This window comes from Poecile atricapillus, chromosome 3, assembly GCF_030490865.1.
Source record: "Poecile atricapillus isolate bPoeAtr1 chromosome 3, bPoeAtr1.hap1, whole genome shotgun sequence".
In the NCBI taxonomy this organism is placed as follows: domain Eukaryota; kingdom Metazoa; phylum Chordata; class Aves; order Passeriformes; family Paridae; genus Poecile; species Poecile atricapillus.
Window position 1 is genome coordinate 79,105,295 of NC_081251.1, and position 52,368 is coordinate 79,157,662.

Consider the following 52,368-nt stretch of genomic DNA (forward strand, 5'->3'; position numbering starts at 1 on the left):
TATAAGAGGCAGATATGGAAGGTACTCTGATCTCGCAGTGTTTTACAAATGTCACCTAGTATCAATAGTTAATATTTTCAGGACTGGTCTTGAAGTCAGGTCCAATAAAACTGTAGGTCTTCACAGAAGAGAGAATGTGAGTGGCCTTTGCTGTCTGTCCATGTGGAAGTACCTACTTCATCTTGTTTGTGACAGCTCTTGAAGCAATAATGCCCATTTACTTGTCTCTGTACATTAAAGGAAAATGATGAAGATTTCTGTCTTCAGCGTTGTTTCTTCTGGCTCTTGCAGAGGCAGCCAGCAGGTTTATACAGCTGAGCTTTCCCCATTCATTTTATACAGATTCTTTTTGTCAATATAAACACAGATCAAGGCTAAAATGTTTTACAAATGAAGCTAGAGGAAAAGAGGGCAGCTGGTCCCCAGAGGGAGGGCTCAAGCGTGCAGGTCAGACAAACGGAGAAATTTCCTTTTTGTTGCTAAGGAGACCAGTTTTGCTTCAATGAGGCTGTGGGATGGGCCAGTTGATATATATGAAATATTTCTGCTACTAAGGAAAAAAGAAACACAAGCTGTGAAGTCTTTATTGGGATAGAGGACAGAAAGCAACTTACAGGGTCTTTTTAACTGCTGTACTTGTTCCTACTGACATAATTGGTAAATTTACTATTGGTCCCCTTTCTTTTGCAATCAATTTCATTTCAGATGAGAAGGAAAGCATTGCTGTAAATGTCAAGGAGATGAGACCTTACTATCAGCAGAAGGCAGGCACAAACTTTCCCAGGGACCAGCTCTCTAGATAGGTACAATTCTTCCTTTACAAGTTCAGTAGGTAATCATTTGAAATTTAGTTCCATCTGTATACTCTCTATCAGTATGCTTTTACAATGACACAAAGTAGTGTAAATGAACATGAGCTTCTTTCACCCAGATAGTGCTCCCTGTGCTACTGAAGTTTCAACAGTGCTTTTAAGTAGAAGAAGCATTTGGATTGGTTTAGAGCTTAAAATTTCTATTTTTACATTTCCCCTTCCAGCATTCCCAGTCTTGATTTTATTGTTTCATGTTGACATTTGTATCAATAGATTTGACATTCACATCAGTTGTGTGACTGAGGTTGCCTCTATTGTCCAATCTATTTTTTCCCTGTGATGATCTTTCTATGAGATAAATTAATCTAGATCAACATTTCCTAAAAAAGGAAAATAGAGGAGTTTCCACTGCAGCATTATTGAGAATCAAAAGGTCATTCAAAATCTGATATATTTTTAAAGGTTTAATTATTCTTACTGTTCTGATTAGAAGTGGACTGTTTCACCAAAATAGTTATATGCAGGAAAGGCTGTTGGGTGTCCACCCAACCCATATGTAAATGCTGAGATATCCAACACAGCTTCTAGAATAAGTTTTACTTGAATAAGCATGTTCATCTGCACTAAGGAAATTCTGTCACACCTTGTAACACTAAAACTAGTGTAGATAAGGCTACCCTAGCAATCTATGACTCATCTAGAAATAATAAACCATCAGCCCTTCCCCATTTCCTGAACCTAATTTTACAAAAGAGTTGTACAACACCAAGAAAGGGCATGCAGGTTTTATCAATGAGTTTCATTCTCCTACCAGGTGAAGTGAGACTCCCTTCCCCAGTAACAATAGTGGTGTGCTATTTCCTTCATTTGCCCTTGGTCCTTTAAATCCAGATACAATTTTTCATCTTTAACCTTAAAAATATGCTCACCATCAGTGATGTAAAGTGGCTTACAGTGTACACTTGAATAGCACAGATCTTTCACATTGAAAGAAAATGTAAGCATGTGAAGTAGGCAGATGGCAAAAGAAGATCAAAGAGCCTTAATAATTTCTTTCCAGTTCATTTGAGCTCTTTTATTTCACTATAATAGACATGTTGATTCTTTGTCTACAGGGAAGTAAAAATGGAATATGGCAAGATCATGTAGAGCCAATGTGTTTCATTTCAATAATTTTCTATTTATAATTCTTTTAATGGAGATTAATATAATTTATCTAAATAATCAATTAAATTATACAAACATATGAATTTAAATTTACATTTTACATGTATTTACATCTATTTACATTTATTTATTGATTATATTAGAGAAATATAAGCATTGTTACCTTAGGATTACACAGGAAGCATAAACTTTTTGGTGCCTTGATGGTCTTTTGCTTCGTACTTTTATGCTTAGAGGGAGGAAAACCTAAAGATGTGCTAAGAAGGGTATCAAACTGTGAAAAATTTGTCACTACCAGCTACTATTCCTACTGATGAGAAGGAGCAGGTTCCAAAGCAGGCAGGTGAGTGAGGGCTTGTGACAGATGGAGAAAAGTAAGGCTTATTCAGTGTAGGGCTGGCTGTTTTCCTAGGGTTCAGAACTGAAGAAAGAACACCTGGAAAAATTCTTGAAATTACTTAATATGTCAGAATTTGCATGTCTTTTGTAAAATAAAAGGTAATTTTGTTGTTGTTGTTGTTGTTGTTGTTTTATTTTGGGGGGAGATATAATAATTTTCTGCAATACATTGTATTTTTATGGAGCATTGTTTCATAAAATCATCACCTCCTCGATGCTGAGCTAGTAGGAAAGAATGAATTTCATTGTAATGTCACTTAGATCTATCACCAATCAACTCTGGTTTCTTCTCACGTAATTACTCATCTCATCCTCAGCTATTTATATCTTAGAAATACTTGGTTTATTTTTCCCACTCAGAAGGAATGCAACTAGAACAAATTGAAAACAAAAGGAAAAACCCAAACTTGCTTCAAAATGAGTGAGCATGGAGTTAATCTTCTGAAAACACTTTTAGCTCTTGATAAATTATTAAGACTTAAAAAAGAAAATGCCTAAATCAGAGATTTAACTGCAGACTTTTTGTACTGAACCTTGTTTTTCCTTTTTAAAGGTTTATAGAGAAAACACTGCTTTGTTCATAGTGCATTAATTCTTACTGCCTGTAGAAATAATTTTGAAAGGTGTCATATTTTAAATAAGAATTTCCAGTAATTTTTCTACATTACTTCTTTGTTTGTGGGACTGAGTTTGTAGTCAGTAATATGCAACAGGGGCTTTAATTCTTTGAAAGTTGATGTGTTTTACACCCTGAGTTCTTTGTTCAGTTTCTCTGACAGTTTCTCCAGAGAACTCCTGCAATATATGAAGCTGGGGCTTCTCCATGTCCCACCAAAGTGAGTCATGAAGTTGCTTTGCACACAGTTAAAGTTCCTAACACCTTCACTATTCATATATCCTAAAATGTGTGGGGAGCATTCTTTGCTAACAAAGTGGACTTCAGCTAAGCCATGGCAGCTCTCAGCAGCTGAAGATCTCCTGCTCAGTTGTCACATATTGCTTTAATTCACCTTCTCTGTGATAATATTTTCATTATAGTTATTAAAATCCATTATAATGTAGAAGTAGGTCTGATCGCAGAAATCTGCAAATTCAGGAACTCAGGAACAGTTAGGCAGAAATAAAAACACACCAGTTATTGTAGCCCCTAACTGGTTCACTACATGACACACTTTCTATTTTGCAACAAAAATCAGCAGTAGCACCACATTTCACTGCTCTGCAGTCCATAGAGGCTTCTCACTTCATGCAGGATATAGGAAATCACTAATACTAATCAAGGTCCAAGGCTCCAGCAGGCTCTACCAGTGCAAGTTAGGAAGTCCAAACACTGGTGAAATCTCTTTTAGGAAATTGCATAGTCATCTGTGTACAGGAAGGATGAACTTAAATCGGACTGTTTGCAGAAAAGAGCTGGAAGGATCATTAGGGTATGAAAGGCCTCTTAAGAGATTGAAATAGAGCAGCCTGTTTAGTCTAGCAAAAGTAAGGTCAAGGGAGAAAATGAAAACTGATGACAAATATACTGGTGAAGAGGGGTAAACATTAGGAGAAAAAGCTATTTAGGGTAAAAGACAGCACTGGCACAAAGGGTACAAACTAACCCTTAATGATTTTAGAATGGAAAAACCAGAAATCTTCTACAAGAGTGAAATGCTGGAGCTATGACAGCAGCAGTGGGAACAAAGGGTTTAAGATGGGGTTTGAGCCCTTCCTATGAAAGGGTCTATAACATGAGACTTGACTTTATTGCAGTTTTTTCTTTTTAAGACCTAGTCTATAAACAAACATGTACTGAAGTAACTCTAGCCACTGCCTCTCCAGAAGTGAGCAGAACCTTCACACAGCAGAATTCCACAAGAACAATGAAATGAGTCCAGGCTCCCTTGTGAGCAAGAGAAAAATGGACTTGGCTTTACTGAATTTGGAATTTATTACTTGTAGGACTAAGGAGAAGCTTCGGATCTCCCTGCATTAATAACTTAATAAAAAAGTGATTTGTTTGATTTCTTACAGTAAGCATTATAGGCACATAGACAGGTTCTGATTTTCATGATCTTTTTGTTATTTCTACAGCTGAGGAGAGAGAGAGAGAGAGAGAGAGTGGGGGTAAAAGTGTAGTTGAGGTTTTCATAACTGTTGTGAAGTGTTCATTTAAAATTTTTTTTTGAGAAACATAGGCAGGTATTTACCTTTAATGAAGGATTTGTCACCATTTCCTCGGAGCAGTTTCTCCTAGGATATGTGTTCTCAGACATCTTAGGAATGTAGAAAAATAATTTCAAAGCTACATTGTTTTACAGTATTTGCATTGTATTAATAAATAACTTGGCAAAAAGACTTTGCCTTTACATAAGAGCAGGCTCATGGCTGTTCCTAGAATACTCATTCTGTTGCTCTACATCCAGAGACTATATCTTAGGCTTCTCCCATGGCCTAGTATTCTCATGCTATTGATGAAATTCCTTCCAACCATCTAGTCAGAACAGATAACAATGGTCTTTAAAGGTAGAGTCTAAGGTCTTTGTCCTGTCCTGCTGCTGATCCAGAGGTGTCTGCTTGGCTGCCACATTTCCATGTAATGTTATGAGGTCTTGCTTGGGTGTGTTGCTTTTCTTGAAATGACTGGCTCTTAATGAATCTTAGACAGACAAAAGCAAAGCATTAGAGCCACATCTCTTTATGCTCAGGTTTATATTTGCTGGTTTTAAATTCCTTGTTATATTTTGTCTGATCAGAAAGAAGAAACTGTTAATCTGGTGCAGTGATTGTAGGCAAACTGTAAAAATAACAGTTATCCTCTTTCAATGTATTCAGCTAACGGGTAATCTTACCCAAAGATCTAAACTATTTATTTATAAAACACAATTAAAAAATGATCTCTGGTGTAAACTGTAGGAAGGATTTGGGCCAGTTGGATCCAGCAGTGCATAGAAGTGCATAGAAGAGAAGGGGAAAACAATCCTATAAATGGATGAGATTAAGAAGACTTATGAGATCATCTTGAAATTTCCCCAAGATAAACACGAGGAATAAGTTACCAGAGAAAACAAGTGGTGATTATCTATGCATTCAAGAGATACCTGATTTTTTCTGAGGTACACTGAATGATATTCCAGAGTAGGATCCTGTCCTGGCTAAATTTCAGATCCATGGTCTAAACTGGGCCAAATGGGAAACTTCAAAAGTCACCTATGTATTACTGGAAATATAACTGTGAATTCTGAGATTTCTCAACTCTGTGTTCATTTCTGCAACCATTCCTTGTGCTCTGGACTGCTGAAGGGGTGGTGGCCAGAAGAAATACATCCTTAGTCCTTTACTGTGGCCTTGATACAAGGAACTGGAGGAGAGAGGAAGGGGGCAAACCCAGAATCACTCAATTAGAAACTCAAATAGCTTCCCACAGAGAGCTCTATTTCTGATTGCATTCTGACAGCTACTCAGAAATATAGATAATAAATATTGATACGTTAATTCTTCCTTCATTCCACAGGAGGTAAATGCAATTTCACTGTAAAAATGAGTTGACAAATAGTCAAAAGAAAATGCACAGAGCACCATGGACTCAGATTATCCTCAGGCCATATCAACAGTTTTCAGTTTGTCAAACACTTCTAGCCTGGAGAAATCCTAATTTACTCAAGCCTAACTGGTACTGAAAGAATCCCTCACAAGTGTAAATTGTTACAGCTTTATGGATGGATTTGACATATTTAATTGTTTCTTTTTTTCTTTTTCTTTATCAAGTCTGGACATCACTGAGTTTTATGGAATGTATGTGAAATGTTATTTAAAACAGCACTTACATTGTGGAGAGAAGGAAAAACAGCAAAACTATGTCATATTTTGTTTTCAAGTGTTCTTTGGCAGCTTAAGTTATGAATTCTTGGTTTATTCAGTTAGAATGTCTGAGGATATTTCCCAGTAAGACAGCTTTCTAAATGTGGAAAAAGCTTCCTATCTTTTTAAACTCTCCTACACAATACACACATTTGTAACTAGAAAACACTAACTGGACAAGAAATCACATTCAACTAAATGTAAGTTTAATCAGGAAATGTGATTGAAAAATTATTAGGTGAGTTTTAGAAAAAAAATGTTGAAGTTCAGTATTTCAGTTCGAGTGTCTTCCCTACTTTGACTTCTTCATGTGCAGATACTTTTCATACAAAAATGAACAAACAAAGCTGTCTGACCTGAAAAGCTGGGACCTATCAACTAAAAATTGTAATATAAATTTAATGCTGGTAGAAACTATAACAGAACAAGCAGGTATAGAATGCCAATAACTGTTTATGTTCACCTCCCTTTAATGAAGACTGGTGGAAGTTTGCCTTGACTATAGATTTACCCCAAAAAGGAAGCAGTTCATAGAATCCAAAAAATAGCCATGCAGAAGCCCAATTGCACATAACTCTGCCTGACAGTGATGAACTTTTTATGAGATAGTTTAAATTACATGTTTGAGACATTTCCTAAAATGGAAGAGATAGAATTGTCCACAGCAGACTAAAAGATGTGTTAAGAAACAATGAACAAACAGTCCAAAATTGGACTTTATAGTATTTAAATTTATTTGCACTTAACACACATCTGAATATCAAAACAGCAAGTCAAGTTCAGCATCAATTTATACCTTGCCTGACTTCCTGGACTTTTGTGTGGGTTCCAACACAGTACACAATTAGCCTGACTTTCTAAAGAAATGCAATTTTGAAATCTTAGTATGGATTCATATACGTATGGATCCTGTAAGTACTTTTGGAAACATTGGCTTGTTTCAGTCAGAGTGAAAATAAACAGCTAGACAGCAGAGAGAGACCCTTCCAGTATGCCTATGCTCTCCCGATGCAGAGGTGGGATCTCCACCAGAGAGTGGTGTATCATGAAAGGAGTCCTTTTTAAGTATGAGACAATCTACACAGGATTCTATTGTTTGGGAACAAAACCAGGATTTTCTGTTCCTAAAGACCTGAAAGCTCTTAAAAACCCTAATGCATTAGCAATGTTGGTTTATTTGTATGAGTGTGCATACATCTTAAAATTAATATAATGTTGTAGACTGGATTTTATTATATACCAGAAAAAGCTGCATTATCCAGTGGGACAGCCACTTATTCATGATCTTTCTCTGATTTGCCCACTGGCATGATGCATCTTCCAACATGCCAAGGGCTATATGGCTGAAATTTGAAATTTGTAAGGAAGCTTTCAGAAGGCACCTTGCAACTACAAGTTAACAGTGGAGAGGGGACATTTTTTTAAAATCCATATTCCGTTTTTAGAGCTACAAGAGGAGCCCTACAAATGGAAAAGTATGTAGTTTCACAGAAAGCAAGGCACAGTGGGCACACTTTCATCTGGAACACTTCACAGGATGCATGGCTGAAGCGGCAAAGCCCACAATTCCAGTAGGGGAAAGCTTTAGGACTGTGGACAAACTGGCGTGCTCTTGGGCTTCTGTCTATGGGGTATTCCTGGGCAACATCCTGTTTGAAATAAGAGCTGACATTCATTTTCCATTCCTATGCTCAGTTTTCAGTAGAGGAAACCAAACATTTGTGGCAGAGGAGAGCTGGGCATGCTTTAGCTTTGTCATGTTTCTGTTCCACTGAGGGTTTTTAACTTCCATGTACACTGTCTCTGTTGCCCAATGCCAACAGAATCTGAGCAAATTTCTAAATAAGCGGAAAAGCCTACAGGGTTTTAAGTTGGTTAAGGGCACTGAGACTTGATTAGCAGTGCCACAGCTTCCTACAGGTTATGGGACAGCTGTGTTAGAGCCAATTCTTTGTTGCATGAAGTACAAAGTAATCTCCTTTCTGTATGACTGTCTCTCATCCTGATGAAATGATTTGGTGAAAGGATGCCACCCTGTATGCAAACTACTTACAGTTTCCATCTTTTCATTCAATAACTATTGGAAGAGAAAATACCTTCTGGTTACTCCCACATCAGGGAGCAATCCACAATACTGACAAGATAAATATTGCTCATGATGCAGCAGTAATTATGTCTCTTTCCCATGCTGGCTTGCTTTAGGAATAGTGTCAGTTACTCTGTGGCTCCAGGATAGTTTAAGATTAAAAATACCATTAGGGTAGAGTGTCCAATGCCTCACTTAGAATGATTTAACCAGAGAGCCATTTCATGGTGGTCTGATTACACCTATTCACACTCAACTGATTCTGCATGAATTTCACCTCTGCTAAAGTGTTGTGGTGAATATCCTCTCTGTTGCTGGCCATGTGTTGTATTATTTCTTGAACTGTGATTGACAGCCAGGTTATTCTAACTTCTCTCCAGACATAGGATGGGATAGTCCTAGTTCCCCACCACAGTTCCAAAAATACAAACAATAATAGTCAAACAAATAAGTTAAATGCCTTGTTTGTAATTATTGAATATTAGATTTCCTGAAGCCATCACTATCTTATTTCGCCCTCTTTTCCAAGTTATGTAATCATATTGCCTTATGGTTGATTATTGTTCAAACTGAGAGCAAAGCCTAGATTTTTTTTTCCTTTAAATGAAAGTTTTTCATGGGAGTTTAGAGAAAATAATTATTTAAGATGTTTATCATTGAAATTTTAGACAGTCTGTTAAACATGGGTATTTATAATACCATGTTGTGTATAGTCTAGTAAACCACTGCAGTTCCATATAACGGTACTCCTTAGGTACCCCAGCTAATATTCTTAGGCTAAGCACTAAGCATTTACCTGTAAATATTTTCACCTAATGTGACAGAAATTCATGCAGTTAGAAGCACAGTGATATCTTTTATTCTAGTGTGCTGGTCTCGGCTGTGAAGAGATTAATTTGCCCATGATCATGGCACAGACTAAGTCTGCGCTAGAGCCAAGAGAGACTAGAAGTTCAGGTTAATGCTGTAGTCAGAGAAAACTTCCTCTTTCCCTTTGTTCTTTCCTTATTCTGGTTGTCTGCCTTGCAGTACCAGAGGAAATGCCCTTCACTGTGCCAGTGCAAGCACAGCTATCAGTGCTGGAAAGCACATATACTTTCAGTATGAGAAATAGTGTTCTTCAGTGTGACTGGAACCTCCAGAACTCTGCTACAGGGTATAGAGCTCATTATAGAACCCTAGTTAAAATTTAGCATATTTGAGGCTTACATTTAAATAATTTCATATGTCAAATGCAACAAAAGCTCTTACAACCCTGTGGATGCAGAAGGTCAGCCTTTACAGCTGGTTTATTCATTTGCTCTCTCCATCTGCATTTTTGTAGTGAGAGCAGTTTGGACAATGTAGCAAGTGACGTAAAGCTTTTCCGAATTTAGAAAATATTTGATGATTAAAGCTAAACACGTGAACCATGAACTGCAGATATGCATCTGCCAGGAGAGGAAATAGAAATATTATGATTAAGTATATTCCCACAATTTTTCCATCAGATGAAATTTAGGAAAAATTAAGGTAGAGAAACACTGAATATATCCCAAGAAATTCTTCTGTAGTGCAGCACTGTGCTTCAGCAAAAAGGAATAGGTGGAAGCCCTGAGAGACAGAGATAACATGCTACAGTATTTCTCAGAAGTTGAAAGTTATGGATGGTGCTCTGTTTCCGACAAAGACAATAAATATTAGGAAATAAAACATCCAGTTATTACATTATAAATAGATGTCAGGGATATCTGTTTGGGACTCAAAGCATTTAAAATTAATTCTTTTGATTCTGATACTGCTTTGAGACAGGTTTCTAAGGAGCCTGGCATGTTTTCAGTTATGGAAATCTTCCTTCCAGTTGTCTAAACATAGTGGCAGTGAGCATGTTTCATAACATTATCTTTAACATACATTTTTCTTTCTAAGTGTGCACTGCATTTGTAGACAGCTAATGAGTTACCTAGAGCTTATCCTATGCTATAATATAGAATGCACTTTTAGTCCATTTAGATCACAACCTGTTTGGGATTTAAAGATTAGAGGACAGCCTTGGTTGTTGTGCAGAGACCATGAGATGGTCAAATGCTGGATCTTGAGAGGAAGGAGACAGGCAAAAGCAAGATCACAGCCCTAAACTTCAGAAGAGCAGACTAACTGGTCAGGGATACGCTCAGAAGAAACCCGGGGGATACAATTTAGGAGAGAAGAGGGATACAGGAGAGATATTTTATTTTCAAGGACCCTCTCCTTTAAGCTCAAGAAAGGTGACTTCCCCCAAGAGTGAATCTTGAAGTACTTGTCATGGTTCTTATTGGGTCTAGATCCTCTGGGTATGTGCTTGGCACAATAAACATTATTCTTCCCATTCCTAGTGATGGGCCCATTCCTGAGTGTCTTGTCCCACAACTCCCCACTAATCAGTCTGACTCCAGCTGATATTCCAACAGATAGCTCCTGAGGACTGAATGACGGTGAGTAGCTTCCACTATGGCTGGTTGTGGCTCTGAGTGGGGTCTGGGCCTTACTTTCATTAGGTGTAACTGAGCTGACAGTATATATGGAGAAATCTGGCAAAAGGTCAAGGAAAGGCACAGGCCCCCTGGCCTTTCACAAGTGCATGAGTCCATCTTATAGTGTAATGTGACAACATCTGGGGAATATCTGGGGACTGTGACCTCAAAGCACTTATAGCTGAAAAGGATGCCACAAGGGATTGGTGAAAAATCTACTTGGCTAAGTGCTGACATATGGTATCTAACTTGGTGTGAATTTTACTTTTCCAATATGGGGATACAACTTTCTTCTTGAGTATTATTATTGTCCAGCACTTTGTCTGTTAAAACTGCAGCATTTTTTAGTAGGGCAGTTAAGTGCCCTGGAAAAGTAATGGCAATTTCCTAAGTGAGCGAAAGGCTCAAAAGATTTTCCTTTGACTGATGGTTCCATCCTACACAGCTAACAGCAAATGGCCCAAGGCTCTTTCATTTGTACTGAACCAAAATCTAATTGTGTGTCAGATGGCTTTTGTGACTATGACTCACTGAAGATACAATTAAACTTCATCTCCAGATCAAAAGTATTACCCACAAAATTCTGCCAGAGGTAGTCAGGGTTCTTAAGTCAGATCCTACCCTATCCACTGGCTTAGGAGCCCCATTTCATCTCAGCCCAGGGCCTTCAGTCCCTGCCCCACTGATATCTGGTCTCCACCCCTGCCAAGGCTCATGCTTCACCCTGACAGGAGGTTCTAACAGAAGAAAGATTCCTAAATATGTGATTATCTTAAGAAGCAAAGGAAGCAGCACAGGCTAGAAGTCACCCACCCACAAACCTGAAATCCTAGTTTCTCTGAGCACAAGCTAGAAATATCTTAGGCAATGAGGAAGATAAATAGCTTGAACAATGTGTAGAGTTGTACTACAAGGTACCCATGAAAAAGAATATTATCTCTGCTGTAAATATTCTGGGGAAATTATTTCTTTCTGGGAATACCCTGATATAAATCTGAATCTGTGATTTTATTGGAACAATGTTAATTTATACTAGGAGACAACCAGTCCATTTATAACTGTTACAGCGGAGAAAATAATTTACAATATTCAAAAGTAAACAGAAAGCATTAAGTACTTCCTTGATTTTCTAGCACTTGTAAAATGCTAATTAGAGAGAAGCAGTTAGTGATGGATCCAGTCTTACATTTGGAGTCAGGAAACCTCCTTAAAAACACATAAAATGAAAGTGTTATAGGAAACAGATGTATTGCCATATTTTGTATTCATAGGGAAAAAGCAAATAGATGCAAGCAGACCAGCTGGGTCACTAATTTATTTAATTTACAACAACTGTCTATTTCTCTCCTTGGAATGAAGTCCACTGTGTCTCTTGGCATCTTCTTGCATCATTCAGACTTTATTTGGTCTCACTATGCTAGATCCAGCATCTTCTCTGCTAGGCTTGCATCTGCCTTATTTACATTAGACACCCCAAAGAGCTGTTTCCAATTCTGGTCATGAATGACATCCTCAAAAAGGCAGAGACCCTAACTGTCTCTTCTCTCACTAACTTTACCAAGGAAAAAAAAAAAAAAAAAAAAATTGAACCAGTATCTTCCGTGCTTTTCTGAAACCTGGCCTTAGTTTGTTCCTGTTGAGAATTTCCTACACAAATTTAGGTAACATTCTTCAGCTCTAACTAGCTTCCTCATTAACACCAAAAAATGCAAAAAGGAAAAATAACTGAAAAGTAAAATCATCCTTAAACAAGGTTTTAACTTGATTATGACTGCCTTTGGACTTATTTTTTTAGATTTTCTTTCTTTTTCCATCATGTTCACATAATGAACAGTTATTTATACCTATTTGGCGGCAAATCCAGATGGTGCTGTCCTGTACACACTTCGTAGTGTTGTGGGTAAACAGGTGAAATTAAATAAATACCTTCAGTACATTGAGATGTCAAGAGAATTAATTCAAGTTCAGGGTTTCTGCTAGCCTTGTCAAGCTGCTTTCCATCTTTCAGTTGAGATCTAGCTTGAAGACTTGTTTTGCTTCTCAGTGTCTGGATTTGGTCCTTCCTAGGAACTGACAGATGCATGTGGGGTTGTGTACATCCCAGCATTTTACCTGCTCTCTACTTCCCACTGACACCCTCAGCCCAATACTGATCACCTCAGGCTGGCTGGGGAACAGAGACGGGAGTTCAAAGGTTCTTGAACTGGACTTTCAGGTATATATTTCTATTGTATTGTATATAGCTCAGCTTGCTATGCAGTAAGCTGAGCTATATGGACTGTCCTTAGCTGAGCTAAGGACTGTACAGATGTGAAACTTAGCAAACAAATGCTTATGCAGGAAGTAGACATATGCCTCTGCTTTCTGCTTTGGCACCTTTAGATTACATCCTTAGGCCTCTACTATAGATCTGCAGTTAGAAGTGGTGAGAAAGTGCTTTCTGAAATACTAGAAGGCTTTGTGAAGCATCTGTGGAACTTTCTGTGCAGTGTTAGTTAGCACACTTTTCAAATGGACACAGAAAATTAATGCAATATCCAAGGCAACTCGGGGATATCTCTCTCTCACTGTATATATATATATACACATATATATATATAGACAGATATAGATATATATATCTATATGTATCCAATTGATGCAATGACCACAAAGCCAACTCGCAGTGGGATATTGGTTTTCAGGAAGCTGACATGTAACTCCTCCTTGTAAAGTCTAATTTCATTTCAGAACTTTATGGAGGCATCAGGAGGGCAGAACTTTTCACTTTTTTCAAACTGAGATTGACAAATTTAGATTTTGATTTTGACAGATGAAATGCCAGATCAGATTACACAAAGCAGTATTTTACAGAAGACTATGTCAGAACAGAAGCTGGGCACCTTTCAACTTTGCATCTTCTAGGTCTTTACATGTAAGACTGAGGATATCTGAACAATTCAGGGATCCAGCTTCTTAGGGAAGTAACAAGAAATCTTTAAAGAAATAAATCTGTTTTACCAGTGCAAGAGTCCTGTTCTTGACATGAAGAAAGGCTCTCCTCCAAAACACAGTAGCTTTTTTGCCTAGATAGAAGTAGAGCAGTGACTATTATTTTAGTTCAGACCACCCACCCTCATCACAAGACTGAAGGATTTACAAATTTAGAAAAGCAATGACATAGAAAGGATAATACAGACCAAAAAATCCTGCAATAGTAGAACACTTTTCAGCAGCCTAAGCCAGGAAATAAAGTATAAAGCAGGACAAAGCAGAAATTACATGGCTGCAACAGTTGCTAATAGAATCTGGTTTTGCTTTCTAGAGAATACTTTCTTGGAAAGCCCTACAAGATAATGACTTTCCATTCAGCAAATGCTTTAATGTTCAAATCATAGTATCTGAAGCTGGTTTACACAGAAAATGCCTAATTCCCTATTTCACCCAAACTTCCCCTGCGCTAATGAGTGACAGATTTTTCCAGTGAAAGCTTTGGTTTTTAAATTCTCCTTAGTTTCTAAATCCTCAGGTCCCATAAGAAATGTGGCCAAGCAGAGCTTTGAACCTGCTTTCTAAAATAGAAAAAGCACCACAGTCAACACCATTCCTCTTGGATTATGAATAAGCTGGAAATTTGATACAGGCTTACACACAGAGAATATGAAGTTAAAGGCAATTAAACATTATCTTAAAAATAAGCACAGATCTTGGGCATTCTGCATCTCATTTCCTCACTTACAGGAATAATATGGGAGACTGTGCATTAATGAGACATGCAGCTACAATAATAGATGTGTTTAACAGGGGTAAAGATTGTGCTCCTAACGCATGCTGAAGGAACATTATTATTTGGCATTGATCCCCTAGAAATTTTAAGGATAAATATAATATGTATGAAATAATCCATGACTTACATGTTCTTATAGGAAGGTACAGATAAATAGTTATCTAATGAAGAACAATCTACAAACTGTGTTGGGATTTTACCTAAAGACTTCAGTGAAAGCACCTGGAACTCTGCCACTAACTTCACTGGGCCCAAAGCATTGCTCTCCTATCTCCCATTACTTTAAATCAGTATATATATTCCAGAGGGTTCTATCCGCTTGGAGTTTGCCCTTAAAACCTCAGGAACTAAACTGGAGAAATCAGCTGAACAAAGTTACAATTGATTTGCTGTCCTGGGGTGACTTTATGATACTGGTATCCCCAATCGTCTGGTTTATGTTATATATTAAGTTCTGTACCTTTAAGACTGGCTCTGAGAGCAAAAGAGGGGGAAAAAGAAGCCGCAGTTTGTGTTAAAGAAAATATAACTCCCACACATCTCGCTCCTGGACTGTGTTGTCTGCAGCACAGACAGACAGCGGGACAGAGCTTCTCCCTGGCTTTTAGTTAGTTTTAGCTAGCTGAGGCAGAGGAATTCCCCGGACCTTTGGTTTTTTTTCCTTTTTCTTGGATCTGTGCAAGCCTGCTCTGGACTGAACACCCAGCTAAACCCCGGGAGCCCACGCCTGTGGCCCACCGGGGCCTGGGCCTGGGCACTTTTCCAGCGCTGGAGGGACTGATAAGAAACTGAGCAAGCCGAGCTACACACCACATGAAAAGGACTTTTCTTCCTAGATTTGCCATCCCATCGAACAGCAAGAGGTTTTATTATTTAATATTATTCAATTTTCTGTTAAATAAACAGCTTTTTCCACTTCTCTCCAAAGAAATTTTTTCCTTTCCCGGACCGGTTGGTGGGGAGGGGCATTTCCCTGGGGAAATCCCCATCCAGAGTTTTCCTCCCTAATTTGCCCTAAACTAAGACATATACAGCTTTTGGCGCCCAACGTGGGGCCACGCCACCGACGCTACATGGAGCAAGTGGATCGCCCTCATCACGCAGCGCGCCTGTATTGGAAACCCAAATCGCCCTGGGATTTTGGAGATAATTACAAACTGGCCTGAAGGTGAAAACTTTGATCTCACTGATGAAGAGGAGCAGGAACAAGTGACACGGGCTGAAGAAGCTCCACCATACAACCAACTTCCAGCAGAAGAAACACGCTACGCTCTGTTCACTGATGGTTCCTGTCGCATCGTAGGGATGAACCGGAAGTGGAAAGCAGCCGTATGGAGCCCCACACGACAGGTCGCAGAGGCCACTGAAGGAGAAGGTGGATCAAGCCAACTTGCTGAACTCAAAGCTGTTCAACTGGCCCTGGACATTGCTGAAAGAGAGAAGTGGCCAAAACTCTATCTCTACACTGATTCATGGATGGTAGCCAATGCTCTGTGGGGATGGCTGGAAAGGTGGAAAAGAGCCAACTGGCAACGCAGAGGAAAGCCAATCTGGGCTGCTGATGAGTGGAAAGACATCGCCACCAGGGTAGAGAAACTGTCTGTGAGGGTCCGTCATGTAGATGCCCATGTCCCCAAGAGTAGGGCTAATGAAGAGCACCGAAACAATGAGCAGGTGGATCAGGCTGCAAAGATAGAGGTGTCAAAGATAGACTTAGATTGGCAACACAAGGGAGAGTTGTTCCTAGCTCGATGGGCCCATGATGCCTCAGGCCATCAGGGTAGAGATGCCACCTATAAGTGGGCACGAGACCGAGGGGTGGATCTAACCATGGACAGCATTTCTCAGGTTATCCATGACTGTGAGACGTGTGCCACGATCAAGCAGGCCAAGCGGTTGAAGCCCCTCTGGTACGGTGGGCGGTGGTCCAGATACAAGTATGGGGAGGCCTGGCAGATTGACTACATCACACTGCCCCAAACCCGCCAAGGAAAGCGCTACGTGCTCACGATGGTAGAAGCCACCACTGGATGGTTGGAAACCTACCCTGTGCCTCATGCCACTGCCCGGAACACCATCCTGGGACTTGAGAAGCAGGTCCTTTGGAGGCATGGCACCCCTGAGAGGATTGAGTCAGACAATGGGACTCATTTCAAGAATAACCTTATAAACACCTGGGCTAGGGAACATGGCATTGAGTGGGTGTACCATATCCCCTACCATGCACCTGCTGCAGGGAAAGTGGAGAGGTACAATGGACTGTTAAAGACTACCTTGAAAGCATTGGGTGGGGGATCTTTCAAAAATTGGGAGCAGCATCTAGCAAAGGCCACCTGGATAGTTAACACCCGAGGTTCCACCAACCGAGCAGGCCCAGCCCAATCCGAGGCCCTGTATATAGTAGACGGAGACAAAGTCCCAGCGGTACATCTCAGAGGTTTGTTAGGAAAGACAGTTTGGATCAATTCTACTTCGAGTGCAAACAAACCCATTCGTGGGGTTGTTTTTGCTCAGGGACCGGGTTGCACATGGTGGATAATGCGGAAAGATGGAACAACACAATGTGTACCTCAGGGAGATCTGATGGTTGGGTGAAGATCGTGAATTAATTCCCTTGTCTGTATAATGTATGTGTTGTAGAGTTAAAATATATATATATATTAATTTTGATAATAAGTTGACGATATGGGGATAAGGGGTGGAATGTCCTGGGGTGACTTTATGATACTGGTGTCCCCAATCGTCTGGTTTATGTTATATATTAAGTTCTGTACCTTTAAGACTGGCTCTGAGAGCAAAAGAGGGGGAAAAAGAAGCCGCAGTTTGTGTTAAAGAAAATATAACTCCCACACATCTCGCTCCTGGACTGTGTTGTCTGCAGCACAGACAGACAGCGGGACAGAGCTTCTCCCTGGCTTTTAGTTAGTTTTAGCTAGCTGAGGCAGAGGAATTCCCCGGACCTTTGGTTTTTTTTCCTTTTTCTTGGATCTGTGCAAGCCTGCTCTGGACTGAACACCCAGCTAAACCCCGGGAGCCCACGCCTGTGGCCCACCGGGGCCTGGGCCTGGGCACTTTTCCAGCGCTGGAGGGACTGATAAGAAACTGAGCAAGCCGAGCTACACACCACATGAAAAGGACTTTTCTTCCTAGATTTGCCATCCCATCGAACAGCAAGAGGTTTTATTATTTAATATTATTCAATTTTCTGTTAAATAAACAGCTTTTTCCACTTCTCTCCAAAGAAATTTTTTCCTTTCCCGGACCGGTTGGTGGGGAGGGGCATTTCCCTGGGGAAATCCCCATCCAGAGTTTTCCTCCCTAATTTGCCCTAAACTAAGACATTTGCCCCTTGGCTTCATATTTCTGCAGCTGGTCTGTTTCCTTAATGCAGGACACAAAACTGTGTTTTGGTGAGGCTGTGCAGTGAATCACAAAGACATAATGATTTAAAGGTTTTTTTATTGTATTGCACAAGGTATTTATGCAATCCATGTAAGTACTGTATTGAAGGATCCACATTTCGCAAACATTGGCTGTTGCTGCACACATCACTAGCATTTGTGAATAACCAGTGCCTTCTTCAAAAAGTAAAATAATCGGTTGCAAGTTTAAGCATGTTGTGGAAATAAATGAAGAAAAAAGCAAGGACTATTAATACATATTTCTCTTCAAACACACAAATATACAATTTTCAGAAGAGCACCAATAATGCCAAGCAACTATTTTGATGAGATACTGTATGTGTAGGCTCTGCAGTAAAAAGCCAATATGCACACAGAAAATATATTTCAAATTTTAAAATAATTTAACCATAATCTCTTGCATGTGTCACCTGTTTACAACATAACATTTCATATACAATGTCAGGCCCAAGCCTCAACTTGTGTAAATTTGTGCATACTCATTTAAAGCAGCTGAGACTCTGGACCAGGTATTCAAGCTGAAAAAGCCTTCAAACTGTTCACATCTGAATTCAGAGTGGTAGTATAAGACTGAGAAAGTAGTTACGGTGAATTTATAACAGAAATGGTACTATGGAAAATGAAGAAAAACACTATAAAACCCTCAAGCACAAGGTTCTAGAAAGAGGCCTACATGTAAAGTGATATTGTAATAATTTATAAAAGTGAATAATTAGTATCAGTCTCCTTTCTGACATTAAGAGATTCTCACATATTCAGAAGCCTGTAGAAGTGAACTAACCAAATGTCACAATCAGTATAATCCTCACATGCTGTTTCTTAAGTTTCTGATCATTAATACTGGTACTTAAAAACATTTTATATTTGCTGAAGCTGATTATTAAAATTTACCTTCCTGATATGAGAATTTAGTGTAATAAAAACCATGAAAAACAAGAGGTAAAAAAATAGTATTTTAACAATATTTTTAGAAAACTCATCATACAACTGCAAATACAGTTGACTTTTAAGCATCTGCTTTTGAACTGTGGTCTTTTGTTTGTTTTAAGTGAATCACTTATAAAGAAGCAAGGGAGTACCAGTTCTAAGATTTATTCTTGTCCATTACATTGAGGACCTCATCCAAAAGCGAGGGCCCCAAGTCAAGTTGCAATGAGAGAAGAGAGCCTGCAAGATCTGAAAGAGATTCTTCTGACTTAGTCTTTGTCTTGGTTAGTTCACATGAAAGCCGAGTGTCATCCAGTAAATCAACTGTTTGCCAATCAGTGCATCGTTCAGAAAAGCTGGATGAGTGACTGTCGCTACCATTAGTAAAGTGTGAAGAAGAACCATTTTGCTCCCATATGTCATCTTTGTATGTTTCTTCTTCCTCCATCTCTTTACCTTTCTCCTGCAGTTTTTCTTCTATTACTGGCTCACAGCTAAGCCTAGGATTTCTGGATGACCTGATGGATTCTTGCTTTGAATTAAATGTCACTGGTGACAATAAAGGCAATGTAAGGGCTTGAGAACCCCCAATGGCAGGAAGGGAAATAGCATTTTTGAGCACTGGCGATGGAGTTTCTGTAAACATGGATTCAGAAGTGCTGTTTGCCCTTAAGAATTCATTATGGATACCAGACTGGCTAACTCTGGTTTCACCTTCATTTCCAGGCAATAGCTCATAGTTGCCCTGCAAAAATGAGATATCTCCGAAAACATCATGCTGTCCCTCTTTTCCAATGTGTATGGTGTGACGAAAATCACCAAGTGGAGGACTGATCATATCAGGAGATAAGATATCCCTTAGTTTGAATTTCTTCCCTTTCTTATTGTTAGCAGCTTTCAAGTAGATGGGTGTCTTGGCTGGCATCTTGCTTGTGGTTTCTGAGAGAAGTAGTTAAAAAAAAAAAAAGTGAGGGAAGGAGAAGCCTCTTACAAAGCCAGTTCTTCTCAGGAGATCTTCAGTATTAACAATGTTACATCGTCATCTTGAAGCACTCTTGCACACAAAGTCTTATTCTTCTGATACAGAGAACTGTGGAGTATGTGAAGGCAAATGTCTCCCACATCAGCTCTTCGCAAGGTAGAGCACAAGTTTTGGAGTCAGGTACCAACCAAATGCCCTGTTACTTCTTCAGCTTGAGAAAACCTGCATGGGATAGAAAATCAGGTTATCATTAATTTATTTTTCATGGTTCATTCAATCTTGTTTTTACCAAACCCCCAAATTAGTAATGGTACTGACAGTTCAAGGCTGCAGATTAGCTTTATGATGTTGCTTCCCTTCATTAGGCAGGATAAAAGAGTTCAGATTAACAAAGGCTAGCTAACCTTCCTCTAATTCCATAGCTTTTTTGAAGTCAGACTTTTTTAGACACAGTTGCTGAGCACGATTCCTTTGATAAACATCACTATGTAAATCTTTCTTCTCCTTATTGTGGCATTCAAAATGCTGACCTTTAAGAGTACATACAGAAGCACATTTATAACGTTCAGAAACATTAATTTTTTGGTAGATCGAGGAAGACAGAGTCATTCAGAAAACCATTTTGGATATGGAGCAGACTCCCTTGATTTTGATAACTGGATAATCAGATTAGTATTCAGATACTTCCAGTTAGTGCTGGAACACTCACAGACTGTAACCAATAATGTTTCCAGTAACTGTGCCCATTTAAACAGATGGTTTTAAGAGCTAGAAAAAAGAGCTGGTCCAGGTCTTCACAATTTCTTAGGAATATCCAAATGCACATGCTTTAGAGGAGACTGATTCTTGTGACTATATCCTCTAGACTTCATGAATTCTTCATAGCAATTATAGACTAGGTCATGAATTATGCAGATCATGAGGCCACAGTGATTTAGAGATACTCTGTGCAGCCAATTTTAACAGTCTTTGCAAACCATGTCCTACTAGAATGTGGTCTTTGAAAGGCCTGATAGAGCTAACAAGGGCTAACTGGCTATTAGGTCAACAAGCTAGTGAAAAACACTCTTTTTTAATTCTTCAATGGTATATTTCTTCCTTATAGTGCCAGTTCCTAACCCTTGGACACTCTCAGAATAAATGCTTTTTTCCTCCAGGACATTTTTCTACATTCTTCTATTAAATCCATGCACCACAGATCGCCCCTTCTCATCAGAATACTCAGCTACAAATCTGTCACCCTTTGTCCACCACCACCCTCACTGTGGAAAGGAGATTATAGCTTTTGCACAGAAAGACTCTACCGTAAGAGAAAGGAAGCTGGCTGTAACAAGGGCTACTTTTGCTACCTTTTATCCATGCCCTAGCAGGGTTTTTACTTCACCAAGTCAAGCCCAGTAGGAATCAACAGGTTTAAAACTTAGCGCTGTATGGCTACACACACAGGTTGTCAAGAGGCATTTAAGCATTTTAACAAATCCTTTAACTGCAGTAATTAGTTCCTACAGTAGGGTACTTAACTGTGCATCACAAGGGGAGCTGGGAGTCTAGCCAGGTCAGCGCTTTGGTTTTTTGGTTACCACCAGGTATCTACTGCACTTTGATAAAGTTGAAGAGCCCTCCCGCACAAAATATATCAGATGTAAACAGATTAAAGTGGAAATATAAAATAAGTTCAATTACTTATGAGGGCATTTTATATTTTTAAGATCACTTTTGAAAATACAATTGATAGCATCAATCAATTAAAAGCACTTCAAAGCTTCCTTCTACACAACAAAATGATAATTCATTAGGATCTACAATGTAGTAGGAGATTCACATTACTCCATGACAGTACTGCTAGATACTAAAGGAACTCCTAAATAAGATCTCTATGTTTGTCACCTGCAATGGGAAGAGAACTGATTAGTCAAATCAACCTTGCAGTTTTAAAATCTAAAATTCACTGTGTTGTTTTCCCCCCATTTATCATTCTGCCCAAGCAACCCATTTAACTAAACACAATGTACTCAGCTCTACAGAGAAAACCATTATCAAACAAAGATGAATGGTGAAGTTGTTTTATATTTATCTAGAGGACTCAGCTCTATCTCACTTCCTAGAAATAATAGGCCAAATTCTCTCTGATTTTAATTTCTCATTCTTTCAGGTCTTTTAATTTGAATGAATGACAATGTGGTCCAAAATCATGCCTGCTGATCACTAGTTTAAAAATGAAAGACAAATGGTAGTTCATTCAAAGCTTTCATGGCTTCTACTACATAGGATCTGTATCAAAACTCATTATCACCAAACTCCACAGGAAGGTTTTTAAAAAAACCTGAAGGACACAATGAAACATCTGAACATCAGGAAATAATAAAAAGAAAGTGTAAAATAACATTTAGTGTAAATAGACCATTTTGACAAACAAAAAAAGCACTGTATTTTATCTAACTCATTGGGGAAAAAACCACAAAAACTCTGAAAGCAGCACAAACTTTTGGACATCCAGATCTCCTTTAGTTCTTGCACTACGAGAGAGGCCCAGTAAGGGGCAGTGTAAAACCGCACTACCTGTGAGGATTCTGCAAGAGACTCCACTATCAAGAATTATAAACCCTCTCTATACAGCAGTCCCTTTCATTGTGAAGGCCTTGCCTCCTATTTGGCCAGCGCAAGAGGCGTTACACTTGAAGAGAAGAAATTTCACAATTACAAGTTTAGTGCAAGCACCATTTTCTCTCCTGAAAACAAAGGCTACTCTTACTGTGGATTTCAGTACTCACAGTATTGGAAATCTGCAAATTACACGTTTTAAATAAAAGGGTTCCCTTCTCAATGGACAGGCCCTCATGTACAACATAACATAGCTTCAGGACAGCTGTATTTTGTTTCTACATACCTATCCTCTTTGCCAACTATTGTCTAAAGGAGTGCAGATTTTAAGCTACTTCGAACAAATCAATCTGGAAATATTCACTATGCCTAAAATACTAATTTTATTCATACTTGATTTACAATTAAATAAGCAAGAACCCATATCAGTATTTAAAATATAGCATATACACACACACACACATATATATAAAGTAGTTCTTTTAGTAAGAAAAAAATATATAAAATCAAACTTCGGCAAATTAAGAAGGACCTAACAAGACTAAGCCATCCTAAAAGACAAAAAATTAGTCCACAAAATTTTCACAAGAATCTTAACACACTCCCTGCACTCAGTAAGATTTAATGGAATCTCAGGTGCACATGGGCTAAGAGAAGGGACACAGTACACTACAATCTTGGTATCAGGATACACAATACATTTCACCTTGTGTTAAAATAAGACCTTATTCTGGTCCTGCTGCTAAAAAAGCCTCTTGTTTTGACTAATGTCAGCTCAGTAACTAAGTGATTGTATAGCTAAATTGGAAAGCTGAATGAGAAATTACCAGAAAACCAGAAGTCTGCAATCCTGGACTGTCAGACTACAGTGGAAGACCTTAATTTAAGAGAAAAACAACATGAAAGGGTTTTCATTTCAGTTGAAAAGATATCCCCCCTCCTAACAAGATCCAAAGCATGAGCCAAACCAGAGGAATTTCAGCCCAGTGAAAATTAAAGTTTTAGTGTGGCTGTAGCACTTGCTCATTTTCATTCCTATCACTTCACACTCTCATATAAGTATTTTGCTTGGTAACAAAGACTAATATTTTTAGAGGCGCTTCTCAATCCGCCTTCTGTCCACTCAGCAATCATCACCTTCCACGCAGTTCAAAGTTTTCCATGGATGCCTTAGCTTATTCCACGGTCCATTTTAAAAGGACAGACTATCAGCAAATACCTCAACAACTAAGCTTGCAAAGCCAGAGACAAATAAAGGTCAAGGTGCAAACTTCTATTTGTGCACACATCCCAAGAGACCTAGATCCTTTAGCAAAGGAATTATACAAAGAAAACCACATTTCCACAGAACAGAGCCAGAAGAAACTGTGTGTGCTAGGAAGCCTATGGGCTTTCTACAGGGCAATCCTTTATGCATCACTGACTAGAAGCTCATGAAACTCAGAGAAAGGCCTTTCCAAAGCATAATTTCAAATAAAATTCAATTACCTTGTGGAGCAAGTCAGTAAGAGAAAACTGAGTCTGTACATTATCTAAATATCTAAATGAAAACTCAGTAACATAGCAAAAGACAGACACAAACTACACAACAAGCAGCTGCAACTTTTCTACATGATGAAGTATCTGCAAGCATAGTAGAATTAGACTTTAGGGCTTCGTTTTAGGTTTTAGCTATCAGTAGCTTTCAGCAGTACAAACAAACCGTTAAGAACATCCTGGTCAATGCTGTTACTTTCACTATGTCTGAAACAGTGTCAAGTGTAAAACACATTTTTACTGGTTTTACAACAGGGTCCTGAAGTCATGCAGTCACAACTCCTGAATACTAGTAAAACACACCCCCAGTTAACCAAGTCCTCAGGTACAAGAAAAGCATCGGATGATGCACCACAGAGCTTACCTCTCATGTTTCTGGGGACTCAGTTGTCCTTATCAACCATCAGGCTCTTTAAACAAGGGGTCACAAGTCTGTCCACTTCTAGACCAGGCCACCAGCTCTCCTCTTATAAAGCCACCATGTTCTAAAGAGCTTAAACCACGTCAGGTGCTAACACTTCTCCCTCCAGATTGTTTATCTAAATTTACATTGCTTTTAAGAGGCACAGCCTTTGAATTCATCTGTATTAAAGTCAACTTTCCTTGATCAGGTTAGATGTCCTTGTCTTCTTTGTTTCTCCTTTCATCAAAGAATTGGCACCTTCCTGATTAAAGTTACAGATTCAATTACTTTATAAAAAAAATCTGGCTAAATGCAAGTCAGTTCAACTAATTTTCTCAACTGACTCTCCCGGATCAAATCTATTTCATTGTGTTATCACATACACTAGAAAATGAAGGGGAAAAAATATCCCAGATCAATCCCACAGCTACAGGAACACAGGTCAAGAGAGGACCCGACCCTATGGTGCAGTTGATTCATTTCTATATTGCCCTGAAAAAACAAAGATGCCATGTGCTAGCTGTGAAGGTGTTTGTCACCCTTCTCTTAAAATTTCCCATACATGCAGACTACATCCATTAATTTACTTCACAGAGGTCAGTTATCACAGAATATGCACCTAAAGTGTTCCCTGTTCCAATCTGGGTCCTGCTTAATAGAATAAATTATTTTATCTATTCTAGCTGTGGAGAAATAAAGAAAAAAATAATAAAAAATGAAGTTATATTTTTACTTCCCTTGCTATAAAACACTTATTCCACATAAATCAAAGGCAAATAGTACACCAGCTGTGAGCTGTCCACTTGAAGAAGGGTTAATTTCCACTAAATGTAAGCACAGACAGGGACAGGCTGCATGCAGTGTCTTTTTTCTTCAAGTATCTTCCATTTCTCCAGCACCCTCCTGTCGCCCTGAAAACTCAGATTCTGAGCTTGTTGACATGGTTTTCTAAGGACTTTCCCAGGAGAGTTACTGTAAACATAGATATGTGTACATTCTTTCTGTTACATGTCTTGTGATGGACATCTCTCACGGCCAGTGCAGTGAGAAAGTGTTATCCTGACCATCCAATCCCTGGCCGTGGTCAGAAGCCTATAAATCCTGGGAGGAAAAATAAACTCTCTCTTCCTTTCACCACACCTTGACCTGTGTCCGTGTGATCTACTCAGCACCAGCGGTAACACCCTCCTGGTTTCCTCCCCCTCCATAAAACCTAGGTTCACACACAAAGAGAAAACAAGTTCTTGATTTTTAATTTTTGACTCCTTTAACTCTTACCACCCTGCTTAGCACTCTTTCAAACAGACTGAGCTTGTGTAAGTCATGTTAACCAAACCAGGGAACACTTTCAACTAATTTTAAACCATTAAAGTACTTGTGTATTATATGGAAATGAATGAAATAATTAATCTATTTAAGAGGTTTTATTTTAGCTTATAAGTAAAAGAAACAAAGGAGAGAAAACCTGATTTGAAGGGGGGAAGAGCAACTGACCTCAGTGTCCAGTTATTATTTTGTTCTCTGTCAGTCTGAGATTACATATACCCTTTATCAACCAGAAACCATCCTTGTTAAGGTACTTGAACACTATCCAAGTTGTTTCTCAGTTATCCTTTTTGATCAAAGTGAATAGGGGGAATTCCTCATGTGGTGATAGTAGGGGAATAATTTTAAGCCTTCTCCCTCTCTCTCTTTTGAACCACCTCCAATCTTTCAACATAGTTTTCCAAGCAGATCAGAATTAGTAACAATATTTCAATATAATTCTCCCTAACAGCATATATAAAGAATAAAATCACTTCTTTCTTCCCATCATCACTACCTTGTTTATGAACAAGATCATACTTCTGCTCTTACCCTCACCCTCTTACAACAGGAATCTTTCTGTATTTACAGGGTAGAATTATATTACAAACCATGTAAGAATTCTTGTGCTGGTATAACAAAAACAAGTCCTCCAAGCAGAATAAACTATACTTGAAAAAGTAGAATTTGTTAGCCTTGCCTTTTATTGGTTCAGAGTGGGCATCTCCATTTTATTTTTTTACAGTCAATATACAAACATATTCATTTAATCAAAAAATTTTGGCAGCACAGCCAGTGGTGGTGGTCATATTGCACTGTTTGTCCAGCAAGATTCTACTCCTTTCCCTGGGGGGAGGAAAGCTAAAAAACTTTCCAAATTACCATTCTCCAGCAAATAAACTGATTTTATATTCTATAGGATAAAAAGCAATGCCATACTTCAGAAAGAAAGAGAAACTTTTATTTCAAAGTGCTCAAGCTGTGAATCAGTAAATCAGTTGGGCTTTCTCCATCTCCCTCAGCAATATCCATCACCTGAAAATTTGTATTACTACAATTTTGTACTTATTTGCAAGATATTTGCTCATAAAAATACTATGCAACCCATACTGTATAAGTAGATAAATAGATCTTTGTGTTTTATCAGTAGAAATACATCCCTCTTTGATGCTGACTTATTTTTGACATTTACTCTGAGATTCTAAATGTTTTTAATATATGTTTTGTTAGCACTGTAGAGGACTAACATTTAAAAGATCTGGTTGTGATACAATATGAAATTAAATGCCATACACAGTCTGTTTTTGCAACTGTGCGTATGACCACTCATTACAATATCTTAAATAATTCACTCTTTTATATCAAGCAATTTTTTTTACCTTTCAACAGGTTTGAATCACAGCTTGTTTTCAGTTTTGAAAAGTTAGCATCTTTTCTAGAATAATAAAAACCTTCCTTTTTTTCTCCACTTCTCCAGAGACAGGAATTTAATGAGCTCATTGTATTCTGTTGTTCAGCTCTATGGACTGACACAGGTCTCTCTTTACTACCTTCTCCTTAGCTTTGTTGACTGTTACATTCATCTATACAGATTTAATACCATGTAGTTCAGTGGCTTCCAAAAACTGGGTGAGCACAAGCCCATGCAGATTTAGGCAGAGGAGCATGTCAGTACAAGGTGCAGCACAGCACATTAACTAATGCAGTCAGTCACGGTGAGGTTATGCTACGTCCAACAGACTGTGCGCAGTCACACTTCTCCTACAAAGCCACACATCAGACAAGCAAATAGCTGGGAACCATAAACCCATAAGCCACAAGATGGACAGGCTTGAAAACTGGTCCATCATTTCTCTTCATCCATAGGGAAAACATGAAATGGGACAAAAAAATAACCCCTACAACCTGGGCCGATGTGTCACCTAAAAGCCTGGCAAACTGCACTTGTTGAAATTTCAACCGGCCCTTGTGATGTGAGCCAGCACTCAGATCAGTTGAAGTGAATTATGAATTGACAGTCCACACCCTTTGTGATTCTGAGCAGGTTAGCATAGAAGGCTTTCTCTTTTGACACAGAGGGTGTAGTTCCTCAGCCCAACTCTGCTCTCAAAGCTGGTTCGAGAAGTACCCACCTTGTATTTTTCATTCCTCATTGCTGGTTCCTGGTTCTGCACTGCAGTTCCTTGTACCCTTCACAGACAGACAGACCTACAAAGTCACACTTCAAACTGGTCACAGCAGCAGTTCTCACCAATGACTCAGTTTATAGGACAGGCTTAGCAACAGCTGCAGCTGTCCATGGCAGTGTTTCAAGGGAGTTCAAGCCCAATATAACTTGCTGTCAGAAAGGCTTTCTCTCCTTCCCCCCTACTGTGTGCACACACTTGACCCCTTACAGGCCAGTTTAGCACACAAGAAGGTGAAAACTAACCAGGAAAGGGGTGTAAAATCACAAGGCTTGGATTGAGACTGCTACTCTCAGCTGTAAAAAGTCCTTTCAATAGCTAAACTGTCTCTTGAGAAATTCTAAGAAAACTCTAAGAAACAAGGAGTTGTGGCAGACAGGCTGGGCAATCCTTAACCATCTCTTCTGCAAGGAAAAACGTCCATGGAATTACATCCAGACTTTAGGCACTCCTGATGCAAAAATGGCTTTGTAGCTCCACTTGTTTCTGCCTTAAGGTTCCCAAGACTGCTGTCATACTGAAATTAAGGTTTTCTAACTATATTTAATATATTCATACTACTTTTAGAAGAGACCCTTGGTTTAAAATTCCTGTAACTGCTAGCTACAGATAAAATGCAATCTAAAATACAAGGATTCTGCAAGGTTTCAATAAAAAAACCCCAACCACCAAACCCACAAAACCCTACCCTGAACTCCTGACCCCCAATTCTCAAATATTATTCATCTCTAAATCAAATACTCCTTATCATCTCCTTGAAACACACAAGTGACAGGCATGTCACAATCACCAGTTCTATTATTCATTTTTCAGAGTGTTTCACTTTAAATAAGTATTGACCATCTTTAAGTGGCTGATAAACAAGTTTTAAAACAAACTTGAAAGCCAGAGAGCCCTCTATATGCAAAGACTAACAGTGAGATAGAGATACAAAGATACAGAAAAACCTAAAGTTGCACAGGACTTATTTTTTTTTTTTATTATATAGAAGAAGGATGAATCTTCTCTGTTGCAGTTCTGCCTCCTTCAGAGAGTTGAATGGTCATCAAGATGAGATCAAAGTTGATGGGGTTGGGGTAGATGGAAGAAAGGAAATGCTTCAATAGATTAAAAAAATCTACACTGATTTACTTTTTGGTCCAACTCATGCTCTCTTTAAGGAATGGGGCTGAACTCACAGAGTAAATAGGGCTTTTAAAATTTTGTTATCCATGTTCAGTTCCAAGTATATTGTTACTACAGCTAAAGTAACTGGTTTATTACCCTTATATGAAACAAAAGGGGGAAACCAGAAATTACATCCTCATGGTGAGTTTATACTCTACTTCTAACAAAACAACTCCAGTATTTGAAGACACCTTTGAGCAGAGGTAAGAATTTGGAAGAATAACTGACAACTGGAAGATAGATCATATTCTGGCATTGCTCTGCAGCATGTCAGTGACACCTGCCACATGGCCCAGCTGACAGGGATGCACCACACTGGACAGCAGTGCAGGGGTCCCCACTTCCTCCCAAGACTTTTGGTTCTGATGGCTTGAGTTGCTTGTACTCATCTGATCAGACTTCTTTTTTTCTGGCATATGTCAAAAGTAGTATCAGGGTGCATTCACTTTGTGCCAATAGTCATATTTCACATTTCTTAAAACCTGGCAGAGTTAATGAGTTTAATTTGAAAGAAATTAATATACTCAGCATTTGTATAGAGGTGTACTGTCTGAATATTCAGAGTGCACAGCGGCAATTCAGTGCTAAAGCTACTTTACTGATTAGCAGCTGATATTTCTTTCAAACTCTAAGTCCCACATATTGAATTAAACTGTCCCACTAAAGCCACCCTCTCAACACTCAGGGTTTACATCAGCCAGCACTCAGCACCTATCTTCCCATTATTGTAGCCATATTTCAAAAGATAAGTACAGATCTAAGACAAAGCTTAAGTCAAATGGTGAATGAGATGACAGCCCTTGTATAAGACTGGACTTCGAGCTTGAGTGTGCAGGCAACATGAGAGAATAAGTAAGTGGGTCAGGAAAGCTTGTTGGATCCAGTGAACCCAAGCAGACCCAGTGTACTGCAAGTCAAGTCCTGTCTTTGCAGACTTCTGGAAAAACATTTCGCAGACATTCGTTTTCTCTCTGCTCTCTGCAGGGGCTCCTGCTTAGCGCTTTGCCTCGAGACTTCGAGAGAACATAAATCTCTCTGTTCAAAGGTCAATATTTCAAAGTGCTCCAAAATGGACGTTTTATTTTCAGAAGTAGTGTCAAGGGAAGGCCTATTGGCGGCAAAAAGAAAACTGGTGGGCAGTCACATTAGGGTAATGTAATCATGACTCATGCTCCTCACCCATTTCCTGACTAGGGCTGTGCATGATCAAAAGAAAGCCAGCCACAGCAATGCTGCTGCTCGTTAATGTTAGCTGGCCTGAAAGGATTACAAACTACCAGAAAACAAACTCATTGCAGCAGAGCATCCTATTTAAAGCCTGACATAAATCGACACTGACAAACACAGTGGCGTAACACCAACCAAAACAACTTGCCTTTGTTGCAAGAAATGAGCTACAACTTTTATGATGAGTTCTCCTACCCGAACAAAACCTCTCACACACCTTTGAAACACTGTAAATGCTTGGGAGGATGCCTAGGGAGAGGGAGGGGAATGTCTAGCTGCTAGTTAGTATCTAAAGAACCCAAGAAACAAGGGCCTATTGGAGAGGATCACACCAAACTCAGACTGCCGTAAAAGAACTACCATCTCCCCAAAAAGGCCGTAAAAGAACACACAAATGGGTCAAAGCACGAGTTGGGCTTAAGTGTCTTCCACCTTATAAGAAAAGCATGGCATCAGAGGCAAGAGGCAATCCCTGTCAGTGTTCCGTCCTGTTGATCATCCCGAGTGAAATGGGCGCTTAATGATGCAAATGGCTGTTCATTTGTATAAAGGTTTCTTCAGCAGAAAACAGATTTCAGATCCTTGTTGGGCCCTCGGTCACATTTCATTTGTTCCAAAACCTACATTAATTAAAATCCCCAAATGAATCAGATATTTCAACAGAAACTAGGCTAAACATTAGGTAACAGATGCCAACACCCAGCTGCATCTCTCTGCAGCCCTCACAGGCCAGATAGACTCATAGAAATATTCAGGTTGGAAAAGACCTTTAAGATCATCAAGTCAACAAGAAACTCCTGTCTCTCTCTCCTGCCTCAGAAGCAGAGGTAGGAGCCTACATTTGCAGGTTCCTTTCACTCCTTTACAAATGCCAAACTAAACATGCTCCTCCACACCAGTTACTGTGTTCTTTATGGTACTTCTAACAAGGAAGATCAAAGGGGAGAGAGATTCTGACATTGACCATCAAATACATAATCCGTTGTCCACAAATTTAAGACTGATGAGCAGTGGCATTCCACTCTCAGGATACAGAGGAGACCTATACCAGATATCAGACAGCCAAATTCAACCCAAATTTAACATCCATCTGTCTTTTTAGTAATGCCACAGCTCACCATTTAGTAACCTCACCCTTTTGCCCCTCACATTATACAGGGTACCGGGGGACGACAGGTGGGAGAAACAAAGTGTTGCACAAGGCAAAAGTCATGTTTAAGTCTGACTAAAACAATACCAGTTAAGTGTACTGAGCCTATCCTTTATCCAGGTTACAGTAATTACTTCAGAGCTGACAGAAGCTAGTTCTGAAACAGAGCACACACACACATATACTAAGGATTTATATTGTATTGTGACACTTGCTGCTGGACTGTTAAAGCTCTGTTTGTCTTGTTTATACAACCCTAGCAGCACAGAAATGAGGTGCAGGAATCCCTTTGGGCATGGATGCACCTCGGTATTGACCAAGAATGAGCTGTTACCACATGCTGCAAGTCCTTCATGTCCCAATTCATACAATAGGTATGGAAAGCAGTGGTGTGTAGGCAGAAAAATACAAGAACATAATTCTGGCACCTACTTTCCCATGTAAAGGGCATATTTGTTTACTTAATCCTCTAATAAGTAGGTAAGATGAAATTCTACCTTTACTGCAGGCTATTTAAAGCAAATTTCTAATGGTTCTTGCAAGCTCCAGGGAGTCAAAATTCAAGCCATGGGAGAAGCACTATGTTGTATAGTGTGGTTTACCATCCTTCAAAAATTTAAGAAAAGATTACATGTTTTAGAGTCTAGGGCATACACCTACAGTGCTAACAAAAACTTCTGCTGGAGGGGTGGGGGGAAATCCAGCAAAATAAAATACTACAACAACAACAAAAGAAACACCACAACTACAACTCAGAAAACAAAAGCAATGTAAAGATGGTCAGAAACCAAGTCCCAAAGTAAGTGGAGGGGTATTCCTGATTTTCTTACTGTAGGCAAAGGAAGAGAAACTGAGGTTAATTTCCTTGTCCTGAGTGCAAATCGAAACCATATCCAGCAAAAAAATCCCACAACATATAATACTGTAACAATGAATTAGGATTGTATTAATTTAACACATAACAGTGTGGGCCTCTCTTCTCTTGTCCATATGGTCCTTTTAATAGAGATAGCATCTGTGGAAACACAGGCAAGGAACAAACTATAACTGCCTGAATTACACAACAGCAGAGACAGTACACTCAAGAAATTTAAGAGGAAACTTGCATCCAAGTAGTGCATCAGCATCTCAGTGTTGCTGCTTCAGTATTGGACCAGAAGAAAGTATTGAATAATGTAGGGCCTGTTCCACAGACTCTCTGGATATAGCTCCCTTGGGAAGGAATAGAAATACCATAATCAAAACACTCTGAAACACAGTCCCAGCAAAAGACATGTACAGTAACTTCTGAAAGGAAGACACTACCAAAGTGGCATTCCTTCTTTCCCTCTCTACATGCCTGCTAACCTGGATTCACCAGAGGTATACTAGTTTTGGGTGCAGAAGCAGGGGGAAGCATACCTGGGCTTCTTCCTTGGAGCCCAAGCAAATCCTTACTGGAGCAAAGTATTAAATAGTTCACCAATAGCTACAAAGACCAATGTTAAAAGTAGTTCAGCAACACCCCTATTGCTATAGTCATAGGCTTCTTAAGCTAAACCACATCCTTGAGGAAAATGGGATTTTGTTGTTGTTTTGTTTGTTCCTTCGGAACACAGCACTCAACAGGGTTCATTCTACAATAATTCAAATTAAATATATATCTTCTTAAACAAAAATTCAGCTACAGATACTGCTGTTAAACTTTTGCTATTCCTTGAAAGACCATACCCCATTCACTTGAGAGGACAAAAATGGGAAGACAGAGGCAATTTAGCATGGGAAGAGAAAAAAGGCATAAATAACAATGAAAAGAAAAAAAAAATCTGCACCTAGTCAGTAAACTAAGTATCTCCAAATACAACATATTAGCAGCTTGCAGAACAGTTAACTTTTTATAGCCATCAAGTTCCCAGATTAATGGTTTTGATTGAGTGCACACCTCCCAAAGTGAGTGTTTCAGACTGACTGAAACAAGGCAGGTATTTCACTCAGGATGCCAAGACAGGCTGAAAGAGCATTATATATTAAAGCAAAATTTTAACTTTAAAAACAAAAAAATGTGAATACCTGAAAAATCTAAAGACTCTTAATCTGAGTTGCATTTGGACTATTTGGACATTCCCAGGGACTTATTATCCAACAGACAAATTGAGTCCTGTTTTAGAACTTGATTAAGGCTAATAAGTAATAAAACTCCCTTAATACCTCTTGCTAGTTACCTTTCTTATGCAGAAGATACAGAATTTTTTTGCACTTGTTTTATCAGACACCAAAATATTCTTCTTGAGCTTTCCTCTGAAATTCTGTCATTTGCTATGTACCCAGAAATAGCCATTTGCTCCTGGGTCAAACACTTCGCTGACAGCTTTGAAAATAACTAAGATAAACTTTTTGAGTCACTAGTTTACATCTTTTCTCTTTCAACAGCAATTGAAACAGTGTAATTATTGGAAGCTATACTGCCAGCCAGATTAGAATCAAAACTCTTGTTTTACTAAATAGATTACAAGATACAAAACTGTTACCTCTGCAATGGAAGGACAACTTGTAATATATACAGCTCTTCTTCCATCCCAGTACATCTACTGAAAAGCACGAATATTCTTTTTTTTTCTTTTCTCCTTGTCAGGGGATCTCAGAATAGATCAATTATGAGTTTTTACACAGCAGTTTAACACGAATGACTTCACAGGAGTTTCTCTCCGTTTGCAGGCCTTAAAAGGTAGTGCCACTCCCAAATCAGACTAATGTTACAAAGAGAAATTGTAGCTTTTTTTCTAAGGGCATTAGGAGTTGTGTGAGCTTTCTGCTCAGCAGGACTTGCAGCCTGTATTACCAGTAAGTGCTCTTTCTACCCTCAATTAATCTGCACTGGAAGACTTAGAATCAAGGGGAAAAATCAACAGATAGATAATAAAATTGAGGGACAGTTACCTTGACCAGCTGTGTCCTAATTTCAGCTGGGATAGTGTTAATTTTTATCCTGGTAGTTGGTACAGTGTTGTGTTGTGTTTTAGATTTAGGATCAGAATAATGTTGATAACAAACTGATGTCTTAGATGCTGCTAAGCAGTGTTTACATTAAGGCAAAGATTTTTCAGCCTCTCACCCCACCCCAGCAGTTAGTAGGCTGAGGAGAGGCTGAGGGGGGACATGGCCAGGACAGCTGACCCACACTGTCCAAAGGGATGTCCCATAGCACACGGACATCATGGTCAATATACAAACTAGGGGGAAAGCTGGCCAGGGGCCATCGCAGCAATTCAGGAATTGGCTGGGCATTGGTCAGCAGGCAGTGAGCAATTGCACTGTGCATCACTTGTTTTGTACATTCTATTTATTTTATTATTATCCTTTCCTTTTCTGTCCTTAAGCTATCTTTATCTCAACCTATGAATTTTACCTTTTTTCCCCCCAGTTCTCTCCAAATCCCACAGGGTGGGGAAGGAGTGAGCAAGCACTGTGTGGTGTTCAGTTACCTGTCAGGTTAAACCACCTCAAGCTGGTATCTGAACACCAGCAAGCCACTTGAGTTTTAACAGCAGCCCAAGTCATGACTCAAGATTAAAATGGAAGACTAAATAATAAAATCCACAGTTTCAGGAAAGAAGATTGTGCTCAGAAACAGAAATAAGAGGTCAGAAGAGTTACCCAGGTTGAACCTCATCCTCTTGAACTGTAGTCATGAGGGGCTAGTGCAATTCCTTGCTGCATGAGGGCACTGAAAGGTTCAGTGATTCTGTATTTAGTGATCACCATGTCGAGTTCCTGTAGCCACAATTCCAAGAGGATATCACAAAACAAAATAAACTTCCAGGAGAGCCACAAGACTGATATTACCACTTACATTTCACAGAAGCATAGAATCATTAAGGTTGGAAAAGACCTTCAAGATCATCAAGTCTATCTATCTAGCTTCAGTTTGCTAGACTGAAACTAGTCAAAGCACATACAAAGGAAAACATACCTTTTTGGAACAAGACCAATTTACTCAGGCTTATGGTAGATTCTCTGTTATTTGAATATTTGTTAAATTTTTTTTGTTTGCTTTTTTTTAAAGAAATGACTATTGTCTAATTCAACCAATTCAGGTTGTCATGCTGACACAAAACTGGGTAACAACTCAGGAAAGGCCTATAGCTTGTCATAAAACAAGTTCCCAGTGTTTTGGTCTGATTTTTATCATTCAAGATATGAACAGTATTTTCACCTAAATTCATGACATTTCTCTTAATAATTAAGTATTTGGAAAAGCATTTTTATCTTGGGAAAGCCACACTAAATTTTTAGGGCCTTTCTGTCCATAGATTGTGTTTCTTCGGCCATCAAGATGATTATGAAGGTTGAAAGAACAAATCTTCTGGAAGTTATCAAAATAGAGTTCTCATCAAAACTGTTGTGTTTGAGAAGTTCTCATCTTTCAGCATAGAAAGAGAAAAAAGAAGTAGATCTCTGTGTTGGACACTACTTCAAATACTGTGTGGAGAACCAAATAAATTCTGTCAAATTGGCATGAACAGTTTGAGATCTGCAAGCTTTAAAAGCTGTTTCTCCTTTGTCACTGTGCAAGCAGAAGGACACCCATTTCACAGCAACCTAGCCTCTTCAAAATAAACAAGAAAAACCTATCATTTTAAAGCACAACTGTCCAAAAGGGGTATCTAAGATCCATGAGCAAATGGGTGTCCATGCCCAACTATAGATATTCAGCTTTGAAGAAAAGCACGATTTAAAAAAATTATATGTGGCTTCATTCATTTTTTCTCAAAAAAAAAAAATTCACACATTTCTTGAATTTGAAAATATAACTGTAACTTCTTTTCAAGTCTCAATATCTCCTATATATTGTTACTACTGTAAGACTTGACTTTGGAACCACATTTATACTTTCAGGATATTTATCCCAAAGCTACAAAATTTGAAATTTGGAAAGCCCAGTAACTACCCCCAGCTACCTCAGCAGATGGATTGAAAGAACCCACTGAATCAGAGCACCTGAAAAATCATCTGATACCACTTCTGTCACAGATCTTAAATGTACACACACATACAGCTGCCTACTTCCACAGGCACCACTTTTATTACAGAAAGAGTACACACAATTTCTCAGATGATGCCTTTTTAACACGTCCGCCTACACTTCAGCTGTCTTGGAAGCTTCCATTTTAAGGCTTATTTTCAGAGTTGTTTATCAATATCTGACACTGCCATTCAACATTTCTATCCTCTTCTGCAGCCATCTGCATATGTTTGTTTATTGGGAGGACTAGAATGAGGTGGGAGAATTTTAACCAAGGTTTTTAAACTGTTTCCCTATTGAGATAAACCAAAGTGATCTATTTGTACTCCCCAGCTGTACCATAATGTCCTTTACTCCTATGGATACACAAACCATCAAAACCCACTATGTTGCTAACAGGGTCTGGTGCTTCTGTACTTTTAAAAGCTAGTATTGATCTTAAAATTTGTCTCTGGGAATGTGTCTTTTCCTGTCATTCTGAATTATCAGGACAGGCAATGTCAAGGGGTTAAAGTGTAAAATTTTTTACAAGATTCAGTAGCTTTACTGTCTGATACCTAGAATCTTCTGAAACCCAGTCTATTGAAAATATCAGCCCTCATGCTTACGTTGCTCCATCTCCACAAACAACTCAACTGGCAGGAATAACCATCAACCCAAATTCAGATCAGTGACAGAACCTCTGCATAAGAAGCAGGGATGTGGAACCAGGACATGGAAGACAGTGAATGTGGGGAGGGGTTCCTTGCACACATGCAAGGAACAAAGACATTTACACAGGCTAGATGCAGGAAAATTGGTTGGAATTTCACAATAAGAGAAAATTGCATGTTTAGATTGTTCATTCAGCCATTGAAGTCTGCTTCTTTCCTTGCAGATTTTTCAGTTATATGCATGTTATATATTTGTATTTTCAGAGATTACTTGGATACACTTAAAGATTTACACTTGAATGGATATACTGTTCATACCAAAAGCAATGTCAAAAAGCTTCCAACTTCTCTGTTGTTGCTTCATTAGGTAACAATTCTGTCATTTCCTCCTATACAGCTGTCAGAGCATATCATATTTTTAGTATTCAAAATGTTATACCATGCCACAAAATACCTTATTTACAATGTATAATCCTCTGCCAAGGTAGAGGCATGGTTATACTCTCAAGGCAAAATAACTACTGCAGCTAACAATGAAATTAATTCTCAGACAAAAATGTGAAAACTGTCCACAGCATAAATTACATGATTATTCAGCACTTACATTTGGAGAGGCAGGTTTTATTTTTGTCCTCACAAACTCTTTTAGAAGCTCCTACAGATTCATAACCTTCTTGGACTCTTGCTATTGTAACTCTTTTTCTTTGGGACCAGAAGTATGCATCTTTAAGAAAGCTGTACAGCCCACTGCCATCAAATCAATTACTTTGTTGTCTTTGCTGTTGACCTCAGGGGATCTTACCTGAAAGGCTCCAGAGGCTGAGATAGGTATTCATACTGCCTGAAGGTACATGAAGAGAAAGCCAGAAGAAATACTGCCTCTTTCCACTAAAATTATAGCAAGTAAGTGGGGAGGCACATGCAAAACAGAGCAGCAGCCATACAAATTACTGGTCTGCTCAGTCCACTATCTTTGTTCCTAACAACAGATTTTCTGTTTGGTCTTGAGGACTTCTGTGTACTATCAATTACTTTGCATGTTACTAATAAGAAACAAGTTAACAGATATGATAACAGTAACTAGAAAACCTTTTCATTTAAGGCTTTCATCAAACTTTCTAAATGCTACCCTGGCCTTCTAGGCAGGATGACCAAACCGAGCAGTGAATTACCACAAATTTGTATTACTGTAGCATCACAGCCTTAACCTCAAGCCAGGTATCTAGTGTATTAAGAATTACACACACATGAAATGACAACAATAAAATCTCACAGAAGACAGTTCTTTAGCTGCTGTGTCTTTTGGGGCAAGGAGTACCAACAGATTTGTAGCTGCTGTGAACATCACCTTCCTCCTACTTCACCTTTCTACTTCAACTATTTGGACTGAAGCAAAGTACAGTCCTGTATGCCATATGTACAGCCTATGCATGGACATGCTACTGCATTCTTCGCTTCTATATTCCCATCTGGTTTTCAAATAATCAAGCAGAAGAGACCCCCAGATGCATTACATCTTACCCTCTTATGAACCATGGCTCTTATTCCAGGATCATATGCTACAGGAGCCATGAGCAAGCAAAGAGCCAGCTCAAACTTGATCAAGAGCAGTAATCTATGGTATCTAGAGCACAAACACATGAGCTGCATCTGACATGAAGGACAATTCATGGCAGTACTCCTTTCTTGTCCCTCTTTCACTCACAATGTAACTCTCCCACTGTTCAAGCCTTCCTTAAATTAGGCTAACCCCTAACATTATTAGTAGGAACAAACAATGTATCCTTAAAAGGGAAACACCAAAGACTACACAACGCCAAACCATCCCCCAAATTAATAGAGATAAATCATGGAAAAGCTAAAGAGAAGTGCCTTTGCAAGGACCATAGTGCTGGGGAGAAATGGCATGGCTGACCCTTACACTGCATTACAGAAGGCAGAACCTGCATCTTCCCTTCACCCTTACTGTGACATGTGCAACTTCTGGTTTCAAGGATGCTTTCATTTTTCTTCTTTGTGGTTACAGAAAAATATACTCTCAAAGAACCAGTGAGCCACATTTGTGCTCCAAATGACATGGACCACATAGAATTTCAACGGATTAGGCTATCATTTGAAATCTGAACATGAGAAGACTGATCTAATCATCTTCTGGAAACAAACTTTAACCAAACAGAAATGATGCTTTAGTTCCCAAAAGAGAGATTATCAAATAAATAAATACAAAATAATACAAAAAATTAATATTGATGGCCATTCTCCTACAGAATTTCATTTAAAGCAATGGCAAGAGTACCTTAACAAGATCCTGTCACAATGAGGACAAAGATATTTATGGTGTGCATCATCAGCATAGCAAAGGGGAAAGAAGAAACAAACTGAAACATCCACCCTGGACATTCATCAAAATTCCACCATGCCTTGGACTAATCTGTGCTTCAGTTTCAGATCTAATTTACCCAATCTCATGAACAAACAGAATTTAGCTAAATCAAAATACGCACTGAATCATATTAACTGAGTTGAAAAAGTAAAGTTAGAGGTTTCTAAAAAAATATATTGGCCTTCATGAAAAAGGTGTATGTAAACATACACAATTCAGGCTTTACTTAGGTAGGAGCAGAGATGCACATAAGAGAGAATAAAGAATGGAACTTATTTCTGATCAAAATATCTTGACGGATAAAATTTAAAAGGTTAGATTTAGGAAGTATTAGAACAAGGAACATTTAAAAAATTGTTCTGGAATCAAAAAGGATTACTGAGTTTTAGGTAGAATTTAAAAGTTTTCTGAATGAGAAGTGTCCATATGTGCTGTCATATATTTCTTGAGAATATAAATTAAATATGAGAAAAATAAACCAAAAAGTGCAAGAATGTAAATATGGAGCAATAGTCCCCAACAACACTGGCATTATGTTCCTGTATATCACTTGGTACTAGTGAATCACTCAAGTACTAGAAAAAACACCCAGACAAAAAAATCTGGCTACTACACAGGAACTGACCTACTCACATATTTTGAGAATACCACCTTCTTCTGAAGATTTTAAGGAACTTTACTTGAAGAGAAGAAACAGAGGAAATATTTATCAGAGCAATAAGATCCATTAGCCTCCCCTTCCTTTAATAAGATTTATTATTCATACTCTTACAGGGATTAGGATTTCTCCTGGTGAAGATGATGACTGAGAGCTCTGCTGGCTAGGGAGCTGGTTTCACAACCTTTTTGCAGGAAGGCTTCAGAGATGCTGACTATGGTGGCAGCAAAACACCTTTGATCTTCCTTGCACAGTATCACTGAGAATCATGAACCCCATAATTAGAAATATCATATGTAGAGCACTAAGGTTACAAACTCAAAGAACAAAGTTAGAAAATCCCAAGATTACATTATTTGTGGAATCATTACTTGGTTCCTTCATATCTGCACTACCCAAAAGAACTATGACAGAGCAAGGGCTTCTGAGCTTTAGCCCAGAATTTCAAGCAGATCCACCCTTTTTGCTACATTTCACATAATTCACCCCATATACTGGGTAAGGCAAGAGGGCTATGAAAAATAACATGACCTTTTATCTGTATCAGCATTTTCTACAGGCTTTTACCAACTTATAGATACTTGCTTCTGCCAGAACAACAGGCCTAAGGGTTTTGGGTTTGCTTGATTTTAATGTTATACTGTACGGATTTCTTGGGGGGGGGGGGTGGGGGGAGGAAATTTCAGCCTAACAGTTTGCTTTTATTTACTATTTTTATGCTACTGCCTAATAATCTAAGAGCAAAAAACCCCACATTTGGAATGAAGACTCAACACCTGTTTCCTTTGTTTAAGGCACAACAGAAATCCTCACATACAAATAAAATTTCTAGAGCAAAATAGTGAGAAAAGGGCTTGAAACACCACCTGGTATTTCAAAGGGACAGGAAAAAAAAAATACACCAAGCCCTACATTTTAGATCTTCTAAGAAAAGATATGAAGTAGTATTTATTTTTAGAAAGTTCTTGCAGATGATTTAAAAAAAATTAATTGCCATGTAAATGCACCTAAACAAGCTTGCAGACCTGATTAAGCAAGTCATACCTAGTCTCAGCTTGTCATCAGCTCTTGTATTTCTACAGAAGGTCAGCTGCTGTTTACATGTAACCACAGAAAAGTTCACTTAGCTGGTTCAGAATGAGACCCAGCACAAAAACTCACAGTATCAGTTAATTTAATTTCTTATCTAGCATGTTCCCCGTTGACCTTTATGATAGAAATCAAAGCAGTGTATATCAGATCTGGTGAGCTTTTTTTTTTTATTATTATTCCGTGCAAGTAAAAACAGCATGAATACAACATTTACATAGTTAAGTTGTGTGTTGTTGTTTTACCACACATAGTGGGGGTTGAAACTCTTGATGAGGCTCCCTGGCATTCATGAGATACTAGACCATCAAGTTTTAAGAGTATTGCAACACTCACTAATTTCAAAGATAAGAATAACTGTAATTCAAATTACTTGTGCTGAATATACATTTCAGTAAAATGGTCTTGTCTTAAAAGCTACTAAGATCATGACGATACACTTTAGTTTAAGCATTCAAAAACGACTCTCACATTTTCAGAGCTTTAGGCACTAAAAGTGCTGCTTGGCTGTAGGCTCAGCCTGTAAATGGCCTGCAAATGGCTTATCTTTCCTCTTTAAAAAACAAAAGCACAACACAAAAAGGAGTAAAATACATTCAGCAGTTCACTAAAGAAAGAAAAATCTCACAGTTGCTTACAAAGATGATTGACTAACTGTGCTCTTGTAGACTTGACTAGTGGTAAAACCGTAAGACAAATGTTTGTTTCCATATTTGACTATTCTACAAATATCAATGAAACTAAGTAAAGGTATAAATATGTCTTGTCACCCTGGCCAACCTTGTCCTCTTGTAATCATCCCATTTTATCCCGGCAGTGTGTTTTCTGATGCTTTGCTGGGTCTTGACTTAACCCTTGAACTATGAGGAAGTTAGTCTTGTCAGCCAGTTCCAGCTGCTCCCATCAGACTCACCTTCCCAGCAGACACCATGCTGGATCAACATCGTTGCTCAATAACATTAGGAATGCCAATTATGAATGTAAATACAGAACGCTGTAAAATATTTAAAACAATGTTTATCTGCATGAATGTTACCCAGAAATCTTTCTTATTTTAACACAGCACTAGAAGTGTGTCTCTTCAGCATCAGCTGTACTTGAGCTCATGAGTAGTTGCACCTTATTCTGCCATCCGGCTTCACACAGGATGTACTGAACTCTGCAGAAGAGCCAGGACTCTGCTCTCACTGCTCCACCCAGACACCCCCGAGCTGCGAGCCGCTTTCACTGCCTACTAACCCGTCTGCTTCTTAGCGAGAGGAAATCACTTAAAAACAGTCCTCTACCCAACACCCGAACACAATTCTTCCCACATCCTCGCTAAAATTCAGACTTCAGGTTATTAGGGAAATTCACCTTGTTATCACACAAACAAACTAACAACACCTTCAGCCAGCTGCTTTCCCTGTAAGCTCTGCACTCATGGAGGTACCGTGGCTTTTAGATACAGACCACCCAATTGGTTCAGTTTTACCACTGGGGGAAGGAGAGTTACCCATGAGATGGTTCAGATCTTGAGAAAATACATTTACTCTGACGTGATCATAAGAGGGAAAAAAAAAAAAAAAAAAAAAAAAAAAAGGAGTGATGGTTTTATTTGTTTGTTTCCAAAAAGTAAAATTTGCATGCAGGAGGGTGAAAGCCTGTGGTGGTTAACATCATTATGAAAGGTCAGACAGGCATCAGGTGGCCTAATCCACAGAAATTCTGTTAACTAGGGTAAGGAAGAGGAGGAAGAACTGGTCAGAGCATTGCTGAGCCCCCGGATGAACAAAATCTCACTGGCAAGAAGTAAAGGAGAACCTGATGGTAAATTCTGCATGGCAGAAAGAAATTTTTTTAAATGCAAGTTCCCTTTTCTTCCCCAAACTATTTCTCAAAACTTGGGCAGAGGACCAGAATTTCTTCTAGAAGAAACCATCTAGGTCAGAAGACTATAAATCAAAGCAGCCTACCTAATTATGAAAAGCCGAGAGTAAAACATGTTCTGCCATGAACTGTGGCTTGTGTTGGTTACAGTAAAGCTGATACAAGTGGTTTGGAACAGTTTTAGATGCCTCTTTCAAGTCAATATGACATTTATCCACAGCAGTCAATTAGGGATGGTGCAGACCCACGCTCCCACTGCCTCAGGGAAAGAGTGGCTCTGGGCTGCCTCTTAGGTGATATCCATCTCTTTCCTTTCTAAAATTCACCCAGGCCACCTCCTGGTGATTCAGGCTGGCTTTACCAATCACAGAAGAGATGCAAAACCACAGAAGTAGTTTCTGCAGCCTGATTTTTGCTTCTGTGGATGTACAAGGTGCTCCCCATAGAACAGTAACTGTGATTATCTTTAAGGAGAAGATAGGCCCCATTGTTTCCTTCCCAGATACCGTTGGCTTATGCTGAGGCCAGGAAGAATCATTCCCTTCAGTACTATCCTAAGGACCAAATAACCTGCTCAGTTCCTCTTTTTTGCATGCTGTAATGCAAAACAAATGTTCAAAGCAAGGAGTGCTTCGAACGCTGGAGTTTTCTCTTGCTTTTCTGAACGTTTCTGCCGAAAGACTATTTTTAACATACTGTAGAGTGCAAGTAAATCTTGATGCAAATGCTAAAAAAGGCTGAAGCCTCTCAGTACAAGACACTTTAAAAAGAAATCCTTGCAACAGTAATCACCTGCTGATACATGCTTTTATGTTTAGCCAGCTGCCAACATGCCACATCTGTCACTTCTTGCTTCCAGAAATGTGCTTTCCTTTTCTGTAGGGAAGGAGAAAATTCTGCTTCTAGAATTGCGCTGAGTATCATGATGCCTTTTTTGGTATCTCTGTCATTCCTCTAAACATCTGAGCCATGGCACATGGATTATAAGATTTCTGGTAGTGTATATCTAAAGAGTGGTTCAGCTTTAGATTTTCATACCTTAAACTTTCTGATTTTTTTTAATCTACATTTTCCTGAACAATCCCACATCCTTAAAACCCATGTATAACTGAAATTAATGGTCTATGCACGAGTCCTTGCCTCCTTCCCCCAGATATTTTTCAAAGGACAGTAAGAGATCAGGATCTTATTTGTTACATTAGACATTTCATAATAAGCCTTCTTCCTATTTTTAAAACATAGCAACAATCTACAGTGACGCAAGTCCTAAATTAATTGCTTCCTCTACTTCGGTCTCTTTCAAATTTCAACTGAAAATAAATCAAGTAGTTCTTATTACATTCTTATTATCTACAGCCGGCATTTCTTCATCAGCAGCCCAACCCAAATTCTCAATTTTGACTTCCCGACTTGAACCCTTAGCTCGACAACCAGCATCGCACGGGGCACTGTCTCGCCCCCAGCGCCGTGCTCGCCCTCGGTGCAGCCCCAGCCGGGCAGGGAGCGGCGCACTCAAGCGCACGGTTATTCTTAGCCCCGCGCTGGAAGGCGCTGCGAAAGGGGACACACCGCACAGAAAGGAGCGCAGCCTGTTTCGGGGGGTGTAGATGGGTATGCCTTCTGACTCCAAGGCAAGGGCATAAAATCAGGAATGCCAAAATACACTGGGATGGAAATTTAAACCGATATAGAGGCCAATTTCAGCTCAGAATTTCGGTGATGTAGAAACATCCCGAGTTGTTCTAAGCGATAGCTCGGGCATGAACCTCCCGAGCAGCCAAACAAGACCATGAATGGGTACTCTCTCTGGCTGCCCCGAAATGCGTATCCTCCCTCCCTCCCAGCCCCCTGAGCGGGCGCGCTGCGGCCCCGCCGCCGCTCCGGAGGTCAGGAGGGGCAGCCCCGCGTCCCGGACTCGCAGCCCGGCGGTGGCGGCCCTCCCGCTCCGCGCCCCGCTCCCCGACTTACGGCGCCGCCGCTGCTCCCGCGCCGCTCCTCCCTCCCGAGCTACCTCCCTCCCGCCGGTGCGGAGCCGGGAGGGCAGCGGGGCCGCCCCTCCGCGACTCGGGGCGAGCGCGGCACCTGCGAGCGTCTGTCAGTGCGCGGGCGGCGGCGCGCCGTGTGCCGGGGGCGCGGCGCGGGGCCGCGGGCGGCGAGCGGCTGCCGCGGGGAGGCGGCGCTGCCGGCGGCGCTGCGGGCGGGGAGGGCGGGCTGCAGGGAAATCCTGGCACCGCGGAGCGCGCCGCCGGGGAGGCGGGCAGGGAGGCTGGGAACAACCACAATAACAATAAAGGGTTTCGCCCCCTCCTCCCACACCTTTTTTTTTTTTTTTTTTTTTTTTTTTTTTTTTTTTTTTTTTTTTAGCTATTTTGCGGGGGTGGGGGCGATGCGGGCAGTGCCGGGAGGCCCTCCCTACACCATGGTAGGTGAAACCCTAGGGTGGGCAACCCCCTTTCCCCCGTCCTCCGAGCACGGTTAGCTCCGAGGTGTGCTTTAAAGCCGACGATTTTTCACCCAAACCCTCTTGCCCCTCACCTCCTCGGCGCCCCGATCCATCAGGGGTGAGGCTCAGCCCGCTCTCCGCCCGCCGCACTCATTCATTCTGCCTGTCCTCCATTATTTACGCGTTGTTAAGGAGCGCTCGGGCTTTCAGGACTGGGCGCTCTGCGATTTGCAGGTAACCGGCAAATACTGCGAGAGCCGGCGGGGCGCAGGGGCGTCTCCTCCCGCCCAGCGGCGGGGCCGGAGCGGGGCAGCGGCGCGGGGCCCGCACCATCCGGCGTCGGCCAAGCGCCTTTTAATGACAGATTTAAGGGCACCTGCCCGTCTGTTTTATACAAGTGAAACTGCCTTGCCCACAACGGGAAAGGGCTCAAAATAGCTGTTGGCAGTCCAGCAGATTACTGACTAGGAAGCCCATAAATACTGCGCTGATGTTAAAATTTTATAAGTTGTCTGGTTAATCCAGATAGAGACCCCGGTATTGTTCCACCTCCCAAAGGTTCCACCAGTGACATCCTCCCAAAGGTTTCTGTTGGCAGGTACTTGGACTCAACACTCTGTGCCTGACAGTTTTACCAAAGTGTCTCTTTTCAAAATGTTACTTTTGGCACTGCCATACGAGTGCTGCATGTGCCCTTACTGAAATATTAAGTGTGGTATATACCTTACCCAGGCTATGGTATTTTTCTAAATATTTGCATAATTTTCCTTACATATGGCATTTTAAAATCAGTGTAAACAGTGGATGCATTGTATGTAAACGTGTATACCTAGTTTAAAATATGTTTACATACCCACATCCGGGTGAGAGAATTTTCCCATTTGCTCTCCTTGCATTGGTGCACTCTGACCCTAAAGCACAGGGTAACTGCATTTTCTTTTTTCTGTAAATACAGTACCGAAATTCAGAGAACTCATTCCTTTCAAGGTCTTGAGACTGTAATATTCAGCATGCCCACAGACCACTGTGCCCTTATGCTTACAGGTGGATCTCTGGGCATCATGCCATGCATGGCCCAATCCTGCTATCCGAAATAGAACTCATGGAGAAAATAATGCCCTTTCACATTTTTCACAGTTTCTCATTGCTGAAATCTTTTCAATTCTGTGAAAATCTTTTTAACCATTTGATTTACATATCACGATGATAAAAAACTCCCACAAGTCCTCCATGTGTCATTTAACAGCCAAGGATGAAGTTGCTTGCTCCATGGGAGCAAGGGCTTTGTGCAAATAGTCCTGCCTGGTGCGTGGCCTCCCAGGTGGGAGAAGGCAGTGACAGAGCAGGTGGCTGTCCAGGGGATTGGGATGGCTCTGTGCCCTGGCCTCCGACAGTCCTGGAGGCATGGCCAGAGACTGCACAGTTCCAGTAATTCTTAAGTGCTATTGCAGAAGCCAAAGTAAATTTGAGAGCAGCCCAGAGGCTGCTCCCAGTTTATACAAAAGGACAGTCAGAGAAAACAGCTATTATAAAGTTTGTGTAAGCAAAAGAAAAAAGAATTCTATAATAATTCCTGGCTTCTTTGGATACATTTCCAACTTAGCAATTATTCAATTATTTGTCCTGTGTGAACGCACTTTATGCTACCTTTCATCTACCAACTCTACGCTTGAGACTACTTTCTCGTTTAGAAACCTAATTTAAGTGGTTTAAAACCTTTTAAAAGGGACACTGAAGGGATGACATTGCTCAAATTTCCTTTTAGTTCAGAAAGGACATGTGTGTGGGCATGTATGTGTGTGGCGCCATGTGCTGAGGCTGAAGAAAATCCACACAACTGTTTCTGAGGACAAAAGAAACAGACACATGGATTCATTTGCTATAATAACAGGCTGGCAACACTTGACAGTAGCTCACTCAAAAGCTTGTTCCAGTCATGTTACACATCCCTGCCTCTTCTGAATATTTCCTTGGTTCTTCTCTCCAGAGCTGGTTTTCAAACCTGTGGGCCACTTTACTGTGCCACAGTTGATTTTACTCAAATTTCTCTCCTGTGCCCTTTCATGTTGTGACATGGCACCTCTGATCCGTGGCACCTGTTCCAGCTTTTCATTCTTCCTTTCTTCTTTTCCCCTTGTCTTTATACTGTCTGAGATTCATGCACATTTTCACTGCTTTAATCCAGCCCTAAAAGCTGTTTTGGCCTGAAGACACAGCCATACCCTTTCTGGTGTCTTGTATCATTGCTCTTACCTTTTCCAGTTCCATGTTAGCCATCCCAAGGTCATCAAAGCCAGGCTGCAGCCCTCTGCACTGGGCCCAAGTGTGCCATCATAGGCCATAATGATACTGGTTTGTTCTCTTAGGTAGGAGCAAAGGACATATTAATAGGAAAGTGATATGTGTTTTGAGGCAGTAAGGGTTTAGAGCCAAGTTCCGGTTTCTCTGCAGAAAAACCACCAATCCCTTCCCCAGCTAAGCATATTATGGGAAACCCTGAAACACAGACATGTATGGGCCAGAGGCAGACTCAAGTTTCCTAGAAGAACTTCAGTTATGAATTTCTTCAACTTCTTAACCGCTAAAGTATCAGAATTATTAAAAACATGCAGATTTTTAATTGATCACCAGGAAAGAGTAATGGGATCCTCTGCTGTTAAGTCTCTTTTGACCACAGATTTATGCCCTCTCTCCTTTGAATTTCAGACCTCTTTCATTAGGAATTAAAACTGGAGTTTAAAGCATGGTCTTAAGGTCCCTAAATGGCAGACATACTTGAATACTTCATGTTCCTGTGATATCTAGGGAATGTAAGTATCTGTTTAAGTGCTTTGCTGAATCAAGAGAACTTCTATTTGTCATATTATTGGGCTTATTTATATATGCCAACTTAAGTGTGTGGTGCTTTTGCTCTTCTTTCAGGAGAGCTAGACCATGAGTTTAGTGAGGATTGTCAAGCAGTCTGGTCTGCTTTGAAATCATCTGTTTAAAAGGTTTTATGATCCCTAAAGTACACATGATTAACATAAGCTCTGGAAGCTAGTAAGTTCAATTATTTGTTGCAAAAACTTCATACTACCATCACGAACAAGAAATGTGACTAAAACATTTTTCAAAAACTCCATTTTCCAGAGTTTCTGAAGATTGCATTCTGAACCACTATTGCAAAATAGCATTTAGCAATACTATCTAGGAATGGTCTAAATATTTGGCTCTGTTTTATTAACTCGTATGGATTACCAATGCACACATATCCAAGCATACTACATTTCTGATAAGTTACTTCAGAGAGTGACTATACTATAGACTACTATAGAACTGCAGGGTCAGAACTGAGGGGACTTTGGTGTCATCTACTCCACATTGTGCCCTGAGGATCAAGTATTTATTGCCATGCATTTTTCTAGGGCAGATGCAGCCCCTTTAGAGTTCCCTTAAATGGGCTGCTGCATTGTACACAAATCTCACCTTTCACAGTCTCTCCCAGATCCCTGTGGCACTGTGGGAAAATTGGTCAACCACATACCTGGGATATTCCTATGAATCTTCATTTATCCTCTCTTCCTGAAGTCATCCACTGGTGAAAAATCCACAGCCTCCTGAAGTAGCCCCATAATCTCATGTTTTCACTATCTCTATTTTTTCCTGTTTTCCCAACAGATACACAACTTACATATTTCTTGGCTGCAAATTAGTCTAATTTCTTCTCTCAGTGACTCCAGAGAACAATGAGACCATCTTCTTCATAACAATCCTATTACGAGGCTGTTATTTTCCCCAACTTTTTAGTTTATGTTCACTGTTTGCTCTTACCAAGTGAAAACAATGATCAGTGCTATGTAATAAAGCTTCCTTGATGGAGATTATTACACAGCATTGGAAAGTGATGATATGATCTGACTGAGGGAAAAAGTCTTCTGCAACTTGTTTGCCACAGATTATTACTGAAACTGTCACTTTGGGAATTTCTATAAATAAAATCGTTATCACTATTCTGAGAAGTGAGCATTTACTACCATGTTTTAAACAATGAAAAAATACAGATCTGCTTTTCATCTAAATTCTTTATATATTTGAAATCACTCAGAGAAGAGTCCAAAGAAATGTGGTTTGGTTTGACGAAAAGAAGTCTCCCAGCGGGATATTTAACAGAATACCTAGAAAACAGTGTTGAAAGACTTATAATATTTGGAACTTGGTTTTTTTCAACTCTTGTTCCATGACCTCTGATTTCCAGAGGACCATACTTGGCTTTAATTCATCTCAGCAGTGATAACATTTTGGACCCAGGAGAGAAAAGAAGGACTAATTGACCCACACTTTAATCAAGAGTTTTTCCTGACCTTGTACACATTAGTGATGGATGTTTGACTTTCAACAGTTTTTGATATTTCAGCGCTGCACAAGATTGGGCTTTCCTAGTCTGGATTTTCCTACTGCATTTTAAAATGCCAAGTGGAAGGATGGGATGTATGCAGGTACCAATCTTCCCCCCACTCCCCAGTCTTCTTAGGCTGCCCAGTAATGCCTGGAGGAGTGCATGGAGTGATGTGTGATTCAGCCAGTAAAATAAGGTAGTAGTTCACTGATTGCCTCAAAGGGTTTTTACTTTCTCTTTTCATCTGGTCTCTTGGTCCTCTAAGCTGAGAGCACCTTTCCTTGCAGAACACCTCAGGGAGATGAGGACAAAAATTCCACTGTGTTTGGTGGGAGGGCATGCAAGCAAGTATCCAGTGCCAGATGTGTGCCACTGTCTATGATCAACAGCAGCTTCAAATACATCACTAATTAATTTTCAATAAAAGAACATTAATGCTTGTTTTAAGCTTAGAAGGGGGAAAGTAAACAGCAAGTAATATGAAAGAATATGGCAATAGCTCACATAAATGTAATAAATTGATAGAATAAATAGAATAAATAATACTTTAAACACTGAATACTCACAAAGGAAAAGAAGAGTAGAAGAACAACTGCTCTGCAAATTATCTTGCTTAATATGAAAATCTGAGCATCACTATCAGCATTTAGGGACTAATTCTGAAACTGCTGAGTAGTCTTCCATTAACTGCTGTGGGAGTTGAGAGCACCTGGCATCTTGAGAAATTGGGCTCTTTGGTAGTTTTAATTTAGTCTGACAATAACGCTGAATAAAAATATTCTTGGGGATAGCCCACAATTATATAGTATGAGCTCACTTCTTCATTATAAAATGTGAGCTGAAACCATTCATAACTGCCAGCCAATATTACAACAGGCAATTCCAGTTTTTCATTGCATGGGAAAAGCACTAGCAAGCTTTAATGAGTTTCAAAAATAGCTGCCACATCAGAAAATTGTAATGGTGCTTGTTTTTCTAATGTGAATACCTGTTCAACAGACATCACTTAAACAATGGCATCCAAGTAGACCAGGGCATGTAAAATAGCTACATCTATTTGTCAGCTGCACACCCATTGTTTTCAGTCAGAGCCTGCAGAGCAGCTTCAGCTGTACATTCCTGGGAAGTGAATAATATCAGTTGAGATTACAGTACCACATCTATTACAAGCACATTATAAAGAATGAATATAACCTAATTAGGAAATGCTGAAGTTGGCTGGGTGTGGATGTGGGCTGGGAAAGAGTCATTTTACATGACCTTCTCTTACTGAAAATGAGAGTTCACAGAGGATAAAGCAAAGGTAACAGGGTAGATTTCAGATATCACGTGCACATCCCATATTCCTCATACCCTTCACACTAAGCTAAACAATTGCTCCCTGAGTTTCACTTCCATGAAACACTTTGGTTAACACTTTGCAGATCCAGCAGGACAACCCAAATTGGGCTATATTCCTTATTTTCATGCAGATTAGAAGTAGAGCTCCACTCTGGTTTATAGTACTGGAAGGAAGAGGTTGCACAGGGACATAGGGAATTTCATATTAGCTAGATAAGTAAAGAGGCAAGCTCTCACAACAGCTTTGTGGAACCTTCCTCTTGTAAATCTGACTCTTCTGACACCCTTTCTAGTCTGCAGCACAGGGTTGTTTCATTGCTTTCTGCTCACTGCCTTACTACAGCATGGCTGATCAGCAGTATGGGATTTCACAGCTATGAAAATCTGTATCAGCTGCCCCCGTGTCTGCATGTTGTTAGCCAGGCATGCTGCTGGCTAACAACAAGTCACTGAGAAAATGCCTTCAAACATGCCTCATGTCTTGCATTTACCTCTTGGTTCCAAAAGGAAGGTTGCATTAATGCCAACAGCTGGAACAGATCAGTGCTCCAAGTTGGATTCCTGCCTTACCACTGATGGGAACAGAGGTTGCAGAGAAAACTGCAGCATGCCAAGCTGAAAGTAGTTTACTGTGTTTATGGGACAAAGTCTCATCTGTACAGGTAGTCACAAAGGCCAGACCAGTTTTCCCACAGCACACCATGGAATGGTGCAATTGAGCACGCACTTAAAACCAGTAAATACAACCTCAGACATCATGGTCTACCTACAACTGAATTGAGTATCAAAGTAGATACACTTGAGCAGACGTCAGCTGTTCATGTGCTTAGAACTGACTAAAAATCAACAGTTACCCATTTCCTTTGCCATGAATATATTTTTGAGATCCTACCAGTTTCCTACCAGAAACAAGGGAATTATTCATATTCTCTAGTGTTGGCTTTTGCTCATTGTTTAAGGACTATGAAATTAATTATCAGTTGATTTTACCATAAACTGAGAAAAACTATTAATATCAGTGACATGATGCTGGTGTGAAATTATATGCAGGCATCACTTAAATATATATACTTCATAAGGT

General features: G+C 39.7%; 1 protein-coding gene across 2 annotated transcripts; it reads right to left on the reverse strand.

The window, feature by feature from the left end:
- Positions 1-18,007: 18,007 nt before the first annotated feature.
- On the reverse strand, positions 18,008-45,828 carry CDC42EP3 (CDC42 effector protein 3). Of its 2 annotated transcripts, none has more exons than XM_058834591.1 (2): positions 45,661-45,828; positions 18,008-20,118 (listed from the first exon to the last, which is right to left on the reverse strand). In XM_058834591.1, the coding sequence occupies exon 2, from the start codon at positions 19,837-19,839 to the stop codon at positions 19,072-19,074; it is 768 nt and encodes a 255-aa protein (XP_058690574.1). In that variant the 5' UTR covers positions 19,840-20,118; positions 45,661-45,828; the 3' UTR covers positions 18,008-19,071. The 2 variants fall into 2 exon arrangements, with proteins under 2 accessions (XP_058690574.1, XP_058690573.1); XM_058834590.1 differs by lacking the exon at positions 45,661-45,828 and adding an exon at positions 45,094-45,301.
- Between the last annotated feature and the right edge of the window lie 6,540 nt (positions 45,829-52,368).

Excerpts from the sequence above, each read along its gene's own strand:
- CDC42EP3 (XM_058834591.1), bottom strand. The coding sequence starts at position 19,839 with ATGCCAGCCAAGACACCCATCTACTTGAAAGCTGCTAACAATAAGAAA.